Consider the following 63,315-nt stretch of genomic DNA (forward strand, 5'->3'; position numbering starts at 1 on the left):
GCTGTGAGGTGGTCATTAAGAGTGTTTTGACAAAGAATGTTTTGAATGCAAGTGAAGCCTGATCTTTAATGTAGTAAGTAGCTATTATAGACTCCCAGGAAAGGAAATGTCATTAATAAAATCTATAAGCGAAAAATAAAGTTTGTATAAAAGCATTTATGTTAGCTTCAATCCACACCCTGGGAACTTTAGCAGAAAAGAGGTTGTAACAGCTGGGCTAAGAAATAGAGTGTGGCTTAGACTACAAGGATAATTGAGGGATGGTTTAGGAGGTATAGGCAAGTGTTTGGCAAGAGAATGGAGTAGAGGACAGAGATACACTTAAATTCCTGTCAGGTCTCTGGCTTGGGAGGTAAGGATTATTTCAGTACTTTTTGTTGCAGTGGGGAAGCTGGTTAGGGAAGAGTGGTAGGAGGAAGAGAGACTGCTCTGGCTTTAATGGGGTTGATATGAGGGAAGGATAAGGATAAGGCATGTAACCAGTCTCTACACAGGAACCAAATGAGTTAAAAAAAAAAAGAAAATTATGACAGGAGAAGCAACATACTTTCTCTTTTTCCAACCTGGCCTGTACCTAAGGTGAAGAGGCAGATTCACAGTCTGCCTCATTAAAGCAATCATATTTTGCCACTGTGGAATTATTTGGAGATTGAGGTATGTTATTTGAACAAGAAATGATTTCTCTGCCTCATATGCTCAAAGTCTGGGTTTGATTCCCAGCGTGGGAAAAAAAAGAAAAGAAAAATCAATGTGAGTAGGTACTCTAAGTCCAAAAATATGATGTGGAACAACCTATACTTCTTAACATGTGTGTATATGTACTTGTATGTAGAATATATAAATGTATTAAGTTGTGTATATGTTCTTGTATTTGTGCTTATGAATTTTGAGTGTCTTATCACTCTTTGGAAATACTTTCTACTTCATATGCATCCCCCACAGAGCATGGTGTATATAATATACTATAGACTGCCTAAAGTTGAGTGTCTCGGAAATATAAAAATTATTGGCTAATCTTATAAAACAATGTTTAAAGGAGTAGTTTATTAAAAAGCAATGCTAGAGAACATCACAAATTCTACACAACCTCAAATTTCTCTCATCTTTTACATTTTTTCTATTTCAACCATAAACTAATGCCTGCTATGATAATTAAAGTACTCCAAAATGATCAGATGTCTTCTAAATCAATAAAAAGAAAATATTTTCAATGATATGCATTGTTAGATTTATTTTATTGTACTGTCATTCTGTGAAAATAAGTAAGCCAAGTATAGTACGAATGCTATCAATTAATGACCAGCTAATCTTAACTCAGTCTTGGGCAAAGCTGATTCTATGTGTTTTCTCAACTATTAAATGAGCAAAAATGACTCCTGGCTCACAGGCTTCTTGGTGAAAATTTTATCTGACAATAATTTTCTGATGGAAAGTTCCAGACAGATATTTCGTGACATAATAAATTTGAAGTTGAGGAATGAGGGAAGGAGTAACAGATTGGCAGAGCATGAATTTTGAAACTTAACCTGGATGGGACATCAGCCAGACATTTGTTTATCCTCTAAACAAATTTTTTCCTTTCACCTTTGTCCCCTTTCCCATTCCCAAGCCATGTATGGGGTGACTGGGAGCTAGGTCTTACCCTTCCTTTAAGAAGGTATCATACTGCCAGGTTCCAGTGGTTTGAAAGAGAAAATCCCATTTGATACTTCACCTCAGTAATTTTTTATCATGCTTGTTTGTGTGAATGATATTTATGGCCCCTTGCTTTTCAGGTGCTTGCCTTGGAAAGTTATGTAACTAGATTCAGATCTAAAGAGAAATTAGACACGAAGCTTATAAAATGTTGAATTTGTTCAAAGTTGAATTCCTATTCACAGGGGGAGCACCTGGGACCTTTTTGCTAAGTTTGCTTTCTCCTTTGCTGAGTCTGAGTACTTGGACTACTTTAGTGTTGGCCTGCTGTGAGTTGCTGCCTGTCCAGCAGCTTAACAGATACTTAAGCAAGTTCATTGTATGTCTTTCAGATAATTAAACATTGGGGCTATTCACAAAAGGAAATGTTCCTATGCATCACTCATGGGGGACATTTATCATCATCCCCCCCTCATTTCTGCTTTCTCAATACACAGTGTAAAATATGAGATCTGAGAACCATTATACTGTACCCTTTTCTACTCCCAAACTTGATAATGAAGGAAGTGCAAACTTGCATCATTGCTATCCATGTTACACAGGTCCATTCCATTTTAGTTGCCAGGAATATTCTCAGCAAACACTTACCCAGTGTGCTCAGCAGCAATCAGGCCATTGGTGATGATGTACAAGTTTATTAGAACACGAAAGGAGGAATTACCTACAAGCAATTCTAGAGTATGGGCTATGAGGAGCCAAATGCCTCACAGGTGGAAATTCATTTAATAGCATGCACTTATTATATGTTCGCTAACAGAAGGTTAAGCATTTGAACTCAAACTTCCTATTAGACCCTCCCCAGCATGCGGGCCACCCACCAGTTGCAAGGCATGATGACACGACAGATGACCCGTCCTCCTTGGTAGCAGTATGGATAGGGGTAGTAACCTAGTAAAGGTTCACAGACACGACGGCAGTAGCGGTTGCCACGACGGCAGTAAATACAACAGTATCCTCTTTCATCCAGCATGGGGTCAAATTCTATTCCATTTTCAGTCTGAAAGAAGAAGAAGACAGCATTGTAGAGGAAAGTTCACTAGAAAAAGGTCCCACCAAGGGGGAAAGAACTACATGATTCTATGAGTTGAGAGGCTGGTGAGAAATTAAGTTCCTTGGGCAGATCATGAAAATGTAGCAATGGAGATCAAGATTAGTTTTAAATAAGCCTCTTGGAAATTCCAAGCTTCATAAACATTTGTTTGTTTGAAACCATGATCATTTTCCCAATGACTCTGATCTGAGGGGTAATAAGTTTTGTGAGGGCTCTTTGTTTCTCCTAAAGGAGTAACATGGTAATAACTCACATAGTCATTTATTGGAAGCTCTTCCTCACTTGCTTGTCTGATGTGACGAGTCTTTTCCACTTTTACTTGAGGGACCACCCACTGTTCATTTTGTTCAATTCCTTTTTTTTCATTGGTAGGAAGGTAAAGATCTTCACCATCCTCTTCAAAGTCTTGTAATTCAGAAACTAAGATAATAAATATAAGTTTGTAATGTGATTGCTTTGCAAACATTTCTGAAAGAAGCATTTAGGGGAATAGGAATTGGGGATACAGATTTTCACTGTGTCTTCTGAGTGGCATTATTTACACATGCTTGGGCCACTTTTCCAAACTTCTTCAGGTGATATTTTAAGGAGTATTTTTCAAAACAAACCTCACCATTCCCATGCACACAGACTTCTTTGCCTGTTTGGCATTAGACATTTACTGCTTTGCCTTATTAGTATATTAAATTAAAAACCGAGGACAAGAGACTTCTGTATTTCTCACAATGATTTTCTCTATAAGTGCTCAAAAATTACTTCTTGGTGGCTTGATTTGATTTGGCATCTGTTGTCCTCATACCTCGTTCCTTCTCTTGCCTGTCTCAAAAATTGTAAACTTTCTGTTTAGAAATAATTTTAGATTTTTTGGAAGAGTTTCAAAGATAGTACAGAGTTCTCATATACCCTTCGCCCAATTTCCCCTAATGTTTCGTTACATGGTACTGTGATCAAACCTAAGAGGCTAGCATTGTTACAATACCTTTAGCTAAACTGCAAACTTTATTCAGATTTCATAAGTATTTCCACTAGTGTATTTTTTGATTTACAGCATTCAGTCCAGTATACTACATTGCATTTAGTCTCCTTTTTTCAATCTCCAAAAAATACCAATAGAGACATGCATTGGTGGGAGTGTCCTCTCTTGAGTAATATCTATGCTCAGAATGAGAGAGGCCAAAGTCTGTGTTAGCAAAACAGAATAAAATTTCAAGGGACCTTTGCAGTCTCTGGGCTGGCTAGAAGTTGAGGGCTGGACTTTTCTAGTTTGGACCTCTAACCTTCCATGATTTTTGGGTGATTCCTAAAATAGATGCAAAGAAATTTGTACTGCAGTGATTGTCCTATCTTCTGGGGGGAATGCCACCATTTGACATAGAGCTCTTCTTGAGACAACAGAGCATTGTTTTGGCTCTTCTGTTCTTGGGTTGGGCCCACAGTGGTTTGAGCAATAGTCTGGTATCCTTACTGCAATGAATATAGATGTGCAGAGAAAGACAGATTAGCTTTTTGCTATCACTAGTCACATGAAGGTGGTGTTACCTTTGCTGAGATATTTTAAAAACCTCTCAGCATTAATTTATCTGATTTATAACTCTTGGCTGTGACCAATTCCTTTCTCACTGGCAATTAGCGTACAATCTCATCCAAGAAGGTATAAGATGATCATTTGTTTTCATAGAAATGTTGTCTCTCAATGCTGGAAATATTAATCTGTCTCCCTATGTAGCCCATGTTGGCCTTGAGCTTGTGATCCTCCTGCCTCAGCCTCTTGAATGCTGGGTTTACAGGTGCATGCTACCATGCCCAGGATTTATTGCCTCTGGAAGGAAAATGAGAATGAGGATAGGACGTCATACCTGCTATTAGAGTGGGATTGATCCAATACATGGTTACATTATCACAAATCTCCAGAATTTTGGAATTTTTAAGAAAGTCTCGGTTTTCAATAGGTTTTTCTGCTGGAACCCAAATCACTGATTGTTCAAAGAAAGTTGTGGTAATTTCCTCATTCTGAAAGGAGAAAATAGCTCAGGGTTGGGATTATGGAGAAATTAATGAGTGAGACGTTTTGGGGTATTGAAAAACAGTATTTTTTGAATATGAGTAATAGTTCCAATCCTAGGAATATTGATGAACCAGCTCTGTGTCATGTATACAGTAGGTGCCCTTGGGGGAGTCAACAACTGATCCTTCCCTCCTGGGCCTAACAGCAAGGGTGCTCACTGAACTAAGAGCCTTCTCTGCTACCATTTCGCTTAACGTCAGAAAGGCTTTCCATCATTTTCTGGGCACCCCCTGGGCCATGAATGTTTTAATTTGAATTTCTGGAACCCTGAGTGATTTACATTTGTTTTCTCTTTTTTAAAATGGGTGTTGTAACTGCCAGCCTTGTTTTAGGCTTGAAGCTAGGATTTCATCTCAAGCTGAAAAAAGTATAATGCAAACTAGTGGAATCCATTAAGTAGCAACAGAGGCTAATATTTTGGTTTTACAAGAAATTTGTCTGTTATTGGTAACTCATTGTAGTCCAAAGTTGTCTTTTTATGTTTTAAAGTCTCCAGCTTATGACTTCACTGGCCTTATCGCTACTTTATTCCCTTCATTCTAGATGCTTAGGATTTATCTCACAGAATATTTTTGCTTTACAGAGCCTTTCTAATATTGTTAAGAATGATAGCTTCTCTTCCATTTTTAGTGCTGGAAATATTTGTCTTGTACATCTAACACTTATTCACTTGTCAGTAAGGCTTCAGCATTACACCCTATTCTTAATAAGGCTTTTTCTTTTCTCTTTTGTTTCTTTCTAGCTTTATGATTTCACTGTTTTAAAATTTATTTTCTGAAATATGTCTTCCTATAATTCCCCCCTCCCATGTCATTTGCAACATTCAAGTCCTGGATCTTTTGCCCTTGAATCTGTAAAGACCTTGGAACACGTTGAGAGGGATTGTATAAAATGAGGTCGATATGCTGACTAGCTATATTAGCAAAATCAGGGCTATTTATATACCTGCTCTGCATGTTTGCCATGCACATGTTATGGATACAGTGGTGAAGGAAGTGCAGAATAAGAGGGTTTTTGTTATTCAGGACCACAAATTTGTCTTATAAAAAATCTGTAGTTTGAAATTGTACTTTCTTGAAGTTGCAGTAGTTTCACTATCATGAGATGAATATCTGTGTTATTTAAAAGATTCAGCAAAGTTAACTGAAGAATAAATTAAGGCCAAAATGAGACATTATGGACATTTTCCTTCATCTCTTTCAGAAAAATAAATCCTGTTATACCACTTTGGACTCTCATTGTTATCCGGCTGTACTCAAATGCTTACATTATTTTCTGTAAAACTAAACATATGATATTGCATACAATGACTCTTTAATCCTATTGATTGTCTTTTCATCTTATCATTGCCTCTTATCGTCATTCTTAATTTTCTGGCAGTTGATTTGTTCCTCAGAAGCATCTAACTTAAGCTTAGTTTTTAAAAAACCCCACAAAATCTCTCATTATCATGAATCTTGGGAGTAAAGCATCATTTTTTGGGATGTTTTCCTCTTTTCTTAGACATTCTAGGAACAAAGGTCTGTAACTTCTCTGGCCATGAGGAGACGAGTAACATGAAAGAGTAGTGTAAGAACAAGTGACAGTTCTGAGACTTGGATAGGAACAAGAAAAAAAAAGTGCTACCCAAACTTACCTCCCTCAAAAGAAAAGGGAAATAAAAGGAAAAGATAAATTTGTAGGTGAGAAGTGGGAGAAAAGTGAAGAACAGCAGGGGAGGAAGGAAGAGCCTTTTTTTCTTTTAGTATTAGGGTTTGAACTCTGGGCTTCCTGCTTGTTAGGCAGGTACTCTACAGCTTGAGTTATACTTCCAGTCCTGAGAAATAGGTTTTATGGTATATAAAGAGGTCACTGTGCCATATTACCATTTTAGATTTGCCAGTTAAACATAAAAAAAACAAACTAAACCAAACCAAAAATGCTTGTTTTTTTCTCGCTACACTGGGGATATGCTGTTACAATATGGCCTTATCTGAGATACCCTTCCCCTTACTGATAGTGGTAATTGCAGAAGGAATACCAGGAAAAAATAAAGAGCCTCAAGGGCTATAACAATGGCAGTATTTAGGCAGTGCTAATCCAGTTCTCATTGTTTTCAGGGGTTATTTAGAAATTGGACCAGTTTCCTAGGTTGCCTCACCCTAGTCTTGTAGTCTAGTCTCATAGTCTAGTAGAGTTTCTAGAGACTTCATATTACACTGACGTTCTCCCCTCCTTTGCTTTTGCCATTCCTAGTGAAGAGTAGTATGGATTCTTCCATTAGTATCCTAGCATAAAATGTAAAATGAATACACTAAAATCTTTAAAATAGGTGAACGCTTGGAGTGTGACAAAGTGGTAAAGATCACAGGTGGCATTGTGACTTTTTAATAAGACTTTCTTTTAGGCAACATTGTTTTTGTTCCTCTGGCCCAACCCTCTTACTAGAAAACTTTGGTTTAGGGGAGAATATACATTGTGTTGGTGGGTACCCAGGTATAAAAGTATAGTGTTGCCCCTAAAAGCATGAACTTTAGTTCTTTGAAAGGCCTGAGTTCAAGACCCCAATCTGCTACTGCTACTGTGTGACCTCAGGCAAGTCACTTTTAGGTACCCAGTCCTAGTTTCCATATTTGAAAGTGGGGATAATAACACTGCCTATTTCTAGGGTACTTTGGGAATCAAATGAGTAGAGCATTTAGTATAATTTTCAGCACATAGTTAGCACCCAGGAAACACTGCCTTTTACTACTACTATTATTATTCTTACATACCTCATCTATTTCCTCTTCTGGTTCAGAAAATTCAGGAATCACTTTAATCTGAGTTTTGATAAAGCATTTTTGAAGACCTACAAAGTAGATGCCAGTATATCCCTATAAAACAGACAAAATAATAATAAAACTTCCTGAAATACCGACAATTAATGAATTCCATGGTCTGTTAGGGCCCCAGACTAGCAAAATTGAATTCAAAGGGAAAACTTTGTCTTATAAATTATATGGAGGTTACAGATTATTTTTAACTTGACTCAACTGCTCTAATATTTTAAGTGGGAGGCATTAGGGGGAAACATACAACTTACATTTTTAAAGTCATGTACTTCCAATGTTTCATCAGTGCCATTTCCACTTCTGAATATTTCAGTTCTGGTCATAGGATCGATTTCCATGTAAATCTTCTTCTTCTCTCCATTGCTGTAGAAAGTGTGCTCCATGTCATAGGTCTGGGAGAACAGGAAAACAGCTCTAAGATACTCAGTGTGTCCCTTCATAAAATGCTTTAATTGGGTAATGTATGCAACACCTTCTCTTTCCAGGACCTTTGTAGGGAGGTGCCATCTCAGCAGCTTGCTATTGGGAATTCTCTGAAACTTGAGATTAAAGTAAGGTGCTTTTTGGCACTGGTGCTGATAGGGGGTTCCCTTTGGAGCCAGTATTTTGTATTTAAGCCAAGTTGCTGAGCTAATTACTACGAATTCCAACAGTTTTCTTGGCAACCTTAACTGAATAGCAAATGATATTCTGCAAACCAGCCTGTACAGTATTTTCCCCTTGTGTTAAGTTGAGGGATCAACTAAAACCTATGGTGCTTCTTTAAGCTACCACTTCCTTTTTCTAAGTGCTGTGTGACTACTCCCTTCCTCCTTTCCACCCATGAAATTCACCAGGCCTGAAAGATTTGAACACATCTCCTTATCTATCCAGGGCTTTCATATTGCCTCAATAGTCTTAGGTCTGTCCCATGTAGAATCCAAAGATGTTCTCCTTGGCCAATATTCAGTGACATTTTTACCCTGTCTTCACTTGTTTCCTTTTGCCCTTTAAACTCCAAGGAACATTCATTGTCTTCTCTTAGCCTTCTATTGTATAGGCTGACCAGTCCCACTCACTTTATTCTTGGGTTTTGTTTTCCAAGACCTATTTTATTGTTTTCAAGTTCTCTAGATTCTCCTGTATTTATAGAATTTGGCAACAGTCACATATGTCATATATTAAGTAACAGAATCGCGAAAGAATAGTGCTTTGGAATGGCTGTTGATCAGGTCACTATTTTTTTTTTTTGGCAGCAGTGGGATTTGAACTCAGGGCCTCATGCTTGCTAAGCACATGCTCTACCACATGAGCCACTCTGTCAACCCCATCAGGTCATTCTTGACTGGCTAAAACAAATTCCCAGATTTTCTTCTGCTCTCTAAAAGAGACAATTCTCCTTCTAAAGACCAACAGGACAGTCTCATAAAATATTCCAGTTTAGAAGTAAGCAATAACCTTTAACTCTGGGCATATTCATAGCTAGTAGCAAATAACAAGTCAAAAGAAGTTTGCTACTTGTTGTAAACTAGGCCAGACCCAATGATGCTATTTGGAAGTCTTTCTGTTCTTAGGAGGCTTTTGTCTATCAAATTTCTTCATATTCTTTTATCCTTATGAAAAAGCAGTTGTCTACAGGGCCAGTGTTGCTTTCTAATGGTACAGTTTTCAGTGGCAGATTTGTAGAACTTGCACGGGGTTGGGTTGTTTTTTAAGTGTCTGCTGATGTCTGTAACAGCATGTTAGTTTAACCTGGTCAAAATTTCCCCAACTCAAGTAGAAAAACAATTGAAAGGGTTTGTAGAAACAAGTGTTACTTCAAGTATGAAACGCCTACTGTAGCTTCTGAATAGAAAAATAGGGGCAAGGTCATATACCTCTTTGTAACCCTGTGGTGCCTTAGACATGGGTGGCAGTTAAGTGGTGGTCGAACAAGTATTCCCAACAACAACACATTCTTATTTTCCTAAAGAAACATTGGGAACATTGGCAAGGTCTTTTAAGAGATCATTTTAAAAGAGAAGGAAAATAGTATTGAGAATCCTGCAGCAACTGCAGAGTTAACTCAGGAAGTCTGGCCTGGTTGTGACAGGTAGCAAATTCCTTTAGGTTTGTTATTTGCTTCTGCTTATAAATATGTCCTCAGTTCCAGCTCTGCAGCCAGCCGGAGAAGATAAACTTCTACCCATGGCAACAAATTGAGCTTTCTGTCGTCTGACCTAAGAAGAGGACAGAGGCATCCACTTCAGACTCATTCTTGTCAGGTCTCCCAACAGGGGGTAGTTTCCTTAGACATAGTATCCATTGCTGAGACAAATGTTGACACCACTAGGCATTGGGGGGCTGGGCTGGAGTGTTTGTTTCATCAGTAGTACCACTGATGGATTATTGCATGGAAAAATTAGGTTAGAGACTAGGGGATGTTGGACTGCTGCCTACCTGGGCAAAAGAGAAAATACAGGCTGTATTTTCAATCACTGGTAGAAGACTATGGAACCATACTGGTGACATTTAACATTTCAGTGTACTTCTGTGGAATGAGTTTTCCTGCACTGTTGGCAATGCACTTTACTTGGATACCTTACTACATGAAATTATTGGAAACTGCCAAGCTCAGCAGATCTTGATTGTTTTAAACATTCCTGCAGATTTTTTTTTTTTGATGAGGGAGAAGGGATCAATCCTGATTGTATCCATTAAACAGCATGTTGGTTTTATGTTAGAGATGGTAGCTTATTAAATTGACTGAGACCAGAATGACTTTGTTTGTTGTGTGAATCCTTGGTGTGTGTTTAGGGGGGGCAGGAACGGGAACTATATATCCATCCAGATGGAATTCCACTATCAAAGGTGTCCTTATGAAACAGACTGTCCTTTGTCTAGGAAGATGATGCTGGTGGCTCACTTTGGACTATGTGGGGATGGGTTTGAGCAAATCCAGACATACTGTCTGGCTTAGGTCCCTGTGGAGCACATTGCTTGGGTAATGGCTATGCAAGCTTCGCTGGCCCATATGAAGACTGAGCTCATGCCTTTGGCATCAGAAGTACTTTGCTCTCTACTAAGATCCCTGGCTCAGGGGTTGAGGTTCCTTCTGGAGATGAAGGAATAAATGGCTTTGTCTTCTCCAGGAGCAAACTAAAGCAGAGACAGGATGGCTGGCCTGAGCGATGTGTAAGTGGGAAACAAGATCTTATCTCAGACTCTGCCCCGAATCCAGCTTTATTCCAAGGACAGAGCAAGGACAGTATATGCCGGGCATACCCCTGACAAATTGGTCAATAGCAAAAGTTAATCTTTGGTGCTTCCTCTTTCTGATGTCTTTTCAGATTCTGTTCATTCTGTACCCTCTCTGCCTTTTTTTCCACATTCTTTCCTTCTCCATCTGTCCCTTTGTCTCCTGTCTAGACATCCAGGAATCTCATGGTGCATCAGGGACCTTATGTAAGAGAAGAAATCAATTTGACAAATGATTTTACATTTAGTTATGAGCAACAGATATTTGTTTAAAAAACTGAGTGCAATACTTCACTCAAAGGAATGAAGTCCTAATGGAGGTCTGTAGGCACTGTGACACCAGGAACAGGAGTTATTTGGGGCCAAATGGGATCTTACTCCATCTACACATAAGGGTCACCCTAACGGTATGGGTTAGAATGTTGGAATGGGATAAGGAAGCCAATGGAGTGGAATATGAATTAGAATTGAAATGAGACAGATGCGTGGTTAAATCCAGGCAATATGTAAGAAGACCACACTGACAAAATGTGGAGAAGACACAAACCCATTTCTCTTTCTTGCCCAGGAATTCTGTCCTCAGTCCAGTTAAATCCTCCACTCAGGCAGTCAATGAGCCTTAACAGCCCCCTTTCACGGTTTGCCCTGTTTTCTTGCCTTTGTTTGTGACAGTCTCTGAGAGCAGAAAAGAAAGCTTTTCATAAAGAATAAAGCTGACTCAGATCTCAGTGTGATGGATCTGTTTTGGGGGCAAGTAACTTTAGCCTGTCCTGACAGGGATTTGAGGACATTTGGCTTAGGTTTGTTTTTTGAAGCCCATGATTAATCTAGCTGCTCTTCTTTCCACCTCGATCCTTTACTGTCTGTTTCTGAGGTACACTCTCCAAAGGTGAAATACATGCTCAGAGTAACTGGCTAGCAGGTGTTAGGCTGGAAGGAAGGGAAGGGAAGCCACTGTACTTTATTATTACCAACCTAGCCTATGGGAATTAAAGTCCTCTGGGTATTTCCTTACTAACACAGAGCAGACAGATTGTTTCTTATGCAAAGTCGGAATTCTACATCTTCAATCACTAGTTCTCAGCCCTGAAAAAATTGGCATAAGCAGCCAGACATTCCTCCTTTTTAAACAAGAAAAAGCCATTTCTTTCATCCAGACTTGAGCAAGCTAGGAAGTTTTTTCCTACCCACAATCCCCACCCCTGACTCTTCCTTTTCTTTTCTTTCTTTTTTGCATTAGCTATTCTAACTGTGCAAAGGGATTTCATTGAGATATTTTCATACATGTATATAATTCCATCCCTGATTCTTAAGTGCAGCTGAAAAATAGTGGAATGAATCCTCAAACCAGGTTCTAGTCTTAATGTTAACTCTGCCACTTACAAGCTGTGTAACTTTGGGCAAGTCACTACATGCTGCTGAGGGTTCAGTTAAACCTTTTTTTATCCCCCTAACCCTTTCTAGTTGCAATGTTAAGAGATGAAAAAAATCAATTCTGCTCAAAGCTGTCAGGTTGGTCATTGGAATGTAACTACCTGTTAATTACCTGGGCTACCTTTCCCTATAGCTCAATATCGGCTCTCAGCCACTCAAGGATAGCTATCTGTGAAGACTCAGGCTCCATTTGCTGTTGCCACATAAGGTGATCAGCAAATGCTACCTTAGAAGACCGAAGGAGTGAGAATGTGCTCATCACAGCTGTAACCTGGCCTCAAGTAATTGGTGGGAGCTGCTCTTGAGTAGTTCAGAGTAAGAGCTGGTCCAGTAAGAATTATTGGATAAGAGTAGACTTCAATCTTGCAATGCTTTAAGAGAAAAAGAAAGTAAAGAGATGCCTTCTTTTCTAAAATGCTTATGTGGCACCATCTGGTGAAGCTCAGTTTCCTTGCTTAAGAGATTCCAGCTACATCTCCAACTTTTTCCTTGAGACTATAAATGCTTGTCCAGACCCACATTTTACCCACCAGACTGTTGTTTACGAAAGCCCAGGAAAGCTAGGGGAGAAAGTTGTCTCCTTTGTGTGTCTAGAGATGAGTGAAGAAAGTTGATTTTGGGCTAATACTAGTATTAGCAAAACAGGCACAAGGGAAGCTGGACCCAGACTTGGCAAGAAAGTGCTTCTTTTGAGCAAAAGACTTTCAGCCTAGAATGATATTGGTCTTAAAACCCTGAGTGAGAATGTTTTAATGTTCATCTACAATTGAAGTAGGAGTGGGAATAAGCAGGCATCCTGGGGAGAGGGGCATTTTGTCTATTCCCACCACTTCTCATCTCACACTGGTAGTGTGTAAAAGGTGAAGGAATTTATCCAGGAATCTGTTGAATTCTGTATAGCCCTGATAGCGTCCAAACGGCATCTAAGTCACCAGGCAGTTCTGATATATGAGAGGAAGGATGCCATTTCATTTATTTAATTTATCACGCTTCTGCCTCATCCCACAAAGGAGTAGAGAAATGGGATGCAAAATATGTGCCATTTATAAACTGTTGGTTTAAGGGCTGGGCCTTTTCTGATTTGTTTCCTCATGTTGCATTGATTAGCTGGGGAGTTGACTTCTAGTTGTTTCAAGTTAAATGTGGAATAAAGGGAGCTTTAAACAAGAATGTTTCTCCAATGAATCTGCTTCAAGGATCCCTGGGCAGTTACTGCCTGGAAGTGGAGCCTCAATGTAGTGCTGTCTCGAAATCTCTGGGACTGAATCAGTCTCACCTCTGCTTGGTTAAAGAAAAAGCTGAGTACTGAACCATAGGGACCTGGGCTCCTGTGTGTGGCTCTGGCTCAGAGGGCCTGGGGTCTGGAAGGAGGTACAGCAGCTTGACTTAGAGAGTTAGTCCTTCTTGTTTCATTTACTTTTGATTTCTTTCTGTCTGGGGTGTGTGTGTGTGCGCGCATGTGTGTGTGTGGCTGTATATGTATGCTTGAGGTAAGGGAGGAGTCAAACATGACTCTCCCTTTGGGATCAAAAATCTGGATCTTTAGTATACACCAAGATGGGAGGGAGAGGGAGGACTTGCTAGCATAACTTATTAGTCAACACCAGATGTAAGATGTCAAATACATGCTTTATTATAAACAGATGTCGAAAAAGCAAAATAAAAAGGAGGTGTGGTGGAAGCTGGAGTTGCAAACACTAGAAGCCTGAAGGAGTGCCAGAACAACAAAGAAGTCACTGCCATTAGTGAGTGCAGTAGCATCAATCTTTCTCTCTACCGAGGGCTCCATAGTCCACACAAGTTCCCACAGGCTAGTAAAGGAAAGTCCAGAAGAGCCTGGGTTTCACTCTGCTGTTGTTTCTTGCTAAGTACTTTTAAGAGGAGAGTCTTGAAGTTTTACAAGATACCTGGATCCTTTTTCTCTGCAAATCTTCCAAGACTAATTTGACTACTTTTCTCTTCCTAGGATTCCTAAGTCTGCTTGGAGGGAGGCATATTTGTAGTCTTGGACATTGGGAACATGGATGATCTCCAAGGCTCCTTGTCTGGGATTTGGAAGCTATCAGTTGACTGAGTAAAGAATCCATATCTCCACCTGGTCTCCTAGTTTATGAAGGACCCAACCTGATCTTGTGGTGAAAGCCAGGACTTATACATCAAAGATAATAAATTGTAATACCTCACTGGAATGGAAAGCATATAACCTTTGCTCCTTGGAGGAAAATTTGCCCTAGGAGATACCTACTGGCTTTTATCTGATAGCTTCATAATAGCTTTGTACATTTCTGAAAATTTCTTTGCTGAAAATTATACCCCAAGATGCATTACTTCATGAGAGATCTGATTTTTGATAAACTTTATTTAGTAGAACATCCCACATTTTCTAGTATGCACTGTTTTATGTTTAATTGGAGAAATTACAGACTTGTTCCTTATAATTCATTAAAAAAAGGAGAATGAAAAACAAAGATGATATTATTGGAAGACAAAGGAGACCATAAACCCAGATATCCTTACAAGATAAAGGCAAGTTTTCCACCTATTCATCTATATGTGCACTGAGGCAAATGCCACTGAATTTACAAAAACACCAAATCCTTTCAGAATAGCATTTGTAGTACCAATAGATACTATAAAATGAGAAAGGCCATCTGGCCCCCTATTTAGACAGGAATCTATTATAATCAAAAGGACTATTTACCTACCACATCCAGTTAAGAACATTATAGTTATGGCAAACAAAGGGGTTCATGGTCCTCTAACTCATATATAATTTTTAAGAGAATCCAACACTGAACTTTGGAGGCAGCGTGTCACCTTGGGAATTAGCTGAGTGGTACAAGAATTGTATTGGAATGCATTTTGGCGCTCTTATTCATTTGTTATTTCCTTCCTGATGTTGATTGCTTTGCACACCCTGCTAGCCTTGGCTTCTCTAGAAAAACATCTGAACAGTAAGTAGTTCAGAAGTGGGAAGATGGTGGTGGTGGTAGGGTAACTGTAGGAATTGGGTGATGCCTGAAATCTTTTCTGGAACATGGTATAAATAAAAAGGCAAACAAATAAAATAGGCTGGTTTGTTCTCCCTCCAACTTAAACCTGATAAGTCATCCTTTGAAAGTAAGTGAAAATGTGTATGCCAACAAAGACGGAGAATCCCAGTGTAGCTATGCCTTCCTTCTCTGTTTTGTTTTGGACACTTAGCCAATTTATTTTCTTGTCCTTCCCCTCTGCCTTCCCCAAAACTCATATTCTTCCTTCTCCTATTGCTCCTTTGGTTCCTAAAGGTCCATGCCCACCCATTTTCTTTTTTGTCTTATCCTCCCTCCTGGATTTGCCTTTTTTTTTCCCTACATCTGCTACCAAATAGAAATGAGCATCTCATGACAACAAATTAACAACAGCAGTAACAGCAGAAGCAGCAGCAGCAACAACAGCAACATCCCACACACAGAGAGAAAAAACATGTCAAAGCCGGGAAAGAATCTTCATACTTTGTAGTTTGTGTATTTGTTAACTCTCTTTCAAATGGAAATTGTTGGAATGAAAGGACTATAGTTTTATTGGGTCGCATCTAAACCAATAACAAAAACACTAAAGCATAGTAATACAAACTACAGTGGCCAACCAGGCTTCACCAAAGGATCACAATGTCAGAAGCTTTCTGAGATATCTGTGATTAACGACTTAGTGTTTGCTTCCACCCTGTGGCTTTACTATCTCAATGGGATGGTGATGATTATGGCTGGTGAGGAGTTGAAAAGCTCTAGTTTTTAAAGTCATAAGTAAATGTGAACTCAGGTATGAGAACTGCTCCTTCTAGAAAGGAGCTTGTTGCCTGTTCTCGTAGCAGATGCATTAAGTCAGAAACATAATCCCTGAAAATCTTTTGCTGCCATTTCTGGTGGTTTCTCTTTATGTGGTGGTATAATTATTTTTCCATCAGTTTCTGCCCAGATAATTGAAAGAAAGATGGAAAGTATTTTTTTCTTTCAGTAGAAAATTTGCTTCTAGGAGATTTAACTCGTCAAAGCCAAGCATTATAAAAGAATGGGTAAATGTACATTCTATCATCACTATCCAAAATGCAGAAGACAATTATTTCATTTACCAAAAATAATTAGGCAAATAAAAGAGAGCAAGACCTTGATTCAGTTTTGCATGCTACCATAAAATAAACTGAAAAGGGACTTCATGATTTTTCATTTTCAGATGAATTTACCTGTCAACCACTAGTTAAATTCAAACTCAGAACGGAAGGATTGGATAGATAATAAGATGCATTTACTTTACTTACTTTCTTGGGTGCCTCAGGCCAGAAGTGTTTGCTCCCCCAAAACAGGACAATTAGAGTTAGGGTCAGGATACCAAACATCAGTCCACAAATCTTAAGTGATTTACATATCTTCTTGGATTTAAAAGTTTCTGCCTAAGCAAAAAACAGAAAGAATGAGACAATACACAATAACTCTCAAAATAGCAAGCTATAATTCAAAGGCTCCTTTGATTTCACTTTCTAATGTTCACATTGCAATACGATAAATCTATGAAACCATGCTTCTGCTCAAAAGGGGAAAAATATGAATCAACTTACATTTAGAATGTGACAGTCCTCACAGTTCTCTGGAGGATTCTTTGCCATGGTCTCTCAGCACACAGAACTCTTTCCTTGCTTTGAGAGGACTGAGAGACCACTGCTGAGGTGGAGTTGCAAGTGAGTCGGCTAACAGATGCCAAAGGAGAAGCTGAATTTATATGGCTCAAATATGTCATACCAGAGCCTGAGGGAGCCCAGGGGGCTCCTGTGCTGCGATTTGTTACATAGATATACCCATATATGTATATAACTTCTGTGCACAGAATTCCATCCAGAATGGCAAAGACAGAAGGTTATAATGAAAACTATTGTCCTGGGGGTTGGGTTGGAAGGGGATCAAGCCTAGGACACATTGAAATGATTTTTCACTATGAACTTAAAATATCAGTGGCAATACATGCTGCACACTCCAGAAGTAAGCAAACAAAACAAAACAGGGAATGGAGTTCTAATTTCAATTCCATTTGATTCAGCAAATATTTATTTCAGGGATATTAAATGTTAGGCACTGTGCTTGGTGTTGAAATTCAGAAATGATTAAGATACTGCCTCCTCACTATGTAAAAACTTGTTGAGGACTGAGAACAAAATGTTTCAACAACTATAATTAAAAACAGAATATAACAAAGACTAATTATAAGCTCTCTCTCTTCATCTTGTTGCTCTGAGTCTTTTTCTTTCTTGGGTCCTCTTCTTAGTTGGTTCTTTAATGCTGATATTCAATGTTTCTGTCTTGATGATCTCCTCACTTTACTTACACTACTTCTTAGATGATATCGTCTATTCCCAAAGGTAAAATATCACTTATATAGCAATGATATCCAAATCTGTAACCTGTAACTTAGTTATGTCTTTTAATTTCAAAGCCATTTGAACATATCCTACCACTGTGTACCTCAGGAATCTCAAACTCAACATGTTCTGTATCAAACTTTTTTTTTCAACACTTCCTTTCCCCAACTTACCCCTCCTCCCCATAATGCCAATCTTTGTGGTGGCTACATTAGTTTTCTGGGACTGCCATAACAAAGTGCCACAGACTAACTGGATTAAGTTACAGAAATTTATATTCCTTTTTAGAAAGGGAATTTGTATTCTTACAGCTTTGTAGGCTAGAAGTCCAAGACCAAGATTTCAATCATATTAGTTTCTTCTGATGTCTCTCTTTGGCTCATTGATGTCCAATTTCATGTTCATGACAGTCTCATTTTATGTGTATCTGTGTCCCAATCTCTTCTTATGAAGACACTAGTCATATTGAATAAGGAGCCATCTACCTTATTTTACTTTAATTACCTCTTTGAAGACTCTATTTCCAAATACAGTCAAATTCTGAGGTACTGGGGGTTAGAGATTCATCTTATGAATTTTAAGGAGATACAGTTCAGCTTGTAACAGTGGAACAATCACCCAATCTTTAAATCAGAAACCTGAAGTTTGTCTTAGAGTCCCCTCTCTTTTTCACAGTCTCATTATCCAATCAGTCACCAGGTCCTATCCATTCTAAATTCTTACCTCATCAAAGTTGTTCTTTCCTCATTGCATACCAGTTCTATGCTCACTGCTAAAGTTAGATTAGGTGGCTGTCCTCTCTGAGAAATCTCAACCATATACTTCTCACCCAAACTTCTCTCTTGGGGCTCCAGACCCATGTGCTCATTTAACCTGATAAATAGCTTCACTTGGAGATATCAAATATTCCATCTCCCAAATTGAATTAATCATATCCCCTTCCAAACATATTCTTCCTTCTGAATTACGTCTTTTACTAAATGACACAATGATTAGCCTCTAGAATAGAAACCACCACGTGATCTTTGATTTTTTCCTCTTTTGTTCATTTCCATGGCATAATCAATTATTAAATTCAGTCAATTCTGCCTCTAAATTATCTCCGTGATACTATTGTCCCCATCCTCAGTATCTACTGCCTTTGTTGAAAGTCCATAGTTACTTTTACTGTTTTAATAGAATTCTGTTTTTCTTGTCTCTACTCCATTGCCTTCAAGGTATTCTTTTATGCCTCAAATCTAAGGACTGCTGTGCATAAATCCTTCAATGTCTATTCATTGTCTATTGAATCCAATCCATTAGTGGTTACATAGGGAGGCACTGCATTCTCTGGACCTTATCTATCTGTTTAGTGTTGATTTTGGACAATTGCCTCCAGAGATGTAACCAACTGGGTCTCTGCTGGCAGGAAAATGGGGCATATGCATATGACTCCATTAATATCTTAATATCTGAAAGGAAAATAATTCTCCAACTGTCTGAGACGTGATTTGCATGGAATTGATTACATAAATTATGAAATATAGATCATGGTTCTATTTACAATTCTTTGGTCAAGCTTAAAAAAGTCATGAGAACAGTGTTACGGAGAATCCTATTTACTAAGCCAGGTGGCTCCCTTCAACAATGTTACTCACACTATACCACTGATGCCTCCCTCACCCTTTATACTCTACTGATGAACATGCTCTGCTTCTTCTTACCATAGCTCATTTGCATATGCTGTACTCATCACATAGATTTCCATTCCTCCCCTTCGTTTACCTGAGAAATCCTCATTTAGCCCTCAACATACTACCTAGATGCTACCACTTCCTGAAAGCCTTCCTTGATCTCATCTCTGCCACTCCATTGAATTTATCATTCTTTTCCTTGTCCTATTTTTGTATCTTGCTCATACTTCAACCACTACACTTAATACACCCTATTATAAGTTCTCTCTCTCTCTCTGGCAATACTGGGCCTTACAGTTGCCAGGTGTGTTTTTCTCCTGAACAGACTTTGAGACCCTTTATAACATGCCTTCCTTGTTTAAAAGATTGAGTTAAAATGACAAAATAAGGGTTAAAGCAACATTCTATAGAGACATAGAAGGAGAAATGATTAATTCTGATTCAGGAGAGTAGTGAAAATGGCACAAAGGACATGGCATTTCAATAGGTTGTTCATTTATTGCTGCATGTTTATTCAGTGTTCCCTATGTAGCAGGCTGTATATATAGTTTAACAGTAGACAAACAAAAACAGTCGTTGAGAGTAACAGGTTTAGAGAGGAGACAGATGTTAAACTGCTGGGGAAAATCATGTACAAACAAAAATATAAATTATGAACTATGCTAAGAAGGAAAAGCGCGGGGTTCTATGAAAGCATCCAGTTTAGACTCAACTACTCAGGGAACTTCATGCTGAGGAGATGTTGCTTAAATTCAGACCTTAACAATGAGAAATTAGTTTGAGAAGAGTGCTGCAAATGTATTTCGGGCAAAAGGAACAACACATGCAAATGCCCTAACGAAGGAAAGGGGTTGAAGCTTTCAAAGAATAAAGGGAAAAGCAGTGTGGCTATGATCTAGTTAATGAGGAAAAGAGTTGCTTGGGATCAGGCTGAAGAGCTGTGCAGGGACCATATCATTCAAAGTTGTGTCTATTGAGAATGCTTTTGGCTGCATGTATGAGAAACCAAGTTGTAGTGGGTTTCTCACATAACAGGAGTCTCAATGTCAGCAGTCTAAGGCCAATTCAAATGCAAAGATCCAAGCTTCCATCTGTCTATTCTATCATCCCATGAGCATGGCTTCCATCTCCAAGCAGGAGAAGGGAGATAGCAAGGGGCAAAAGAACACATGCCAGCTGATATATTTTTCTGGAAGCACTATCCAGTAGACTTTTGCTTATCATATTGGCCAAAACTGTGTTGGATGGCCACAGTTAGCTATTATAGTCTGTGGAGGCTTTATTTTCTACTCAGCCTATTACTCCTCCTAATAACATCTTGGTTTTGCTACAGAAGGGAGAAACATAACGGGTAGGAAACTTACAGGTTCTGCCTCAAGGGCCATCGTAAAGGTTTGAAGCTTATTCTAAGAACAATGGGGATTCATTGAAGGGTTCAAGCAAAATTCTTTTTATGTTTATTAACATTTTTCTGGCTTCTTGGAGAATGAATTATAAAGAGATAAGTATTTTAAAAGGTTCACCAACCAGGATGTAATTGAAAAAGATGATAGTGGCTTGGTCCAAGGAAGTGGTAACAGATGAAATGAAGTGGTCAGATTTTGGATACCTTTTAAAAGTCACATATACTTGGTGAGGGAATGGATATAGAGGACAAGAGAAAGGCAGGAATAAAAAATGGCACATAGATTTTCTGTTTGTACAGTTAGAGAGTGGTACCATTCATTAGAATTAGGAAGCTTTGAGGAGGATGAGTTTGGGGTAAGTGGTTTTAGACATGTTAAATTTGAATTGTCAATGCAGTATCTAAGAAGATATGACCAGTTTTTAGTAAGGACTATGTGTCTAGAGCTTAGAAATGAGGTCCTGGAGTGGAAATATAGATTTGAGAGCCATTTGCATTTGGGAAAGCTATGGGAGTTAATGACATGGCCCAGGAAGAGAATTGAGAATAACAAGAGAAGAAGGCTTAAGAATGAGCTCCAGAGAATCTTCACAGGTATTTATTTATTTGCTTTTAATATTTTATTAGCATAAATTAATTGTATAAAGGGATTTTATTGTGATATTCACAACATGATTATAATGTGCTTTGATCAAATTCACCCCATCTATATTATTCCTTCTTAACCACTATCCCTCTTTCCACTTCCTTTTTAACAGTTTTTGGTGGATTTCATTATGTTACTTTTATACACACATATTTATGTATATATAATGTACTTCTGTTGCATTCACTGCATCACCCTCCCTTTCTGCTTCCTCCTAACTGCTTGTTCCTCCCACAAAACAGTCTCCCTTAAATCAACATACAAGAGAGATACCTGCACACCCATATTTATAGCAGCACTGTTTATGATAGCCAAGATATGAAACCAACCTAAGGGCCCACAACTGTTTATTTTAAAACATGTTTTTAGAATGGCTTTCATATCTTTTTATGTAAAATTACATATTCATTACAAAATAAGAAATACAGAAAAGTATGAAAAGAGGGAAAAATCTCTCCAAATCTGTACCAAATAGGAATAAACATTATTGTGCTTCAGTTTTCTTATCTGAATAAAAGAAAGATAACAATAGTACCTATTTATAAGGTTATTGTGATAATTTAATGAGGCAATCCATTTAAAGTGTATGCTCTGATACCTGGCAGATGGTGAACACCTAATAAATAGTAGCTACTTTAAAATTAATGAATATTATTCTGGGCATTGCTTATATTGTATAGGATTAATAAGTGAGTAGAAAGTTTTTAATAGAAATGATGTGCATGCTATTTTTAAAAGTATACATTTTAAAGAGATGGGCTATTGCTATGTTAGGGTGGTCCCTAACTCCTGGACTCATATGATCCTCCTTCCTCATTCTCCTGAGTAGCGGGGACTACAGATGCATGCCATTGTACCAAGCTAAAACTATGAAAAAAATTTAAATACTTGAATTGAACAAAGGAAAGATAAACCAAAGTGTAAGTAAAATAATTGATAAACTTAAGATATTTCTTTCTCTTTAAGGAATTGTAGTGTCTGAGAGACTGTTCTAAAGGTAAGATCATCAATGAAACTTCCTCACTTGTAAAATTAATATACAGGGCTGGGGGTGTGGTGCAAGTGGAAGAGCGCCTGCCTAGCAAGCTCCAGGTTCAGAGTTCAAACCCAATACCACCAAAAAAAAAATTAAAAAAAGTAAAATTAGTATGCATCAGTAAAAAGTTAACATCAAAGATTTAAAAATACAAAGATGTGGCAGCCATTATATTTTGCCTGCATTCTTCAATTTTTGATAGTGTTGACTGATTTCCTTGGTAGTTGGTTAAGAAGATGGGTTCTGAAGGTAGCCTGCTTATGTCTCATCAGTTATGCCACTTACTATTTAAGATGGGAAAATTATTTAATTTCTATGTCCATTAGTTTGTTCTTCTTTGGAATGGGGATTATAAGTGCCTACTTAACTGAGCTGTTGTGAGGAATGAATGAATGAATACATGGAAAATACTTGGTATAGTGCATGACACATAGAAAACTGTTATTATAAAGATGAGAAAATGATCTATTATGAACTATTAGGAAATATACCCTCTTCTCTTTCCCCCATTTCCTGCTTTTTGTTTTCCTATTATTTTTACATTTTATTGTTTATAATATTACATTCTGTTTTTACATTGACTTCTTTAAGTTGTTTGATCTTGGTTCTGTGTTTAAATGAATTAAACACTTACCACTAGTCCTTTTTTCACAGCTTCTTTATTCTTAAGACCTTTATTTTGATATATCACTTGGTTGTCTAAATATTATATATTAGTTTTTAAAAAGGAAATACTCATAGTAATCTATTATCGAAGTGAGGAAGTTAGTTCATATTTTTGTATAAACTATGTTACTTTTTGTATAAACTATGTTACTTTTGTTGAACTTTTTCATGCTTAAGAATATCAGTGTGTTGAAAGGCAAAGCTATATGATATAAAATTCTTGGGTCTCAAGAATTTTATCTTGGATGATATTGTTTCAGTGTCATTTTGAATTGTGAGTATACCAGTCCTGTAACCATGACCTGTCCATTCATCATTTGGCTGGTCATAATTGAGTTGTAGAAATTCCAGCATTAAAAGTCAGGTGATGGAAGGAGAGAAAATAGTGTGTTAGGAAAAACCCAGCACATTCTCACAGCTAACTGAAACAAAACAACAAGTGTGTGGCTGGCCAAAAAGGTGGGTGACAAGGAAAGGCAGGAGAAGGCAACAGTGAGCAATAGATAGTTAAAGACCAGGTGAAATCCAGAAATATTGGACTTCAGATTTGTAAAAGAAACAAGGAACCCTAATATTGAGCACTTGTCAACACAGCAGGGAAGGAGGAGAATTTCCCTTGGTAGGGACCTTAAACAAAAAGAGAGAAGGAAAGTGTCAGCAAATGCCACAGAAGTGGAAACTGCATTCTGCAAAAATATAGTTTAAGATGGGAGGTTTGCAGTCTGCACAGCAAGCAGATGCTGAAGAAGGGGTTCCCTGTACATACTGGTACTATGGCAGGAACCTGTCTTAAGAGTGATTTCACCATCATACCTTATGGCTGGTGCAATTTTTTTTAGGTTGGTGTGATTAGTGGCCCCTGAGATAGGGTCAATGTTATATTGTCCAGGCTGGCTTTGAACTCATGATCCTCCTAGCTCAATCTTCAGAGTACTAGGATTATAGGAATGTGCTACCATGCCTGGCTTGAAGCCCCTGAATTTTTTTTTTGGTGATACTGGGGTTTGAACTCAGGGCCTACCTCTTGTTAGGCAGGCCCTCTAAAACTTGAGCCATGTCTCCAGCTCTTTTTTGTTTCTTCAGTTTTTTTTCAGGTAAGGTCTTATGGTTTTGTCTGTGGCTGGCCTTAGATCATGATCCTAGTACCTCTGGCCTCCCATGTAACTGGGATAACAAGTGCATACTACCACACATGGCTTTATTGGTTGAGATGGGATCTTGCTAACTTTATGCTTGGACTGGCCTCAAACCACAGTCCTCTAAATCTCCACCTCCTGAGTAGCTGGGATTACAGGTGTGAACCCCTATGCCTGACTGGCTTAAAATCCCTGAATTTTTATATACCCGTCTCAGTGGCTTCTGATTTTTCACTGGCTAAATGAGCAGCCACCCTGAGAATCAGTGTAGGCCCAGGAAACTGGTTGTGACTTGGACACATATTCAAGACACAGATCTACATGGTGGGAAGTCCATCTTGGACATAGGTCTACGTGGTGGGAAGTGTGGCTTGTGCTACAGAAGGTAGTGGAAGGCACTTCCATTTGGCAATAGTGATCAACTACTGTGCATGGACATGAACAGGGGCATAGAATGGTGTGGTTGGGCCAGGCAGAATCATAGTGTCTGTGGCATCCCACCAAGACACATTGCTTTGGTTTGCCTTTTCCACTCTCAGAGTCCCAGAGACATGTTGGAAATGCAGCCACTGCTCCAGCATTTCCCATGCACATGTGCTCAGTGGCAGAGTACCTCTGATATGAGGTAACATTCAACTGGAAAGTCTATGGACCTAGCTGGAGTGGCTTGAGGGTAGTTCTTGCACTTGTTGCATTGCTGGGTTTGCATATGGAGTTTACTGGCATGAATTCATCCCAGCAGAGGTCATTGTCTTAACTTGCACACTGGTGGGTAAGGAAAGGGTGGGGACCAGCGTTTATACAACTTTTTCTGGCTTGATATGTCTGGACCTGAAGAAGAAAATGACTCACTACCCATCCCAACACCTAAAGAACTTCAAAACCAGAAGCCTGAGAAGAAAGTGAAGCATTCTTATCTTCTCAGCAAAAGTTCTCCTCCAAGTTCACAAGCCTTCCATAACCAAATCCAAAGGTAGCAAAATGATTGAAATGCTAGACAAGAATACAAAAGTCAAATGATCAATGGCCTCAAAGAAGATACATGTAAACAAATGAATGGAGTAAAGCAGCCAATTGAAAACTTAAAGGGAAAATTCAGCAAAGAGATAAAGATTCTGAAAAAAATGTTAATCTTTGAAATGAAAAGCTCAATTAAATAAAAAAACTCAGCAGAAAGCACTACCAGTAGAATAGATCAAATGGAAGAAAGAGTATTGGGGATTTAAGACAAGGTTGAAGAATTATTGCATTCAGATAGCAATTAAGAAAAAAAATGACTAAAAATTTAAAGACCACTGGGACATGATGAAGACACTAAATCTATGAATCTTTGGTGTGGAGGAGGGAGCTGAGATACAGACCAAGCATAGACAAACTAGTCAATGAAATTATAGCAGAAATTTCTCCAAATCTAGGGAAAGATACAGACATGTAAATAAATGCAGGAGGCATGGACAGAAACAAACCTCTCTACATCATATTATAATTAAAATGCCAAGAGTACAGAACAAAGTATTTTGAAAACTTCAGGAGAAAAGTTCCAGGTTACTTACAAAGGCAAACGTAACAGAACAACAATAGACTTCTCTATAGAAACACTAAAAGCCACAAGAATAGAGAATATGATATTCTAATGCCTGAAAGTAAGTAACTGCCAACAAAAATTACTATAAGCAGTAAAGTTATTGTTTAAAATAATGCAATGGATGAATAAAAATATAATGAATCATAAATAAAAACCTTTTATGGTAAGCATAACCTAAAACAATTCATGACCAGTTAGCCAGCACTGCAGAAAATATTTAAAGGAATCCTTTAAAAGAGGAAGAAAGAAATTAATAATCATGAGAATTTGGGAAAGAATAAATCTCACTATAAGAACAGATAAATGACAGTTAGTAAATAGTCAAACATTACTAACTCAGCAAATCATAAACCTTTCAAATAAGGTAGAAGGAACATAGAGTACTCAAATCAACCATGAAAACACAATAAAATTACAGGAATTAGCATATATCTTTTAATAATAACCCTAGATACAAATAGTCTTAACTTTCCAGTTAAAAGATGCAGACTGGCTGACTTTATTAAAAAGCAAGAACCAATTATTTGTAGTCTGAGAGGAAAACACATCATGGGCAAAGATATACACAGACTGAAAATGAGAAGATGGAAAGAATATTCCAAGGAAATAGAATCCAAAAGCAAGCTGGGGTAGATTTATTCATATCTGACAAGGCAGACATCAAGTCAAAATTAGAAGAGATAAAGAAAATCTTTATATATTAATAAAGGGAACAATTTATCATGAAGATATAACTAGTGTGTTCTTTCTAAAAAAAGATATGACAATTATATATGCATAGAACATTAGAGCACCCAATTTCATAAAACAAATATTACTGGCCATACAAAGATAGATAGGTTCAGATAAAATACTAATGGGAGATTTTAATACTCAACTCTTGTGAATAGATAGATCATCCAGACAAAAATTTAACAAAGCAACTTCTGATTTAAACTGCACCATAGATAAAATGGACTTAAAAGGCATCTACAGAATATTCTACTCACAGCTGTGGAATATGTATTCTTCTCCGTAGTCCATGGAACCTTCTCCAAAATAGACCACATTGTAGGTTATAAAACAAGTCTTAAATATATAAAAATTGAAATAATTTCTAGTATTTTATCATATTATAATGGATTAAAACTAGAAATCAGCAGTAAGAGAAACTATAGAAAATATACAAATATTTGGAGATTGAGCAATATACTTCTGAATGGTCAGTGGGTCATTGAAGAAATCATGGAAGAAACAAAAAATTCATAGAATCAGGACTGGTACAGTGGCTCAAATGGTAGACAGCCTGCTTAGCAAACATGAGGCCTTGAGTTCAAGGCCCAGTACTGCCAAAACAAATTCCTAGAATCAAATGAAAATGAAAACACAACTTACCAGAACCTTTGGGATACAGTAAAGGTAGGTCTAAGAGGGAATTTTATGAGTGCTTACATTAAAAAATCAGAAAGATCTAAATAAATAACCTAATAGTACACTTCAATGTCCTAGAAAAGCAAGAACAAGCCTAACCTCAAATTGGTAGATGGAAAGAAATAATAAAGGTCAGGGAGGAAAGTAATGAAATGGAGACTAAAAGAACAATACAAAGGATCAAAGAAATGGAGTTGGTTCTTTTAAAAGATAAACAATATTAACAAACCCATAGCCAAACTAACTGAAAGACACTGAAGACCCAAATTTTAAAATTAGAAGGCCAAGTGTGGCGGTTCAAGCCTAAATTTCTAGCTGTTAGGGAGGCAGAGATTGGGAGGATCACGATTTGAGGCCAGCATGTGCAAAAACTTCGTGAGACTGAATCTTAACCAGGCTGTGCTGCTATGCGCCTGTCATCCCAGTTATGCCAGGAAGCACAAATGGGAGGAATATGGTCCAGGCTGGCCTGAGCATAAACTGTGACCTTATCTCAAAAAAACCAATGCAGAAGGGACTGTAATGTAGCTCAAGTGGTAGAAAGCTTGCCTAAAAAGATAAAGGTCCTGAGTTCAACCCCCAGTACCACCAAAAACTTAGAGATAAAAAGTGGTTATTACAACAGATACCACTGAAATCCAGAGGATATTTAGGAAATATTTTGAAAAATGATATTCTAATAAATTGGATATCTACAAGAAATGGATAAATTTCTACATATATATGAACTATCAAAATTGAACAAGAAGACATAAAAAAACTAAACAAATCAATAACAAGCAATGAAACTGAAGCAGTAATAAAAGTTTTTCAATAATGAAAAGTCCAGGACCATATGGATTCACTGCTGAATTCTGTTAGACCTTTAAAGAACCAACATCAATTCTCTACAAACTATTCCATAAAATAGAAAGAGAAGGAACACTTTCAAATTCATTCTACAAAACCAGTATTATCCTCATATTAAAACTAGATGAGGCCAGAACAAAGCAAGAAAACTACAGACTAATTTCCTTGAGGAACACAGGCACAAAAACCCTCAACAAAATACTTGCACATCAAATATACCAGCACATTAAAAAACATACACTGTGATCAAGTTGGTTTCATTCCAGGGATGCAAGGGATGGTTCAACATACACAAATCGATAAACTTAATACAGCACCTAAATAAAATAAAGGGCAGCAATCACATGACCATCACAATAGATGCAGAAAAAGCCATGATAAAACTCAACATTCCTTCATGATAAATGCCCTGAAGAAACTAGCAACAGAAGGACCATACTTCACCATAATAAAGGCTACAGATGACAGAGCTACAGCCAACACTACACAGAATGGGAAAAACTAAAATTATTTCCTCTAAAATCAGGAATGATACAAGGTTTTCCACTATCACTAGTGTTATTCAATATAGTTCTTGAAATCTTAGCCAGAAAAATAAGAGAAAGAAACAAAAAGAATACAAATAGAAAAGGAAGAAGTAAAAGTATCTCTATTTGCAGATGACGTGATTGTATACTTAAAAGAACCTAAAGAACCCTCCAGAAGGTCTGATAAACACTTTCATAAAAATAGCAGGATTCAAAACGGACGTATCTGAATTAGCAGGTTTTCTATACACCAATAATAACTCACTGAAAAAGAAATAAGGAATGCAATCCCATTCATAATAGCTCAAAAATTAAATACCCAGGCATAATCCTGGGTACAGCAAAGGAAATAATCTACAGAGTGAAGAGACAGCCTACAGAATGAGAGATAATCTTTGCTACTTATTCATCCAGGAGATTAATCCACAACATATAAAGAGCTCAAAAATAGTTAAAAACCAACCAAGCAAATAATTCAATCAATAAATGGCAAATGAACTGAACAGACACTTTTCAAATGAAAAATTACAAATGGTCAATAAATACATGAAAAATTAAACATCTTTAGCTATTAGGGAAATGCAGTCAAAATTACAGTGAGATTCCCTGCTACCCCAGTCAGAATGGCTATCATCAAGAAAACAACAACAAATGCTGGCAAGGATGGAGTAGGGATTCCTTCTCCATGGGTAGGAATTTAAGTTCTAGTCACTATTGAAATCAATATGAAGGTTCTTTAAAAACTTGAAAATATAACTATCATACGACTCAGCTATCCAATAGAAATACCACATAACCATGTTTATTGCTGCACTATAGCTAAGTTATGGAGTCAGCCTAGGTGCCAATAAAAAATACATAAAGAAAATGTGGAGTTTTACTCAGCTGTAAAGAAGCATAAAATTATGTCATTTGCAGGAAAATGGATGGAACTGGAGATCAGAATGTTAATCAAAATAAGCCAGATTTACTAATACAAATATACAGGAGATGAATATAATCAAAGCATGTTCTATGTATGCATGAAAATGTCACAAAGAATTCTGTCAGTTTGTACAATTACTATACACTAAAAACAAGAATCCCTCAAATCACATTGATACGGTATAAGATATTGCTGGTGGATTATCCATGATTTGGATCATCCACTGATTTAGTCTATCCCTTGATTAGATTAGCCACTGAATAGATCAACCACCACTTATTAAATGAACCACAGCTTAAATCATCCATGAGTATTATCAGCCACTGATTTAACCAAGAAGTGAGATCAATGACTATTAGATCAACCACAGAGTAGATCAGCCACTGACTAGATTGGGCACTGATTATATTATATCCTGATTGGAAAATTCACTGACTAGATTTATCCAGTGAAGCCTCAGCCCAAGATAGTTAACATTACTATTAACAGTGAGGGCTACACACATCCATCTGGCTAGTTGCACGAAAATCGCCCCTGCAGGCTGTTTTTATCAATATTCTGTTGCTGGTCATGAAAGGCCTCCAATGTACATTTCTGCAACTCCAGTGCATCAGCTTTGGTGCTTGTGGAAACTGATCTCCAGCTGCAATTTTGAATCTTTTCTTCAGTTGAGGGATCTGAACTTTTTTGATGCAGTGCTTGATGTAGGTATAGATGGTCTAGATCCACTCCTGGAGATGTAGTGTTCCCTAGTGTTATGGCAGGAGAGAATGAGCTGTCTTTAGTTTCAGTTCTCTTCTTTGGTTTGGTCAATGTTTTTGTCATTGGGTCTTTCTCCCTTATGAATAGGATATAAACAGCAGAGGTAATTGTAGTATGAATTTTGCAATTCCTGGGATTAGTTTGTTAAAATTGGTGATGGAAGGACACTTCCTATTTCTTCTTTTTTCTTCCTCCTTGCAAACGAATGTTTTCTCTACTAGAGTGGTCAGGACCCATCACTAAGTGGAAGCAGAATCGGAACTGTTCTGAGGTGGAGATCAGAGATTTTCTGCTCAAAGTAAAGGCTCTGGGAGGTTAAAGTTAGTATTAATGATCAAGCCAGGCAGGGGGGTGTAGCTTGTTGGTAGAGTGCTGGTGTAGCTTCAGGCCCTGGTTCATTTCCCAGTACTACAAAAAGAAATGTTAAGTCCAAGTTGCACCATTCAGTATGGGTAACCATTATTTGCATTTGTTTTGGAGCACATTAAATGTTCTGAAAACATGTGAAAAATAAGAATGCAAAGTATGCCAATAATTTTATTAATAACATATAGAGATGGTAATGTTTTGGATATATTAGATTAAATAAAATATATTATTAATTAGGTAAAAAGGAATATGGCTGACAGTGCCAACTGGGCTTTCAGTTCCTTTATGTGAAAAGTAATCAAGCAGGTAGTTTATTTATTTAATTTTTAAAATTACAAGTATTAAAATTTATATTTTAGAGTGTATGGTTCTATGAAACTTACCACATTAAGGATTTGTATAACCCTCATAACAATGAGAGTAAAGAACTACCACCTCCCTACTGGAGGCATGGCTCAAATGATGGAGCACTTGCTGAGCAAGCACAAGGCCCTGAGTTCAAACCTTGGCACTGCAAAATATTTTATTAATTAACTATTAATTAACTAATTTAGAAAGACCTCCTCAAAGTAAGATGATGGGGATGCAAGTGCTGGCAAATCAGATGGAAGTAGAGTGGCCAATGGGAAGAAAAGCACTGAGGTGTTAAAAAGCCAAGACAATGCATCTAACAAAGAACGCAGTGATTAACTGTGTCAAAGCTTCTGCAAGGGCAAAAAGACTGAAAAATAGGATTTGGAGGGGGGAAAATACAGAAGAGCATTTTGAACTGAAAAAAATAATATAAGCAGTCATAAAGGTATATAAATATGTATTTGGGGTGGAGAAGTAAATAATACAGTATGGGTGAAATATTAATTGCATGAGAGCTAAAGTTATGACAGATCAAGTTACTCAGATCTTTCTTTTTCTCCTAGGCTGCCCTGTTTTCCCCTTCTACCTCCTTACCTAGCTATACATCTGGATTAAAAAAAAATTCTGAGTCATCTTTCTTTTCTCCCTCCCTTACTGTCTTCAATCTTTATCCATTTCTTCCTGGAATAAAAGGAACAGAGTTTTCATTAATGTTTCAGCTAAAAATCAATAAACTCAATAAATATTCAATATTGTCTGGGAATATTCCGGTGTAGTGTAGGAGACATGCAAACCAATTGTCAGAGCTCTGTGTATAGTACAAGGTGCCTGGGGACACAGAAGAGGGCACCTTATTCAGCTTTTCAATGTTATAATAAGAGGAAGGGTACTCAGGACAGGCTTCTGGGAGAAAGTGATAAAGAGACCAAGACTTAGGAGAGGAGTAGCTAGGACAAGGTGTCAGGGAGATAGTGTTCTAGGCAAAAGGAAAATCAGGGGCATGCTTGAAATGTGAAAGAGAATGGAGTACTATTCACAGATAAATAATATATTTTACTTCCTACAAATAGGGAGTAAAAAAATGTCACCCAACCCTACAAGTACCCAGTATTAACCACTTGTTAACATTTTAGTATTATTTCATATTCTTTTCTATTCTCATGAAAAACCCAAACTCGTATATGTATGTGTATATGTATATGTTAATAGTTTAAAAATATATGATTTTATTTTTATCATAAAATAATTTTATTTAACAATAGTTTACATCCTTTACAGATGATTAGTAAGTTTTTATGAAAAATAAATTTATAATCTGAGAAGCTAGGGATTAATCCCCTGGTTATATAGTAATACCATATTAAAGTAATTATAATCCTTTGGCATATTTAAGAAAAAGACCCCCTTGGTAGATCCTATGTATTGTGAAGTATTGAAAGGATGCATCTGTCAGAAAACTCAAAATTATTCAAAGATACACTTTTAAAACAAGTATTGACAAATACAAACAGTCCCTGATTAATGGGACTGTTACAATTTATGATGGTATAAAAACAATAGACATTCAGTAGTAACTGCATTTCAAATTTTGAATTTTTAAAAAAATTTGGTTTTAATTAGCATAAATTAATTGCACAAAGGGATTTCATTGTGATATTTACCACATGCATATAATGTACTTTGATCAAATTCACTCTATCTAATTGCTCTTTCTTAACCCTCCACCCCCTCCTATATAACAGTTTTTGGTGTGCTTCATTATGCTATTTTCATATACATATATAATATATATACTTCTATAATATTCACCCCCATCACCCTCTCCTTTCTGGAAACATCCACTCACTCACTCGTTCCTCTCCCCAAAAGCCCCCTTTTTACAATCATTTCATATTATTATTTTTTAGGTCTAAATTGTGCATATGAACACAAACATGTGATATTTGTGTTTCTGAGCTTGGTTTATCAAGCTCAATGTAATGATCTCTACTTCCATCCAAAAAATATATGCTTTTACAAAAACATTCTGCTACAGTCTGAATGTTCTTGTCCCTCCCTCAAATTCCTATGTTGAAATCCTACCCCCAGAAGGTGATGGTATTTGAAGGTGCGGCCTTTCAGAGGTGATTAAGTAATGTGGATGGATAACTCATGACAGAGATTAGTGTGCTTATAAAAACTGCCCTTGCTACTTCTACCATGTGAAAACACAATTAGAAGGCACCAGTATGAATTAGGATAGAGGCCTTCTTTAGACATTGAATTTGCTGGTGCATTGGTCTTGGACTTCCTAGCACTCTGAACAGTGAGATTAAATTTCTATTGCTTATAAGTCATCTAGTCTACAGTGTTTTGTTATAGCAGCTTGAATAGACTAAAATACATACATGTATTTGTTGGCTATTTGTTCTTTTCACTCGGAAACATAGCATAGGTGTCCTTCCTTATCAGTACAATAATTCATTGTTAATAGATGAATAACATTTCCTACTATGTGATATACTGTAAATTATTTAGCCAATTAAATGTTGATTGACATTTAGGCTATCTCTAGTTTTTTTTTTAGATTGTGGAGTTCTGCAATGAGCCCACTGGTATGTTATAAATATCTTTGTCTACATCTGCAAGCACTTCTGTAGTAGGGTATATGCTTAGTAGGGTATATTACTTTCCTAAGGCTGCCATAAGTTATCAAAACTTGTTGGTTTCAAACAACAGAAGTTTATTCTGTCCCAGTTCTAGAAGCTAGAAGTCCTAAATCAAGGTGTTAACAAAGCCATGCTACCTCTGAAGGGCCTAGAAAAGAATCTTTCTTTGTCTTTTCCTAACTTTTTGTGACTCCCCAAAAAACCTTGGCATTCCTTGGCTTATAGCTGCATCTCTCTAATCTCTGTCTCTATCTTCACATAGCTTTCTTCCCTGTGTGTGGATCCCTATATCTCCAAATCTTCTATGTGTAAGGACACCAATTGGTGGATTTAAGGTCTGCCCTAATCCAGTGTGATCTTGTCTTAATTTGATAACATCAGCAGACAATATTTCCAAATAAGTTTCCATTCACAGGTACTGAGGGATAAGTCTTCAACATATTGTTTTGGGGAACACATTTCAGGTCACTACATAGGGGAATACTGTGTAATTAAATATGCATGTTGAAACCTTGATAAATGTCATCATATTGTCTTCAAGTGGTTGTGCCAATGTGCACTTACTCCAACCATGTATGACGGCATAGTCATTTGTCACATAACACTTTCAGTCAAATAGGGACTGCATATATGATGGCGTCCCAATGGTGTCCCATAAGAGTATTAATAGCTGAAAATTTCCTGTCATTTAGTGATTTCATAGCCATTGTAATATCATGGCACAATGCATTACTTACATGTTTATTGGTGTAAACAAACTTTCTAGGCTATCTGTCATATAAACATATGATACATATAACTATGTACAGTACATAATACTTGATAATGATAAGAAACCACTATGAATTTACTATGCTTTTGTTATTTTAGGGTGAATTCCTTCTATTTATTAAAAAAACAACAGTTTACTGTAAAAGAATTGCCATGTTAAACCAGCAGAGCATCATACATCTTGTGTTTTACTATGTCTTGATTGCATCAAGAGGCTACATTGGATGATTGACCTATCTAGTTTGTTTGTAAGTATATTCTATGATGTTCACACAATAACAGAATTCCTAATGATGCTTTTCTCAGCACCTATCTATGTCATTAAGGGATACATGACTGTGCTTGTTTTGCTCTTTTCAGTTGGTTTAATTCTCTGTTACGGTTATTTTTAATTGTCAACTTATTGAATGATAAATGCCTTGGAGATTAGTAAAGGACACCTTTCGATGTGTCTATGAGGACATTTCCAGAGATGATTAGATCACGCGGGCTCTGAGGTAATGAATGGATTAATTCCTTGATGGATTCATATTATGATAGCATTATTGAGAGGTGGTGAACGTTAGGAGCTGGGGTGTAGTTAGGTTAACCAGGTCACTGGAGTTGTGTTCTGAAAGGCTGTATCTTGCCCTGGCCCTTTACTGTTTTCCCCCTTTCTCTGCTTCTTGGCTGTCATGGTGTGAACTGCTCTGTTCCACCATGTTCTTGCCATGATGGATTGACACCTCTGAAACTATGAGCCAAAATAAGAATTCCTCCCCTTAAATTGTTGTTTCTCTCAGGTATTTGGTCATAGCGATGAGAAGTAATACACATTCTTTGTTTATCCTTAGCATTTTTGATCATCTGCAGGTTGAAAAAACTTACCTCTCATTTTAACTGTAGTCCTGTTCATATTTCTTCTGCAGATTGCCTGTTAATATTTCTTGTCCAAATCTATTTTTTTAAATTTTATTTTTATTGAGAAATGATTAATAGACCATAAAGTTCACCATTTAAAAATGTATGATTCGATGGTTCTTAGAATATTCATAAGGTTGCAATCTAATTCCAGAAATCTTCATCACTTCCTAAAGAAACTCTGTATCTATTACCGATTACTTTTCCCGTTCCTTAGCTCCTGACAAACACTAATCTGTTTTTTGTCTCTATGGATTTTCCTTGTCTGGTTATTTCAAATAAATGCTTTGTGTTTGGTATGTGATCCTTTGTGTTTGGTTTCTTTTACCTAGCATAATGTTTTCAAGGTTCACCCATATTGTATCACGTGAAATTGTTTCTTTGTTATTGCCAAACAATATTTCATTGTATGGATATATTATATTTTGTTTAATCATTGAACTGAAGTTGTACATTGGCTTACTTGCACTTTTTTGGTTATTATGATTAATGCTGCTATGAATATTCAACTACAAGTTTTGTGTGAACATATGTTTTCAAATACCTTTGGATATTTATCTAGGGTTGGAATTTCTGGGCTATATGTTTAACCTTTTGAGGAATGACCAAAGTATTTTCCACAGTAACTGCATCATTTTATATTCCCATCAGCAATGAACAAAGGTTCCAAATCCTTGCTTACACTTGCTGTTGTTCATTTATTTTCACATTATGCCATCCTAGTGCATATAAAGTGGTAGTGCACGGTGGTTTTTATTCACATTTCCCTAACCATTAATGATGCTGAACATTTTTCATGCTCATATTAGATATCTGTATAGCTTGCTTTTTAGTGTCTATTCAAATCTTTTATTAATTAAAAATTTTTTGGTGGTATTGGGGTTTAATCTCAGGACTTTGGGCTTGCTAGGAAGGAACTCTGCTGTTTGAGACACAACTTCATCCTCTTTTTCTCTGGTTATTTTTAAGATAGGATCTTGCTTTTTGTCCAGTTTGGCCTGCACTGTAAGGCTCCTATTTTATGCTTCCCTCCATGGCTGGAATGACAGGCACACACAACCACACACACTTTTTTCTGTTATGATGGGGTCTCACAAACTTTTTTGTCCAGTCTGTTCTGGAACTGTGATCTTCCCAATCTCAGCCTCCCAAGTAGGTGTGAGCCATCAGCACCTGGCTCAATTAGGTTTTTTTTTTAAATTATTGAGTTCTAAGTGTTTTTCTTATATATTCTGAGTAAAGTGCCTTATTAGGTATATTACTTGCAAACCTTTTTTCTTATTTTATGGGTTGCCTTTCACCTATTGATAATGTCTTTTGATACACAAAAATTTTGGTTTTGATGTCTTCTAATTTATGCATTTCTTCTTTTTTTTTAACCTGTGTTTCATCATATCTGTCCATCAATGTTTCTTTCTAAGAGTATTGTAATTTTAGTCCTTGCATTTAGGTCTTTGATCCACATTGATTTAGTTTCTCTATGGTATGAGGTAGGGATCCAAATGCATTCTTTTGCATAGGTATATCTAGTTTTAATAGCATAATTTGTTGAAGAGACTGAGCTTTCTCAATTGAATAATCTTGACAACGTTGTAAAAACCATTTGACCATAAATGCAAAGGTTTATTTCTTGGCTCTATACTCTATGCAATTGGTTTATATACTTGCTCTTATTCTAGTGCCGTGCTATCTTGATCACTACAGCTTTGTGAAGTCACACATTAAGAGTTGTATAAATAGTATTCTTTTTCAAGATTGTTTTGGCTATTATTGGTCCCTTGCATTTCCATATACATTTTAGGACCAGTCTGTCAATTCTTGCAAAAGAGTGAATCAAAATTTTGATGGGATTATTATCAATTTATAGATCAATTTGGGGAATATTGCCTTCTTAACATAGAATGTAAGGTCTTAAATTTTTTAAATTATGCTTTCTAGTTTTCAATGTAAAAGTCTTACATTTCTTTGGTTACATTTATCCCTAAATATTTTTTATTCTTTTTGTAAAGGTATAAATAAATTTTTAAAAATTTCATTTTTGGATCATCTTTAGCCCATACAATGCATTTTTTGTATACAATCTTTTGCTTATAATGATTTAATTTGTGAGTTTTTTACTTGATAATGGTTGGAAAACAATATACTTTCAGTAGCAACTGTACTTCAAATTTTGAATTTTGATTTTTCCCCCCGGCTGATAATGTGCAGTAAGATACTCTCTTGCAATGATGGGCAGTGGCAGCATGCTGCAGCTACTACAAGGATAAATAATCAATACACTGCAGTTGGTTGCCAGATTTTTCTGATACAGATATTCCATAAATTGTATGAGACATTTAACACTTAATTTTCAAACTGTCTTTGTGTTAGATGATTTTGTCTAGCTTTAGGGTAAAGTAAGTGTTCTGACCATGCTTATGATAGGTTCAGCTAAGCTATGATGTTAGATTACATGTGTTAAACATATTCTTGACTTAGGATATTTTCAAGTAATAGTGGATTTGTTGGTACCTAATCCCATGATTAGTCAAGGAACATCTGTATTGATTTTGTATTGTGAAATCTCACTGAGTTTGTTTATTATCTTCACTATTTTTAGTGGTAAATTTATTTTTGGGGTTTTCACTATTGCATCATGTCTTATAAAAATAGAGATAGTTTTAATTATTCTTTTCCTACCCTGATGGCTTTTCTATAATTTCTTCTCTTCCTTCCTTCCCTTTCTTTCTTTCTTTCTTTCTTTCTTTCTTTCTTTCTTTCTTTCTTTCTTTCTTTCTTTCTTTCCTTTCTTTCTTTCTTCCCTTCCTTCCATCTTTCTTGCTTGCTTGCTTTCTTCTCCTCTCCTCTCCTCTCTTCTTTCTTTCTCTCTACCTTTCCTTTTTTATTTTTCCTTTCCTTTCCTTTCCTCTCCTCTCCTTCTTTCTTTCTTTAGTTGTCCTGGCTATATCCTCCAATAGATATAATAAGTTTTTCAAATTTAGTTTTGTACATGCTGACTTAGAGGTGCATGGGAGAAGTAAAATTAATGCTTGGCTATTCAGATCAGAAGAGAACTCTGGGACAGACATTTAAATTTAGTGAATGTTAACATAGAGACTATAATTTAAACACTTGAAAAATGCCCTTGCCCAAGAAAAGTGTTTAGAAAAAGAAGAGTACCTAGCAGAGAGTACTGGAGATCAATATCTAGTAAGGAATGGGAACAGGAAGAAAAGATCATAAAGTAAACCAAGAAGTCATAACTAGAATGATAGGAGTTAAATCTTGAGAGCATGATGTAATGGAAGCTAAAGGAAGAGTTTTAAGAAAGTGGGAAAGGTCAGTAGTCTAAGGGGGATGAAAAGCTATAAATTGCTGCTAAGAAGTTTAGTGAAATGAATGAGGGTAAATTACAGCATGTTAAATGCTCATGAAAAAAAAAACCAGTAAAGATGATGGTAGGATGCTAGAGAGTGATATTCAGTAGCCTATTTTTGTTTGTTTTAGTTATCAGATGAACACTATTTTGGGATTTGGATCATATCTAAATTCTCTATGCATGGCTTATGTCTTTTGGTGTGTGAAAAATTCACTGTAGGGAAGTCTTTTGCTTGGAAGAATTTGTTTTAATGAGGCATATATGAGCAGATTTCAGGTAGAGAGTCTTGATCTAATCTCTACTTAGTGTTTCTCAAAATACATTCTGATCTGCATTCAAATAACAAGACATACTTCAAAATATAGATCAAAGGTTATAATTACAGACCTACTGAATTACAAACCCAGAATTGATAACTTGGAATCTGAAACTTTAACAACTTTCTGCAATTAATTCCTATGAGTACCTAATTTGAGAAGCATGGTTATTGAAGAACCACCTTCTAAAAGTTAAGCTGATTTATTTATCTTAATGGATCAGAGAATAAACCTATCCAAAGGAGACACAGAACATGAATTTATTTGTCTACATTTCTGTACATTGGTGGATAGCTACATAGAATGCTTGCCAAGATCAGTTAAATTCTCTGTTACCAATGATGTCATTGGTGCCTCATAGAAACAATGGTGCCTATCTTCTGTAGGTTACTGAATGGTGCCAATGTCTTCCATTGATCATATTCCATCTTTCCACATATCTCTTAAGGATGATACTCCTTGTTTTCAACCCATCTACCATAGACTGAACATTTGTGTACCCCCCAAATTCATGTTGAAATCTAACTGCCATTATTATAGTGTTTGGAGGAGTGGCTTATGGGAGGTGATAAAGTCATGAGGACAGAGATCTCATAAATGATGTTTCTTATTAAAGAAACCCCAGGAGCTCCCTGACCCTTTTTGTCATATAAAGACTAGTGAAAAGATAGCCATCTATTGACTAGGAAGAGGTTCCTCATCAGACACCAACTCTGCAAGTACCATGATCTAGGAGTTTCTAGACCCCGGAACTGTGTAAGTCTTTGCTGTTTAAGTCACTCAGTCTGGTATTGTTATAGCAGCCTGAACTAAGAAGATCCTGTATTTCTTAGTAACTGTATCAACCTATAAAAGGAAAGATAACTTAGAGGTGGAAAATGATCTTCTAAGACATCAGGTTCTCTGTAAAATGACTGACTTATAGTAAATGGTATCTAATTCCATTCTTAAATTGCTAACACCATGATATACTTTATAGCTTCATGGCTCTTGGCTTTTCTTTTGTGCTTTGCCTTCTGTCCTGATCAACCAGTTAACCTCTTATTACTTTCCTATTTCATATGTTCATTCATCTTGTGTGTTTTCTTTTATTGGTCATAACATCAAGGAAATTTGGGGTAAAAATGATCTTAGAGATTCTCTACTCCAACCCACTTATTTTTATTGATAGGAAAACTGAAGGCCAGAGTCATGAAACAAATTGCCTAAAGTAACACAGCAAGTTAGTGGCCCAGCTAGGATAGGTGTTTAGGTCTCCTGATTCCTTTTCCAGGGCTCTTCCCAGTATAATAAGGATAGTTATCCCTAGAGAAGATGAACTAAAAATTTTTCATACATCCTTTAAGTAGGACTGAGTCTGGGGTACAAAAGGAAAGACTTGGAGGAAAACAGTGAATTTTTAAAGCTTTGTCTGTTAAAAAGATTTAACTTTCAACCACTATATTAGCTTTCATTTTTTCCTCCTTTCTCTGCCAGAAACAATAAAATGACTACTGTGGCACTGAGACCGAGGTAAGGTATTATACTTAAATCTGAGTTTAAATGATTTACAATTGAGTGGGAAGACTGTCTGGTGTACTGAGTTTACCAGGCTATTTCTGAATGCCACAGACCAGCCATGTGACCCTCATCAAATCATGGTGAGGCTCTTTCCCTTATTTTTTTCATTTTGCATAAATGACTATACTCAGAGTGCTTAAGCAGAAACCAATGAGAAGTCAGTGTCCTAAAAAAAAGAAGTTACTTATCTTCAAGGGATATCAGCTGTAGGCAACTTACTGGCTGCCTTTTACAAAGGTTAAGATTGAGGCACAAAGGTGAATGGACTTCACACTGTGGCTTGATTAATATTCACATCTGAAAACTTTCAAAAAATTCTCTAAGGTGAATAAAATATCATATTTTAAATCAGGAGCAGAAGATTTTTTTTCCTGCTGATCTTTTTTCTTCCTAAACAATCCCTTTGGATGTTAACAAAAGAGTCATTAGAAACTGAGTGTGAAATAGGAAGAGAGAGGAAAAGAAAGAGATCATTCGCAGAGACTTTGACAAAAGAGCAGCAACTGAAGGAGGGGAAAAAGTAAAAACCTCAGTGAGACGTGGTAAAGTCAAGAAATTTGGGTGAACAGAACATGTGGTGCTGTGCAGTAGGTGCCAAGGAGGATAGGTGGAAAAAAAGCATATACCTGGCCAAAGAACTTAAAAAACATTTAAAAAAATCAGAGAGCAGTAGGAGATAAACAGTCTCCAAGGTGCTCTGGAAAATCAATCACAAACATCATCTAGAAGCAGCTGATTTAATTCATTCTATTCCTATTATAATAAATCTGACTGGCATATAAAATTTGTGTGCCTGGAAATATTGGCCTGAAAAATTACTTTGGGGCTCTTGCTTGAATTTTTATGTGAATAAAGAAGACTAGAAAACCACCAAAAAACGCAGAAAACCCAATCATTTCCTTTTCCAGAGAATGTTTCAAGGCCCAAATTCAGCCAAGGGTGGGGGTAGTAACTTATTATATAAAGAAATTTGTAAACATTTTGGTTATCCAAAATGAGGAGGCTGTCTTTTATATGTGAAGATGTAGCACCTCCACTAAGCCAGGTACTTGAAATGTTTTTCTCATATTGAGGATGGCTTTGTATCAACTCATCTGTACTTTCTCACTCAGACTCCCTCCTATTTAATGCAGGCTTGCCAGGGAACAGAATAAATTGAATGGCCCACACAGGAGTTGGGCCCAGGACTGGGGCCTCATTAGCACCCTGGCTCAGCCGATAAATCTAACAAAAACTCCACCGAAGTGGCTGAGATGGATTCCTAAGCCTTAAGTTAGGGCTACTGAAAAAGAATGACATATTTCACAACATAAGCTTACTGTAGATCGGCTTCCATTGATGACAAACAAATCACTTCAGAGTGATCAGTCTCTTTTTGCACATTTTACTGGAAACCTGGTGGGCTCTTTTAATCTGTGTATTTGTGTTCTTCAGTTCTGGGAAATATTCTTGAACTGCTTTATAATCTCATCTCCTTAATTTCCCTTCTTTCTGAACTACTATTAGATATTAGACCCCTGGAGTGATCCTAAAATTTTATCTTCTCTCTGCCATTTTCATGTCTTTATCTTTTTGCTTTGCTTTTTTACTAGAATAGAATTTATTATTTAAAAAAGTTTTAGGATCCCAGCAAAGTTGAGTGAAAGACAGAGATATTACCCAATATGCCCTGCCCCCACATACACACAACCTGCCCCACTATCAAAATCCCATACCACAGTGGTACATTTGCTCAATTGATGAACTTATATTGATAAATCATTATCACTCAAAGCCCATAGCTTATATCACGGTTCACTCTTGGTGGTGTACAATGTATGGGTTTTGACAAATGTATAATGACTTGTATGTACTGTTATAGTGTCATACAGAGCAGTTTCACTGACCTTAAAGTCCTCTGCGTTCCACCTATTCATCCATCCCTTCTCTCTAACCCTTAGCAACCACTGATATTTTTACTATCTTTATAATTTTGATTTTTAGCTATATCATCATGATACAGTATGCAGCCTTTTCAGATTGCCTTCTTTCACTTAGTAGTATACATTTAAGGTTCCTCCATGTCTTTTTGTGTCTTGATGGCTCATTAATTTCTAGCATTAAATAATATTCCATTGTCTGGATGTAATCACAGTTTATCTATTCACCTACTGAAGGATATGTTAGCTGCTTCTAATTTCTGGTGATTATGAATAAAGTTTCTATAAATGTCTATGTGCAAATTTTACATGAACATGTTTTAAACCCATTTGCATATGTACCAAAAAGCATAATTACTGGCTCATATGGTAAGAGTATGCTATTTTCATAAAAAATTGCCAAACTATCTTCCCCTGTACTATTTTGTGTTCCCATTATCAATGAATGAGAGTTCTTGTTGCCCCATATCCTTGCCAAAATTTGGTATTATCTATGCAGTGGTGTTTCATTGTTTTTATAATCGTTCTGTATTGTAAGTTTACAGGTATCTTTTGTCATGAATGGCTGTTAGATTTTGTCAAATGCTTTTTCTATATTTATTGATAAAATCGTGCTTTTTTCCTTTAGCTGTTGATGTGATTGATTATATTAATGGATTTTTGAATGTAGAACCAGCATTTCATATACTTGAGATAAATCTCACTTGGTCATAGTGTGTAATTATTTTTATATATTGTTGGATTCAAATTGCTAATAGGTTTTGAAGATTTTCCCTTATGTTCAGGAGAGGTACTGAGATATGTAGCTTCTTTTTCTCACGATATTTTTGTCTGATTTTGTTGCTAGGCTAGTACTGGCCTCATAGAATTACTTAGGAAATAATTCTCTGCTTCTATCTTTTGGAAGAGATTGCCAATTACTGGTAAAATTTCTTCCCTAAATGTTAGGTAGAATTCACCAATGAACTTATCTGTGTCAGTGCATTCTGCATCGGCAGGTTATTAATCACCAATTCAATTTCTTTAATAGCTATATCTTTACTCAAATTGCCTGTTTCATCTTGTGAATTTTGACTGTACTGCTTCTTAGAGGGGAAATATCCTTCACTTCATCTTCCAATATTTTGATTACATTTCTTATTTGATCTATCCTTTATTTAAATTTTGAAAGTGTGTTTTTGTGTGATGTTAGTAAAATGCAGAATAGGAAGCCCTAGACCCTCCTTCTCCACACAAACACAGTAATTCAACAATAATTTATGGACAACTTCCCTTGTGAGAAATTCAGAAAACAGTCAAGAGGCACCTCAGGTGGGTACAAAACTACCCATATCAAAGCCAGTAGAGAAAACACTCTCTTGCTCTAATACTACCTCTGAATAGTGTTGTATGATTGGGAGGAAACACCCTCCCATCCCCTCGTTTCTTCCTGGTTAGGGAAAGAGGTGTATCATTGCCAAACATTTTAGTTTCTCTGGAGGTTTCCCAGAGGACTGGCCTCTGCATCTTGGAGCACTGACAGAACCCAGCATAATGTAACTGCCTAGCGCCAGTGAAAACAGAGATGGCAGTTTGGGCTGGCAGTCATCATAGTGCCACAGCTGTACCTCTTAGCTCAACATATAGTGAGTAGACAAATTTCTCAAGAATCCAGCTTCTTCCTGGGGAAGGGAAGAGGTATACCACATGTCCAATGATCCAAAATCTCCAGAGGTTGCACAGAGGGCTGGCTTCTGTCTAGCCTGTGTCAGAGAACTGATGAAACCTGGTATGCATAATTTAGCTACCCAGGGTCCAGTAAAACTATACAATGTTTTGGTCTAGCACACAACTAGTTGCTATAGCCCCTCCTCCTGACTCAACATAGAACAAAAGGGTTAAAACCTCCAGGTCCCAGTTTCAATCTGAGGTGGGAAAGAATTATACAGAACATCCAGAAATCTAAACTTGCTGGGCCTGCTTACAGAGCTGGCTTTAGTATTGCTTGTTTTGGAGTGTTGATGGAATTCAGCATGTTCTAGATGCTTGGCGGCTGCTGTGAACAAAGAACATAGGTTTGACCTGTTATGAAGGTTAGAAAGGATGTGGAATCTCTGCCTGGGTTTATCAGTTAGGTGTCTCTTCTGTATGAGGGTAGCATGAAGATTGGGAGAGAGAGACATTTTGCATAACACAGAGAGCTTTGCACCAACACAGAGATTCAAGGAAAGTGAAAAATGAAGCAAATATGTCCTAAATAAAGAAAAAAAGTAAATATCCAGAAACCAACTGCAATGACATGGAGTTATATGATTTACCTCACAGACAATTCTTTATTCTTTATGAATTCTTTTTTCTTTATGCATAGCCATCATGAAGATGCTCACCAAGCTCAGGAGAAAAGTGTACCAACAAAGCAACAATTTCAACAAATTATCAAAAAGGTCAATAAAGAAATAGGAAATATAATTTAAAAGTACCAATCAGAAATTATGGGGCTGAAGAATATTTTGTCTGAACTGAAAAACTTCCTAGAGGTGCTCAATGGCAGACTAGATCAAGGCAGAAGAAATAATCAGTGAAGAATAGACATTTCAAATTCTTTAGTCAGAAGAGCAAAAAGAAAAAAAAAGAATGAAAAATAGTGGAGAAGTGTAGTGGGTTTATGGAAAAACATCAAGTGGACCAAATTACCTCAGAGGAGTTAGAGGAGGAAGAAGAGGAGACAGAAGACCAAAAAGCATACTCAAAAGAAACAATGGGTGAACACTTCTCAAGTCTGGAGCGTGAAATGAACATTCATATCCAGGAAGTCCGAAGATCCCAAAATAAAATGGTTCCAGAGAAATTTATACCAAAATATTCTATAATCTAATTGTTAAATTCATTCTCTGCTTTGACATGGTTTATAACCAGTAATGAACTATAAAATTTTGTAACTCATCAAAATGATAAACACTGGAGCATATAGACATTCTTTGCTATGGAATTTGGAGTGTAAACATACCAGAATTCATAGACTCCCATAGTCTATATGGGTTTTCTTGCAGAAGATCCTGATAAGAAAGGCCTCTGCAACATTATCAGAAATACACAAAAGCAGTGAAATATACTTAATACTGCCTCCTTTCTCTTATGAATTAATAAATTATTTTCCTATCATGAAAAAAAAAAAGAATATTGGACCAACATGAGAAAAGCCATGGAACCCCCATATTAGCAGTTTTTCAGCAGAAACCTTGGAGGCCAGAAGTGAATGGGATGATATATTTGGAATGCTGAGAGGAAAAGTTGCAAGCCAAGAATACTATGCCTAGAAAACTGCTATTCAGAAATGAAGAATTTCCTATACAAACAAAATCTTGAAGGATTTCATCTATACCAGGAATATTTTACAAGAAATGTGAAAAGAAGTTCTTCAGTTAAAATGAAAAGACACTAAACAGCAACACAATAGCCTAAGAAAAATAAAATTTGTTGATATAGGTAAATATATAGACATAAATAGAACATTTTGTTATTGTAATGGTGGTAGATAAGTCACATTTAATTCTATTACAAAAGACAAAAATATTAAAAGTAACTAAAATGTTGGGATACACAATATAAATTGATGTACAGTGAGACATGGATAATATAAATTGTGTATGGAGGAGTCATAAAAGTGTAGAGTTTTTGTACATGATTTAGGTTAAGTTGTTATCAGCTTAAAATAGGCTGTTACAACTGTAAGATATTTTATGTAAGCTTCATCGTAACTACAAAGAAAATACCTATAGAAATTACACAAAAGAAAAAAGCAAAGAATCTAAGCATATCAACAAAAAGTCAATGAAATATAAAGGAAAGCATCAAGAGAGAAAAAGAGGGTCAAAAGAATTACCAAACAAACAGAAAACAACTGGGGCTGGGTGTGTAGCTCAGTGGTAGAGTACTGTGCATAGTATGTGCAACACTCTAGGCTCAATCTCCAGCACCAACACAGACAAATAAACAACCCAGAAAACAATGAACACAATGGCAATAGTAAATACTTCCTTATCAATGATTTAAATGTAAATGACTCCCTAATTAAGATATAGAGTGGTTCAATGGATAAAAACAAGAATCCAACTGTATGTTATATATAAGGAATTCACGTAGATTTAAGGCCATACATATGCTGAAAAGAAAGGGATGGAAAAATATTCCATGCAAATGTCAATCAAAAGAGAGCAGAAAGTGGCTATAATTCCTTAAGTTAATATAGATATTAAATCAAAATCAGTCACAAGAAACAAAGAATGACATGATAAAAGTGTCAATTCATACTCTTCATATCAGTATTCTACTTTCCATAATTGATAATCTAGACAGAAAACTAATGAAGAAACAGGAGACTTGAAAAACCCTGTAGACCAAATGGATCTAACAGACCTACATAGAACATTCTACCCAACGTCAGCAGAATATACAGTCCTCTCAAACGCACACAGTAAATTTTCCAATATAGAACATATAATAGGTCACCAAATAAGCCTTAACAAATTTAAGGAGATTGAAATCATACCAAATAACTTTTCTAAACAAAATGGAATGAAATTAGATATCTATAATATAGAAAGAAAACAGTAAACCTCACAAATTTGGCACCAATGGGTCAAAGAAAAATTCAAAAATAAAACTCGGGAGTGAGACAAATAAAAAGAAAAATACATCATACCAAAACTTATGGTATTCAGCAAAAGCAGTACTTGGAGAGAAACTTACAGTGATAAGTGCTTACATTAAAAAAGAAGAAAGAAAAAAAATGAAATCTTGTCATTTGCAGCAACCTGGATGAAACCATGCATTATGCTAAATGAAACTAGCCAGGCAAACAGAGACAAGTTCTACATGATTTCACACATGTAGAATCTAAAAAAGATGATTTCAGAGAAGTTGAGTGTAGCAGAAACCAGAGAGAGTAGGAGTTGGGGGAGAGATGGAGTAAATGTTGATCAATAAGTGCTGAGTCATATTTAGGTGAAGCAAGATGCTCTTGGGTACTATTGCACAGTGGGGTGATTGAAAATAACAATAATATATGTAACAATAATTTGTATATAACATACTAAAATAAATTATTTTTCTTTTTTTATAAATTTTTATTAGGATATATTTGTTATACGGGGGTGGGAGAGTTTACAGTGACAATTCTGATTAGACTTATATTGTACATTATTTACATTGCCTCCATCATCTCTCCCCCTCAACCCCTCCCCACCCCACTTAAAGCAATTGCAAGAAGTTTCTTTGTTCTATTTCATATAAGTGTATGAAGTCCATCAACCATATACCTTCTCCTTAATCTTCTCATGCACCCTCTCCCTCCCACTAGTACCCTCCCCACACTGTACCTATTTTACAGTTCTGTCTTTCATTATTAATATTTAACTTGATGTTCAAAGGGGTTTCTAAATGTATGCCCACTGTGAGTGTACTTTACTTTGGTTCAAAAAATTATTTTCAAAGTTTTATCATAAATGTTTAATGGTTGAAAATTATTTAAATGTTATACAAGGTATACACGTATTAAAACATAACATATTTCCCCACTAGTATGTCCAATTTGTGTTTTCATATATCAGTTAAAATAAATACAAATGAAAATAAGTAAAATTAAAATTATAAGAAAAGTATCAATGAATAACTTTACAGCATAAAGTTAAAACTTAAAAAACCTTTTTTTTTTTTGGCAGTATGGCCTTGTGCTTGCTAAACAGGCACTGTACCATTTGAATTCCTCCAACCCTTAAAAAAACTTTTAGAAGCTAAAATTTAAGAACTAGAAAAAGAACTAATATCAAAATTAGTAGGAAAGAAGGAAACAGTAAAGATTAGGGTAGAAAAGAATATAAAAATGAGAGAAATATCAACAAAAGTAAGAACTTTAAAAAAAACCCAAATTGACAAAGATTTAGCTAGACCAAGTAAGAAAAAAGAAAAAAGACTCAATTTAGTAAAATCAGAAATGAAAGAGGAGACATTGCAACTGATGCCACAGAAATAAGAAAAGATTATGAAACTGTTATGAATAATTATATGTAAACAAACTGGGTAGCCTAGAAAAGATGGATGAATTCCTAAAAACACACTACCCAAGACTGAATAACAAAGAAATAAAAAGTCTGAACAGATTTACTAAGGAGATGGATTTAGTAATCAAAAACCTATAGACAAAGAAATGCCCAAGGCAGGATGACTTCTCAGATGAATTCTACAAAACACTTAAGGAAGAATTAATGCCAATTCCTCTCAACTCTTCCAAAAAACTGAAAAGGAGAAACTTCCAAACTTATTGTATAATGTGATGTGAGAAGGTTCTTTTCTGCTCTTATCTGTTTGGAGTCCTAAAAGCCTCCTGAACCTAAATGACCATCTCTTTCTCAAGATTTGGGAAGTTTTCTGCTATTATTTTGTTTAACATGTTTTATATGCCTTTATCTTGTAACTGTTCTCCTTCTTCTGTGCCATGATTCATAGTTTTGGTAATTTAATGGTGCCCCAGAAACCTGGAATGTTCCATTTATACTTCTTTATTTTCATCTGCATGTTCTAGTACATCTAACTTATCTGACATTCTGCCTTCAATTTGGTCCAGTCTACTGGAAAGAGTTTCAACTGAGTTTTTATTTGCTTTATTGAGCTTTTCATTCCTAGAATTTTAATTTTTTTTTGCAGAATTTCTGTATTTTTGTTGAATTCCTCTTTCATGTCCTGCATTATCTTATTTCATTCAGCTCTTCATTTGAGCTTTCTTGGAAATCATTCAAGCATTTGTTCCTGTTGCCTAAACATGGGGAATATTTCAACTGAAAGACCACAGGTGATTTAAACTTCCAACCTATGATGGGGCCGCAGATGCACAAATCCAATGCAGAAACATAAGAAATGTGAAAAAACACAATAACACAACTCCTTTAAAACTCAACAACTCCACAATAAGAAACACTCATGATAGCTAAGTGGGTGAAATCTCAGAAAAAGAAGTAAAAGGTGAGTATGAGAATGATTAATGAAGTTAAGGAGAACATGATAAATACCTGAATGAATTCTTAAGTTCATATGAAAAATAAGCAGGCTAAATATCCAGGAATCTTTGAAGAAGGATAAATTGAAATAAAAAAGATACATTGAAAAAAGAAAGATAATATACCAGAATATAAAACCTCAAAAGTTAACTGTAGCACTGGGAAATGGATAGACATAACAGAATAAAACATCCATAAAAAGATACAAATACACATGGAATGTAGTATGGGGCATCTCAAATCAATATGGCAAAAGTAGACTTTTAAAGAAATGATGCTGTAAAAATATAAAGTTGGATCTAAATCTCATATCATCTACCAGGCTACACTCCAAGTGTATTAATGATTTAAATCTCAAAAGAAATGAAACCACAAAAGAACTGGTAGAAACAGGTGAATTCCTTTATAATGTTGTAGTTGGAGGACTTTTAAAACTATGGCTCAAAATATAGAAACCATTCAGAAAAAAAGCATTCACATATTGATTACATTAAAAATCATTTGTGGTAAAAGTAAAAAAGGAAATGCAAACTGAGAAAATGCTTGCATTTGTATCACAAAGAAGTACTCTCTCATAGATAATGAGAAGGAAAACAACAAAAACCCTACAGAAAAATTACACTGGACATGAACAGACAAAACATCTCTTAAAAGTATAAAAGGTGCTCAACCTCATTCAGAAGAAAAAAATTTAAATTAAAACATTCATAAAATACTCATTCCTACCTACCAGTTTAGAAATAATCCAAAGTTTTGACAATATACTCTGCTGATGGGGCTTTAAATATAAGAATGTATACCATAACTGCAGATGTATTTTCTCTTTGACCTAACAATTTTGCGTTGGGGATACCAGTCTACAGATATCCTGTACACACACACACACACACACACACACACACACAAAATTACATATGTAACATGGCATGCATACAAAGTGTGCCCTTTCAGTCAACAAACAAACAAAATCCAAAGGCACAGTCTAATCATCTCCTTCTTTTCCTTCTCCTCCTCATCTTACCTCTTCTCTATTGGAGCAAACTACACATGACATAAAGTTTACCATTTAACCAGTTTAGGTGGTTAAATACTCATATAGTATTTACTCATTTGTTTCTGGCTTATTTCATTTGTGATTTCCTCAAGGTTCATTCATGTTGTAGCATGTGCCAGAATTTCCTTCATTTTAAGACTGAATTATAAGTTTTTGTGTATACCAAATTTTCTAATTTTCTTTATCCAATCATTCATCAGTGTACATTTGGGTTTTTCCAGCATTCATCTATTGTGAATACTGTTGTTCTAAACATGGAGTATGTGAGCATCTGTTTGAGATGCTGCTTTTGTGTATATACCCCAGTAGTGTAATTTTTGGATCATGTATGTAATTCTATGTTTAATTTTGGAGAAACTGCCATACTGTGTTCAACAGCAACTACATTATTTTACATATAAGAATTTAATTTTCTCCTAATCTTCAGCAACTTTATGTATTTTTTGTTTTGCTTTTTTTTAAAAAAATAAAACCATCCAAAATTATATTTCATTGGGGTTTGATTTGCATTCCCTTAATGATTAGTAATATTGAGCTTCGTTTTTGAGCTAATTGGCTGTCTGTGTATCTTCTCTGGAAAAATGTATATACAAGCCCTTTGTTCATTTTGTAATAGGGATGGTTTTTGTCATTGAAGTTGTAGAAGTTTAAAAGTTGTATTTATAGGATATAAATCCCTTTTCAAATATATGAGTTGTAAATACCATCTCCCATTTTGTGGGTTGCCTTTTACTTTGTTGATACTGTTCTTTGGTGCACTTCTGTTGCTTATGCTTTTGGTAGTATATACAATAAATCATCAACAAATTCAATGTCATGAAGATTTTTCCCTGTTTTCTTCCAACAATTTTGTGGTTTTGGCTCTTACATTTAGGTGTTTTATCCATTTGAGTTATTTTTTACCATAGTATAAGGTAAGGATCCAATATCATTCTTTTGTATGTGGATATCTAGTTTCCCAAGTATCATTTGTTGAAAGGATTATCCTTTCCTCACTGAATGGTCTTGATCTTTGTCAAAAATTATTTGACCATCTATACAAAGAGTCATTTATGGTCATTATGGGTCATTGATAAATTAAAAAACCCATTTATATTTATGGGGTTTAAATTATTTTACATTGGTCTACATGTCTGTCTTTATGCTAGTACCATGCTGCTTTGATTACAGGTTTTTAAATCAGTAAAAATGAGACCTACAACTTTGTTCTTTTTATAATTGTTTTGGCTATTTGAGGTCTTTTGAGACTCTATATGAGTTTAGGATGGACTTTGCAAATATGTAATTGCATCCCCTTTTTCTTTTTTATTAACATACCCTCATGATACTTCCATACACATATATAATGTACTTTGATCAAATTTATACCCTTTATTACTCTTTATCATCTTCCTCTCCCCTTTTAAAACAATTTTAACAGGTTTCACTACTCTGTTTTGATAAATGTGTATAAAGTACTTAGACCATATTCATCCCCCAACCCTCTACTTTCACCCATCCACTAGTCTCCAACCCCAACCAGTCCTTATTTTACATTCCCATTATTCATTCTTTAAGGAATAGATTCTGCATGTGAGAAAGAACATGCAGTATTTGTCTTTCTTAGTTTGGCTTATTTTGCTTAACATGATGATTTCTAGTTCCCTTCATTTAATGCAAATAACAAAATTTCATTCTTTATGGCTGAATAATAATCCATTGTATGTATATATAGCACATTTTCTTTATCCAGTCATCTGTTGTTGGGCATGTAGGCTGTTTCCATACTTTGGCTACTGAATAATGCTTCTATGAACATGGGTATGCAGGTATATCTTATATTTTGATTTACATTCCTTTGGATACATGTGTAGGAATGGTATAGCAGGATCATATGGTAGGTTCTATTTTTAGGGTTTTGAGGAACCTCCATACTATTTCCACAATGGTTGCACTAATTTATACTCCCACCAACAATTTGTAACGGTCTCTTTTTCCCCACATCCTCACCAGCATTTGTTGTTGTTTGTTTTCCATTCTCATTGGGGTGAGATGCAATCTCAGTGTCATTTTTTTAGTGTCATTTTGAATTGAATTTCCTTTGAGGCTAAGAAAGTTGAATAATTCTTCTTGTGTGTATTAGCCATTTGTACTTCTTTTGAGAACTTTCTGTTCTTTTGCCCATTTATTAATTGAATTATTTGTTCTTTTAGGGTTTAATTTTTGGACTTGTTTATATATTCTGGATATTAATCCTTTATCTGATGAATAGCTGACAAAGATTTTCTTCTGTAGGTTTCTTTTGGTTCTGGAAATTGTTTCCTTTTCTGTGAAGAAGCTTTATAATTTGATGCAATCCCATTTGTCAAATTTGTTCTTATTTCACATGAGGTTCTAATCAGAAAAGCATTACTTATGTCTATATCTTTAAGGGTTTTACCCATGTTTTCATCTAGTAGTTTCAAATTTTTAGGTCTTACATTAAGATATTTGGTTCATTTGGAATGGATTTTTATATAGGGTGAAAGATAGATGACTAGTTTCAGTCTTCTAAATATAGATATTCAGTTTTCCAAACATCAGTTGCTGAAGAAGATGTCCTCTCTCTTGCTTAGGTTTCGGGACCTTTGTTGAACATCATATGTCTGTAACTATGTGAGCTTATTTCAAGATCTTCTATTCTATTCTGTTGGTCTTTGTGTGTGTGTGTGTGTACCATGCTGTTGTTGTTTCTATACTCTGTAGTATAATTTGATGTCAGGTGTTATGATACCTCAGCATTACTGTTTTTGCTCAGGATTGATTTGGTTATTCGGGGTCTTTTGTGTTTCAATATGAATTTTAGGATTGATTTTTCATTTCTGTGGAAAATGACATTGGATTTTTTATGGAGATTGCATTGTATCTGTAGATTGCTTTTGTTATTATTGCCATTTTCACAATATTACTTCTGGCAATCCATGAACATTTGAGGTCTTTCTATCTTATAATGTCTTTTTCAATTTCTTTCTTTTATACTTTTCAATTTAGTGGTCTTTTGCCTCCTTTGTTAGGTCTTTTCCCAGGTCTTACATTTTTTTGAGATTATTGTGAATGGCATGTTTTCTTAATTTCTTTCTTAGCTGGTTGTTAGTGGTGTATAGAAAAGCTACTGGTTTCTGTATGCTGTTTTTGTATCCTGCTACTTTGACAAAAGTGTTTATAAGATCTAAGAATTTTAGGGGGAAGTCTTTGGGGTTAAGTATAGGATCATATCATCTGCAAATAGCAATAATTTGACTTCTTCCTTTCCCTTTAATTTCTATCCTTTTAGTTTCTTTCTCTCGCCTTGTTTCTCTGGCTAAGAAGTCAAGCACTACATTGAATAACACAGGGAGAGAGAGACAGAGAGAAGAGAGAGAGAGAGAGAGAGAGAGAGAGAGAGAGAGAGAGAGAGAGAGAGAGAGAGAGAGAGAGAGAACACCTTTGTTTCATTCCAGACTCTTGAGGAAATGGTTTCAGTTTTTCTCCATTTATCATCGCAATATTGATAGAGATTGTATTGAGTCTATAGATCAATTAAGGTAGTATTGAAATCTTAACAATGTTAAGTCTTTCAATCCACAAATATAGATATCTTACAATGAATTTTTGTCCTTTTAAATTTGTTTCAGCAACATTTTATAGTTTTCAGTGTAAAGTCTTATCTCCTGTGTAGTTTATTCTTAAGTATTTCAGTCTTTTTGATGTTATTGTAAATGGAATTGTCTTCTTAATTTCTTTTTTGGATTGCTCTTAGTGTAAAGAAAAGCAACTAATTTTTGTATATAGATTTTGTAGCCTGAAACTTTGATAAATTTATGTATTAGTTCTTACAGATTTCTAGCATTTAGCCTTTATTGTGTTACTTAACTTTCTGTGTGTCACTTTCCTTATCCATGAAATGGTGATAACGATAGTGACTAATTCGTAGGCTTGAGGCAAAGATTATATGTACTCAGAACATTATTTGGCTCATAGTACTCATTTAATAAATGTTGGATATTATACATTTAAAATTTTACAGAAGAAATGTAAGACATAACTATGATTTCATAGGTATTGTTTGAGGTGAGGTGAAAAATATGAATGAATTTAAAGAAAAATATTAAGTGAACTAAAGTACACGTTTTACTTGAGCATAAATTAATGGGCACAATATAAGACATTTGTACCCATGGATTGGAAGACTTAATGTTGTTAAGATTTTAATGCTACCAATGCAACCTATAGACTCAATGCAACCCACATTAAGATATGATGACTTTTTTTTGCAAATCCATACTAAAATTTGGAAGGTGGCAGATGACCGAAATATGGAAAACCATTATCAGTCTCAAAGATAAGTTACCTCTTGAAAAGCAGTAAATTGTGAAGCTTTAAAAGTAGTTTTCTCCCTCACCCTCCCCATCAATGCTTCAAAGGCCTTAGGGCTAGATTTTTATCAGAGCTTCCTTTTCTTTGTCAACTTGAAGAAAGGGACTGCCTCATCACTAATGTGAGGCTCTGCTGTCCTACTCAACATACCCTGGGTCACTGGATATCATGGAAGTGTCTGAGATTTGTGTCTTATACAATGCTTCCTAAACTGGAGCCATTTGTGAGCCAGAGTTGTAACTTTTGCCACATGTGCTTACTACCTGCACAAAGATTAATTAATATTTTATTTAAATTAATCGAAAGCTAATTTACTTTTTAAAACTTAACTTTGTCTTAAGCCATAATAGTCTGTGAAAAATTGGTTTAATCATTTGGTTATATTAAAATGCATATTAAAATAAATGCAGAAGTATTAAATAAAAATAATCATTCACAAATGAACTAAATTTTTTTCATGTGCTATCAGTGGTATAGGCACTATCCTTAGGAAAGTCTATGCTAGTGGGCTATATGCCTCAGGATCAAAGGAAGCCTGATAGAGTTAATTAATCACAGGGAACACTCATCATCTAGGACTAACTGGAAGCAGAAGAAAGCATTTGAAGAGAATGTGTATGAATCTGGAAACATTTCATGATAAATAGTGGAAAATTAAAGTTTGATTGGGACTTTAGTTCAAAAGTGAAATAATTAGAACTAGGTATAGTGGTGTATGCCTATAATTTCAGCACTCCAGAGGTAAAGACAGGAGAAGTTTGAAACCAGCCTGAACTACACTGCAGGACCCTGTCTCAAAAACAAAGTGAAACAATTATGAAAGGAGGTTTATATCATGTTAAACACAGGCTATAATTTAACTAGCTCCTAATTCTTATGAAAAATTGATTGTGGTTTTTTGGAGTACAATTTTCTGACAAACCTATATGATAGCATGATTGCAACATCCTTCCCTTCACTTTTGACTTTCATTAGAGGGTCATTTTTGTAAAAGTATATGAAAACTGCATCATTTTTATTATTCAAATAACTTTTTAAATGTCAATGCTGTCATCATACTTGTCCATTTTTCTTCTTCAATTGTTAACTTACATAACTTTGCCAGGTCATCACTTACTAATGATTTTGTGAGCTATTTGAGCAGTTTTCCAAGATCTTTTATCTTTATATTTCTATACCTTTTACAAAATTCTCAATTTCAGTTTGCAAATTTATACTGCACATTATTGGACATTTACAGGAAAGATAGACCATTTGCCTCAAATGGCTAGGGATAGATATTAGTATTACTCAAGGAGGGATATAGGGCTTTATTTTACTATGGCTAGCTCATTGATGAATATTTTTTATGCTACAGTAACTTTTGCTCCTTGTAGGAACTTCCTTTGTATACTCTGCTAATGAATACTTAGATAATAAGAATCCATTTGTATGTGCCAATAAATTCTATCTTTATTTAACTAGGACTCTAATCACAGACAAAAGTTCATGATTTCACCAACTTATTTATTATTTAGTTATTCATTCATTCATTCATTGGTGTCCCAGTGGTAGTAGTGATATTTTTATACCAGTAGATATCAATATTGTAAGTCTCAATAATTCATGAGAAAGAATACTTGCAGTATCAGTTGATAAAAGGCTTAAAACTCGAAATGAAACAGACCAGGTTCCACTCAAGACCATTACAAAATGTGCTTATTGATAAAGAAAAGATATTCAGGAAAACGATTGCAGGGTAGTTATAGCAGGCTGTATAAAGAGTCAAGAATTGTGAGTATTCTGGGATTTTACTCTATTTGCGTCCAATTTTATAGATATTGGCCAAAGTATGAAATTTCTGGGTCAGAAACAAAGAATTTCATTAGCCATTGCACAGCAAATAGCAACAGCTTCATTTTCATTCATGTCAAATGTCTTTGACTACCCACCCCAATTCCCACAGGTTGATGCAGAGGGGGCCAAGTGGAAGCTTTGAACATAGTGGATTTGCATCACAGTTGAGGAACCCTGAACTTGAGGAACATAAATCTTTCATTGTAGGCTGTCTAGACCTGTTCAATCTTTGATCTGGAAGGAAACAACATCATGTTTATACTGGATGTTACCCCATTGATGATGAGATTCCTGCCCTGGGGTTATGGGGATGACCAAACATATGACATGCAACACTGGACAGATGAGATCCCCAGCAGCTTATTAGTCATATAATCACATTACAGGAGGGCAGGACACTGCACACTATGGAGGACACATGGGGTTGCACTCAGGAACAGTGTTAACAGCCAAGGGCAGTAGGCCTCAAGCTTTGTAGTATCAGGAGCATGAGATGCCTACTGACTGGCTCCTCTGGGAGGATGTGATTTTTTGTTTGAATAATTCTACAAGATGGCTATTATTCAAGCAGGAACTATTTGCCTTGTCTTCCTGATAGAGTTATTTGGCTAGGAGATCTTATTTCAGGAGAAGAGTAGGAGGTAAGCTTCTACCACACTGGACAATAAACAAATCTACCCTTTGCCCCAGAGGAAGACATTATCTCTAACTTTCATGGTTGTCTGCTATATACACTCTAAAAAATATAGCCAGTACTTCTGCTTTTAAGACTTGTGGGAATATGAGAGACCCATGGATAATTGACTCTCAACACAATGTCAATGGGATTGAAGAACAATGCATTTTGATTAGGATAGTAATAAGACTAGAGTCATAACAAATAAAACTTCTCTGATCAGTCAATAATTTTGGCAGTTCCTCACATGACGAATGAGGACAAGGTATAAAAATGGGCCTTTTCAATTTCATATAAATCTGGGGAAAATTACTGGGGAAGGCACATTCAAGTCTTTATATTCTGAATATTTCACCAGCAACAGGTGTTGGAGTTGACATGGTAATCCTAACCTTTTATTTAGGTGAATAAAATCTTAATCCTGTGGGAAAATAAGAATAAAAAAATGAATTAGAAACAGAATTAGTGATAAGAAACATCTCTTTGCAGAAATGCTTTCTCAACGAGGCATGACAACTCAAGATGATAATCTCTATCAAATTTTCACTCCTAGAACAGTACAGAGGTTCTTCAAAAAAGCTAAACATACATCTATGATATAATCCAATTATCTCTGGGTGCATATCCAAAGGAAATGAAATCAGCATACCAAAGAGATACTTGTGTGTCCATTTTATTGCAGCACTATTTACAATAGCTAAGATGTAGAATCAACCTAGGTGTCCATCAAAAGATGAATGGATAACAGAAAATATGATATATATACATGCTCATACACTCTCACTGAATGCTATTCAGCAATAAAGGAAAATGAAATCTTATGCAGTAAAATGAATGGAACTGGTTTTAAAATTGTGTATTACTAAATTTTATCTGAGAAAAGCACACAAATTTTTATTATAACAAGCATGTTTTTGGGTAGCTTTCTCTCATTATTTTGTAACCCTGATTATTATTTCTTTTTCTTAAAAAATCTTATCAGTTTAGTAGGTAAAAATAGTGTCATTTTAATTTGAAATTATTTTATATTGGTAATTAAATTGAATATTTTTCATCACCTTTTGGCCACTTGTCTTCCTTTTTTTAAAATTTTATTATTCATATGTGCATACAAGGCTTGGGTCATTTCTCCCCCCTGCCCCCACCCCCTCCCTTACCACCCACTCCGCCCCCTCCCTCTCCCCCCCACCCCCTCAATACCCAGCAGGAACTATTTTGTCCTTATTTCTAATTTTGTTGTAGAGAGAGTATAAGCAATAATAGAAAGGAACAAAGGTTTTTGCTGGTTGAGATAAGGATAGCTATACAGGGAATTACCTTCTAGGTTAATTCTTTTTGATCTACCCTTTCCTCTAGTTCCTGGTCCCCTTTTCCTATTGGCCTCAGTTGTTTTTAAGGTATCTGCTTTAGTTTCTCTGCGTTAAGGGCAACAAATGCTAGCTAATTTTTTTAGGTGTCTTCCCTATCCTCACTCCTCCCTTGTGTGCTCTTGCTTTTATCATGTGCTCAAAGTCCAATCTCCTTGTTGTGTTTGCCCTTGATCTAATGTCCACATACGAAGGAGAACATATGATTTTTGGTCTTTTGGGCCAGGCTAACCTCACTCAGAATGATGTTCTCCAATTCCATCCATTTACCAGCGAATGATAACATTTCGTTCTTCTTCATGGCTGCATAAAATTCCATTGTGTATAGATACCACATTTTCTTTTTTAATTTTTTTTCCTTTTTCTTTTATTATTCATATGTGCATACAAGGCTTGGTTCATTTCTCCCCCCTGCCCCCACCCCCTCCCTTACCACCCACTCCGCCCCCTCCCTCTCCCCCACCAATACCCAGCAGAAACTATTTTGCCCTTATTTCTAATTTTGTTGTAGAGAGAGTATAAGCAATAATAGGAAGGAACAAGGGTTTTTGCTGGTTGAGATAAAGATAGCTATACAGGGAGTTGACTCACATTGATTTCCTGTGCGATACCACATTTTCTTAATCCATTCGTCAGTGGTGGGGCATCTCGGCTGTTTCCATAACTTGGCTATTGTGAATAGTGCCGCAATAAGCATGGGTGTGCAGGTGCCTCTGGAGTAACCTGTGTCACAGTCTTTTGGGTATATCCCCAAGAGTGGTATTGCTGGATCAAATGGTAGATCAATGCTAGCTTTTTGAGTAACTTCCAAATTTTTTTCCAGAGTGGTTGTACTAGTTTACATTCCCACCAACAGTGTAAGAGGGTTCCTTTTTCCCCGCATCCTCGCCAACACCTGTTGTTGGTGGTGTTGTTAATGATGGCTATTCTAACAGGGGTGAGGGAGGTGGAATCTTAGTGTGGTTTTAATTTGCATTTCCTTTATTGCTAGAGATGGTGAACATTTTTTCATGTGTTTTTTGGCCATTTGAATTTCTTCTTTTGAGAAAGTTCTGTTTAGTTCACTTGCCCATTTCTTTATTGGTTCATTAGTTTTGGGAGAATTTAGTTTTTTAAGTTCCCTATATATTCTGATTATCACTCCTTTGTCTGATGTGTAGCTGGCAAATATTTTCTCCCACTCTGTGGGTGGTCTCTTCAGTTTAGAGACCATTTCTTTTGATGAGCAGAAGCTTTTTAGTTTTATGACGTCCCATTTATCTATGCTATCTCTTAGTTGCTGTGCTGCTGGGGTTCCATTGAGAAAGTTCTTGCCTATACCTACTAACTCCAGAGTATTTCCTTCTCTACTTGTCTTCCTTTATGAATTACCTGTCTAAGCTTTTTGCACACCTTTTTTAGTGCATTTCCTAAATTTTAAATTGACACATAAAGTACACATACTTATATGGTGCCTTGCTTTGAGAATCGTCTGATTGTTTTTCCCTTTTGAGAGTTTGGTTGTGTTTTGGAGTAGACTTGGTTGAGTTCACTTTTGATCATCCTGCCCCTGGATACTTGAATCCTTCACTAAGTTTAGAAAGCTTTCTGTTATGTCTTTGAATAGGTTTTCTACCCTGTTGGCATTTTCAAGTCCCTCTTGAACTCCTATCTACTCTTTTAAAGCTCTCCTAAAATTTCCACAAGCTTTCTTCATTCCCCCTTGTTCTTTCTTTTCTTCTAGCTGTACATTTTCAAATAGCCTGTTTTGGGGCTTACTGATTCTTTTGTTTGATCTATTCTGCTATTGGTGACTTCTGTTTTGGTTTTTGTTCCATTTAGTATAATTTTCAGCTCAAACTGTGGTTTTATTTTTTAATTATGCAAATCTCTTTGTTAAATTTCTCTGACATACTGATTTTTTTGTGTCTGTTTTCTTAATGTTCACTGAGTTTATTTAAAATAGCTATTTTGAATTCTCTGTTCAAGAGTTTGTGTACATCTATTGTTTTATAGTTAGTTTCTGGTGCCTTATTTTATCTGTTAGGTGTGGTCATGGGTCTCTGAAAGTTCTTGGTGCTTGTTGGCATACAACAACATCTGTGTATTGAAAGATTAGATATTTACTCCAGTCTTCACAAATCTGTTTTTGTTCATTTTGTCCTTGCATAAATTTTGTGCAAGCTGTTTGTTTATTTTCTCTGAAACTGTCATCATTGCCAGCATATCAGCACTAGAGGGTGCCCTAGGCTCAATTTTTCCTAATTCTACTGCTATATTGTTCAGCACGGACTAAGGGAGTGCTTAAAAAAGTAGTTCGTCCCCACAAGCCTCTGCTTGGGGCCAGAATGATCCTGAACATCTCCTCCACAACTGCTTGACTGTGGTCATTTGTTGCAGGATTCTACCTGGTGCTGGTGCTGTGTCTCACTGTTGAGGGGCCAGCCCTAGGCTCCTCTGCAATGACTTGAGTCTACCTCCCTCTTCTGTCCCTAAGTGGACAATGAGCCTTTACATGCTGGAGGAGGTATAAGGTGAACATTTCTGTGGCCACCAACACTGAAACTCAGGCCTACACCTGGAGCCAGCAGCCTGCAAAATAAGACCAAAGTGTACACTGTTGTGTACTTGTGGTCTGAGACTGCTACAGCCAGATGTAGATGATGCTGGCCAGAATACAAGTCTGTCTAAATGGGGCTGCCAGTCTTCTTCTGGCACTGGAGCAGTTATGTCCAGAAGCTCTGTCAATGGACAGAGGCCTGAAGACAGTAGCTGTTGGCTGTTGGTGTCCCTGCTTCTCCCTGTGATGAGTTTCACTGGCCCAGTGCTGAGTTACAAGACAAAATCTTGTGCTTGCTTTCTTGTCTTACTCCCCAGGAAATGGAATTTTTCTCCATGTTGTGCTGCCTAGGGTTGAGGGAGTGTTTGTGGTGGCAATCTCTCTGCCTTCTGGCTAAGGACAGTCCAAAGGATCTATCTGTGGTATATACCATGCTGGACTTGGTACTGGATTCTAAATCTAAGTCTTGGACTTAATTCCCTCTTCCTACACCAAGTGTACACCTGGTGTACTTCCCTTGCACTGCTTGGAATTGAGGGAGGAGTGACATGGACAACTCTTTCTTTCCTGTCATCCTTAATGACCTTTTCATATTTTTATGCTAATACCATGTTTTATGATCTTTCACCTCATTTCCTTAGCTCATGTGAAGATAGTGTTCACGTGTGAATTAGGTGTTTAAATTGATGTCTCTGTGGGAAACCACTACTGGAGTGTCTCACTCTACCTCCATCTTGCTTTGTCTCATCTTTGTTCACTTTTAAAATAGAAATGTTCATCTTTTTTCTTCAAGAATACATTCATTTAGATAACATATGACCAATAAAATGTTTATGAAAAGTTTAAATAATTGTTTTCAATGTTAGGAATAGAATAGTTTAGCTATCCTACCAGCTCAATTATGTAAAATAGATTATGCATTGGGGGAATTTTTAGGTGAGAAATAGTTTTTAAATTTTTTATTAGCATATAATAGTTGTGCAAGGGGGATACATTAGGATATGTATCCTCAGTTGGTCTCCCTCATTCCCCTTTTAGAACAATTTCAACAGGTTTCATTGTTTTGTTTTCATATATGATACAAAATATATTAGATGGGAAATGCTTTTAGAGTAATCATCTTTAAGTGATAGCTTTCTCTAAAGTTTGTATTTTCCCTGTTTCCTGCAATAAACATGTGTTACTTTTATAATTAAACAAAATGTGTTTTTTTCTTTCAAACCACAGAGCAAGTTTGTGGCTAGATCGGAACTAGACCCTTCAATGTCCCCACCTCCTTTACCTTATAAAAAAAATCAAGGGAAGGCAAGGAGAGCAATTTGTTTCAAGAACAAGCTGCAGTAAATGATGTTCTTATTCTTAGGAGATGCATGCTAAAGAAGTTAAGGTTTAAATGCAATTATATCTGCAACTGAGGAAATATATGGTGAGGTATTTAGAGTGTCATGATGTCTGCAGGGAGAGTTGGTAGAGAGAGGGTGAGGGAGTGGGAGGAAATGAGAGGAAGAAGGGATGGAAGAAGTATGGTGAAATGTTAACTAGTGAATCAAAGGGAAGCTTATATGGCTGTTCTTTGTGGTATCCTTTCAACTTTTTGTAGGTGTGAAAAACTTCACATCAAAGAAGTTGGAAAAACTGAGAAAAAATGAGGGAAGTGTAATCACCTTGAAAATGGCTCAGATAAATGAATGATAAGCCCTACGAAGAGGTAGTTGTACTACAGATTAGATCTCTGGAGGTTTTAATGAAACAATGGTGATAGGAGGATTGGATGGCAATGAGGGGGGCAAAATCAGATCACAAAGGGTTGGTACTGAGTAGGAAGTGAGGCAGTAGAATCAATTATGTGAACTGAGAATTTGACCAATTGGGAAAAGAGACAGGAAGCTGGTCTTAGAAACAATAAGATTTGGGAGATTTTTTATTTATTAACATTCATCTACCATGGGTTCCTATGAA

The 63,315-nt window shown here is 36.1% G+C and overlaps 1 protein-coding gene across 1 annotated transcript; it reads right to left on the bottom strand.

The window, feature by feature from the left end:
- Positions 1-1,016: 1,016 nt before the first annotated feature.
- On the bottom strand, positions 1,017-17,162 carry Tnmd (tenomodulin). The gene is made up of 7 exons (XM_020180412.2): positions 16,869-17,162; positions 16,572-16,703; positions 7,876-8,016; positions 7,565-7,666; positions 4,603-4,756; positions 3,000-3,166; positions 1,017-2,692 (listed from the first exon to the last, which is right to left on the bottom strand). The coding sequence occupies exons 1-7, from the start codon at positions 16,914-16,916 to the stop codon at positions 2,483-2,485; spliced, it is 954 nt and encodes a 317-aa protein (XP_020036001.1). The 5' UTR covers positions 16,917-17,162; the 3' UTR covers positions 1,017-2,482.
- Between the last annotated feature and the right edge of the window lie 46,153 nt (positions 17,163-63,315).

Source organism: Castor canadensis, chromosome X (genome assembly GCF_047511655.1).
Source record: "Castor canadensis chromosome X, mCasCan1.hap1v2, whole genome shotgun sequence".
NCBI lineage: Eukaryota > Metazoa > Chordata > Mammalia > Rodentia > Castoridae > Castor > Castor canadensis.

Excerpts from the sequence above, each read along its gene's own strand:
- Tnmd (XM_020180412.2), bottom strand. The coding sequence starts at position 16,916 with ATGGCAAAGAATCCTCCAGAGAACTGTGAGGACTGTCACATTCTAAAT. Across the intron at positions 7,667-7,875 it reads AAGTACATGACTTTAAAAAT|GGATATACTGGCATCTACTT; the intron begins GTAAGTTGTATG and ends TCTGTTTTATAG. Across the intron at positions 3,167-4,602 it reads CAATCCCACTCTAATAGCAG|TTTCTGAATTACAAGACTTT; the intron begins GTATGACGTCCT and ends TTATTATCTTAG.